We start from the raw sequence: 65,000 nt of genomic DNA, 5'->3' as shown, positions 1-65,000 counted from the left end.
ATAAAAAATCTCAAATCAAGTAAATGTAAACCAACAAAACATTAATAATAGAAACGCATAAAAACAGAAAATATAAAACTAATAAAATTGTATCTAAAGATGTAAAGAAAGGACAATTAAAACAAAAGAATGTTAAGAACAAAAAAAAAGGAAACGAAAATAATGTAAAATTAATTAAAATTACTATAAATTATTAATAAAAAATGAATGTAATAATAAAAAAGAACTCAAATCAAGTAAATATAAAATACTAAAAACATTAATAATGGAAGGACATAAAGGACAGAAAGTATGTACAATTGCAAGAAAGGACCATTTAAATAAAGAAGGATAAAGAAAAAAGGAAACTAAGGTCAAATATAATTTAAATGACTGACATAATATAATAATCATTCTAATACATATAAAGGAAGAACCAAATAAAACAAGCAAAACGGAGGTGGACAGCAGTTGAAACTTTTAAAGTGACACCAGCGAGCTGAGCTTTAATGTTTCCTGTAGTGAGTTCCTGATTGCTGGTGCACTGTAGGACAGCACGGTGGCAGTCACACAGCTCCAGGGGCCTGGAAGTTGTGGGTTCGATTCCCGCTCCAGGTGACTGTCTGTGAGGAGTGTGGTGTGTTCTCTCTGTGTCTGCGTGGGTTTCCTCCGGGTGACTGTCTGTGAGGAGTGTGGTGTGTTCTCCCTGTGTCTGCGTGGGTTTCCTCCGGGTGACTGTCTGTGAGGAGTTCTCTCTGTGTGTTCTCTCTGTATGGGTTTCCTCCGGGTGCTCCGGTTTCCTCCCACAGTCCAAAAACACACATTGGTAGGTGGATTGACACATAGGAAGTGTCTGTAGGTGTGAGTGTGTGTCGCCCTGTGAAGGACTGGCGCCCAGTGATTCCAGGTAGGCTCCGGACTCACCGCTACACTGAACTGGATAAGCGGTTTCAGACAATGAATGAATGAAAATAAAAAATTCCGGTGTCCCTGGTGAAAATAAGCACACAGCCTCTACATTCACATTCACTGATTATTTGCTGAGTTGAACATATTTGGTAACAATGCAGCTTTTGTGTGTCAGTCCCCACCTCGGATAATTGTCAGTGAGGAGTTTGGTGTTTTCCCTGTGTCTGTCCTTCAGGTGCTGGTGATGTGCATGAGTGTATATGTACTGGCATCCTGTGTTCTGAATTTTGCACAGGAATGCTGTTATCTGTGTGTGTGTGTGAGATGTAGTTTTCTGTTGATTGCTGTGTTTCCTTTCTCTCCAGCCATTTCCTCATGCCAGCTATTGTTCACAATGTGGTGGGTGTCCTAGGGCAGACTTTTATAGAGACCCTCACGAAGCACACAGTAAACCTCTAGCATAAACTTACACTGCAATTTAACTCACCTCAAGCTTTGCTACAATGTGAAAAATGCACAGGGTAAATATATTTATCATTATTATTATTATTAATATTATTGCTGTTGTTCACTACTACCTCTTTTACTCAAATCCTTGTCACCAGTACATAGCTCGTCATTGGACTCGCAGCTACAGAAGTATGTGGCAACACCATGGATCAACTGAATAGAGGTAAATAAATAATGCAAATTTATAATGAATATTCTTTTCCTAATGCATATCTAATTTTAATCATGACTATGTTGGATTTCAGCTAGCATTGGGTTGAACAAACATAAGGGAATTTGGAGGCCTTCTGAGGCCAGTTGTGACACTTGTAAACGGTCACAAACCTTGAGGGGCACCTGCTTAACACACGAGCCACATCTGTAACTGGAAAGAAGGCAATATTTACTACCCTCAGCACAATGGCAGTTTCAGACTTCCTCCGTTTGTTTATTGAAACTGAGGGGAGTTGAGGGGCAGCTGGGTGAGGAGCTGTACGTGCACAGATTGGACAGGGACAACAATTACATTCAGTGACGTTCCGCTGCACCTCACATTCATATATGAGAGATGTAACAATATATTCTGGTATTCCTTGCCGTGTTGTTTTTTCGCAGAACACATTGAACAGTTTATTTATGTGTGTGTGTGTGAGAAGCGCACTTCATCATCTTCCATGATGCACCAGTGCCCCCTCTAACTGATGGTTTGCTGTGTTTACAGTTGTTATTTGCAGCTGTGTGGTTGCATTGTATTGTTTTTCTGTTCTGTTTCTCATGTTTATGTCTGTTTATCCCCGGTTTTGTGTTATTCCATGTTGGCTGATGTTCTCGAGTTCCCTGTGGTCACCCCCCGAATGTTCGGCTAAGTGTTAGCGATGGTCAGTGTCCACAAATCGCTTGTCAGTGCTCTAAGCATGGCTAAACCATTAAAGAGGCAGTGCAAAATGGAAAATATGCTGCACCCACACATCCGCACAGATACCCTAATGTATTTAATGCCTCTTGCAGTGGAACTTAACAAAGTGTGGTCTGATTTTTGCACATCACTGTATACATTAATTAATTAATTCATTATCTGTAACCCTTATCCAGTTCAGGGTCGCGGTGGGTCCAGAGCCTACCTGGAATCATTAAGCGCAAGGCGGGAATACACCCTGGAGGGGGCACCAGTCCTTCACAGGGCAACACACACATATTCACTCACACACTCACACCTACGGACACTTTTGAGTCGCAAATCCACCTACCGACGTGTTTCTGGACTGTGGGAGGAAACTGGAGCACCCGGAGGAAACCCACACAGACACAGAGAGAACACACCACACTCCTCACAGACAGTCACCCGGAGGAAACCCACACAGACACAGAGAGAACACACCACACTCCTCACAGACAGTCACCCGGAGGAAACCCACGCAGACACAGAGAGAACACACCACACTCCTCACAGACAGTCACCCGGAGGAAACCCACGCAGACACATGGAGAACACACCAAACTCCTCACAGACAGTCACCCGGAGGAAACCCACGCAGACAGAGAGAACACACCACACTCCTCACAGACACTTACCCGGAGGTGTGATACTTTTTATGTTTTTGCTCATTCTGTAAATGTCACAAATAAAAAAATAAATCTCCATTATGTCTTGAAGATGTACAATAATAATAACACCATGCTCTCATAGTGTGAGTTTATTTTCTCTATTATTTTAAATATGATGTATTTCATCATTCACGAGATCTGCCTGAGCTCACATGGGCTGCAGGTAGTTACTGTCCGTCTGATGGCTTTATCTACCCTCCCCTCCCAACTGCAACCTGCTACTCTCGCAGCCCACCAAGGTGAGGCACACTTCATCTCAAACAAGCCTACTGCCTGGTGGCTCCTTCTAAACTATGCAGGGAAAGATGAAGCCTAAGAGCGTGTAATCTTTTCTTAATAGAAACTAATTACCTACTGGATGTCCTTTGAAATCTCAAGTCCCTCTCTAATGACTACAGTCCTTTAAGACGAGATTCTTTCAGCTGTCTCTAGATAAAAACTGCCATTATCTGGCCATGTGACCTATAAAGAGTTGGGTCGGCCTAAATAATTCAGCTGCACAGTGATTCATGCATTATGTAGGTATTTGTTTCTGTATTTCATAAAGAAGCTTCGTCTTTTGTTCATCCTCTAGGACACTCACCATTCCTGGCCACACATAAATGATTACTCACTTGCTCATCACAAATAAGCAGTTCTAGTTCTGAACAACATTCAGGTGAAGATGTTGAGCTCCTTTTTACTCACATTAACACCACTGCTTTGACAGCGCTGTCCTGAAATCAAAGGGAGGGAGTGAGGGGTTTGTTCCCTGCCTACACTGTAAAAAATTGCTGTAAATTTACAGCAAGTCTGCTACAGAGTTTAATTGTAAATCACAGTATTTACAGTAATATGCTGTAAATTTGAAATACAGTAGTGTTCCTGTAAAAATACTGTAAACGCCTGGGAACTCTGCTGCGACTATTTTACTGTAAATCACAGTATTTACAGTAAATTATTGTATTATTCAATTACAGTAATATGCTGTAAATTTAAAATACAGTAGTGTTCCTGTAAAAATACAGTAAATGGCCGGGAACTCTGCTGCCAGGATTTTACTGTAAATCGCAGTATTTACCGTAAATTATTGTATTATTCAATTACAGTAATATGCTGTAAATTTGAAATACAGTAGTGTTCCTGTAAAAATACAGTAAATGCCTGGGAACTCTGCTGCCAGTATTTTACTGTAAAATTTACAAGAAATGTTTTACAGTGTACCTCCAAACGTTACACATGGCATTTTTCCACTGCATGGAACCAACACGACTCTACTCGACTTCCACCGGCCAAATCTGGTCCCAGGTACTTTTTCAGTCCCTGCTCGCGCCTGGTTCCAATCATGCCAAGTAGGTACTAAATCGTGACGTGTAAACCCTACAGAGCAATGACTGGCCAAAAAGACCTGTCAATCACCATGAAATGCAGAGCTCATTCAAATCCCAAGTCGCAGCTTTCACATTTATTTTTATCGGACTTACAATGGCACCTCGTCACAATCCTCACAGGTGTTTTGAAAAGGTTTGAATGCTCCTTGGGCTGATGGCCGACGAAAATTTCAAACAAAACAAACAGCACCTAAGTTTACAGCCGTCGTTGTTGTGGTCTTCAAAGTGGATGAGCACCAATAGTGAAGTTTTGCCAGTGCTGAGCCTTAGAGTAGCAACAACAGATGTTCTATTCTCCCTATTACAGGTCAATAAAGCATCACAATGATTTTAAAGCTGTAACTTTAAGGTAAAAACACTACCTAGTGTTACTTTATGTGACTTCGTAATCTGGGGCTTTGCGAACAAAAGCACAGGTTCAATATTCATTCATTCATTATCTGTAACCCTTATCCAGTTCAGGGTCGCGGTGGGTCCGGAGCCTACCTGGAATCATTGGGCGCAAGGCGGGAATACACCCTGGAGGGGGCGCCAGTCCTTCACAGGGCAACACACACACACACATTCACACCTACGGACACTTTTGAGTCGCAAATCCACCTACCGATGTGTTTTTGGACTGTGGGAGGAAACCGGAGCACCCGGAGGAAACCCATGCAGGCACAGGGAGAACACACCACACTCCTCACAGACAGTCACTCGGAGCGGGACTCGAACCCATAACCTCCAGGTCCCTGGAGCTGTGTGACTATGACACTATTTGCTGCACCACCATGCCACCTAGGTTCAATATATGATTATTAATTATTATTATTGTTGAGAACTGGTTGTTCAAAACCTGTGACCAGTTGGTGGTTTGCTCCTCTTTCACCCACTGTTGGTAAAAACTGATGGGGAAATCTCCCTAAGCCTCACTCTTTAGGGCAATAAACAATTAAAACATCCTCCCATAACACAATGCTCCCTGTCATGGTGAAATAAGTCTATGTTATGAATTATGAAGAGCGATGAAGCTAAAACATGTAACATGTATTAAACTAAACATGCCACTAAAATCTGCTTTAAGATTATCTTGTAAATACTTTTCTATACAAGTATTCTTTCTTCTATGTTGTCTGCTAGCTGAGTAAGCAGAAAGGCAACCTCAGACTCTATCTGACACATCGTTACAGCATATCTCTCAGCCTCTTTGGAATGTCCATTGTGATAAAGAAGTATGTAAATACAAAAGGTTTGTAAACACCAGTTCAGCTATTTAAAGATGCATCCAATATGGAGACATTTGGGGGTGGACGACTACTGACGTGCAGACTGACCAATTAAATGTTTACAGAGAAGGTTATCGACCAATAACGGTAGCGCTACAGTCAGACCGTCCAATCCGAAGATTTTAGGCTACTTCACCACGCGCCCTTCTCACTCAAGCGAACCAATCGGAGTAGGGGAGGGCGGGACTAGTTTGTGAAGGAAACTTCTCGAAGTTCTATGTAAGCTCTAGAAAAACAAAATCCCGGACGTTTGGGAAATTCCATCCCGACATTTTTTTAAGTCTAAAATAGAGGACATGTCCGGGTAAAAGTGCAAAATATCAGCAAGGGGGTATATATACATCCTCCATCAGTGGGCTATGGAGCTGGGAAACTGCATTCTCTGGAGTGTTGGAACACCATCCAAAATCTGCGACATGAGATGAAGTGCTGTTTATTATGGAGAAGGTATCTTCAGATATCAAAACCAAACTCAGGATCGCGATCTTCCAAAACGTAGTATAAAGACTTCCCATCTTTGTAGAATCAAAGGGGGGTAAATTACCTACTGATACCCTTGATTTCAGAAGAAATACTGGATGATCGAGTGTCCACAAACTATAGTTTATTTGTTGGAAAGAGTATGTGAAGGTTGTATAAAGCTGCTCTGGTAAAGAAAGACAGGAGCGTGTGAAGGAGTAACCCAAGCTCGTTCTCTTTCTTATCTCTGCTCGTGAGCCGGAGAGATAGGCTATCGCTCTTTACCTTCCCTTAGTGTTGGACAAGAGACACAATGATAGCAAAACCACACTCAGGAATGAAGCTCCCCAATCCTCAGAATCAAACACACACACACACAGATGTAAACTCAAGGCAGTTGCAAATGAAAACGTGGTTTAATTTGGCTGCTTGAACTATATGTCGCAACCTTGGAATCTAACTCGTGCCTACTGAAAGCATGCCTGGATACTTAGACCTGATTTTAAAAATGTCCACGTGTTACAGAACAAACTTAGACGCTTTGGTCAGATTTGACCAAAACAAACCACAAAAAAAAATAATAAAATAATAATAATAATAACAATAATAATAAAATTAGCTACCTGTAGCTATTTGGTGCTGACAGTATTGTGGACCAGAGTGAATCGACACCCAACAGTTGCGGCACATACAGAACATTTAAATTAAAACCAGCTGGAGGTTTACAAAAGAAGGGATCTCTCTGCCTAAGACACATATATACTGACCTGAGCAGAGGAATTTGACCCAAAAAAAAAAAAAGACCATTAAGCACCTCATTGGCTAAACACTGAGACAACAAGGCACTTGAGATTTGAAAGATCTGAGACTTCTGCACGGAACAAGTCAAATCCATTCAGTTACACGACTAACAATGAGCTGATTTTGAAGAAAAGAAAAGAAAAAGCTGCCAGTTTTCTGTTAACGGGGGGATTTCACTTTTTTTATTGGTTCATTTCTGCATAACTGAACGTTTAATATGTAAACAAAGGGATTCAGAATGGTTTGCTGGGAAATGCCCCATTCTAGAAAAACGTAGCTTCGCAGGTACTTATAAGAACCGAAGAATCTCCCGTCGTAGAATGTGATCACATAAAATGGTCATAAATACACTGCCTTAGGATCAACACATTGACTTAGAAGAGTTCTGGGACGTATTGGCCTCTTATTTATGGTAGAAATTTGGTCCCACAGCTATTTCACTATCATCAGCACTGCACAAGAAAGGCAGTTTCACTGGTGTTTTTTGTATCGTTAAAAAAAAACGCTGTATTTACATCGTAGACAGAACCCTGGTCCTCGTCACCACCAAAGTTCAAGCTGCGAATTTCACATCAAACCGCTCTGAACGTCTTCGCTTACATACGGCTTAAATTATATAATTATCCAGAAATTTGGAAGAATTGAAACTCCCCTTTGATTCACATTCTAGTAATCACCTCACTCAGGTCTCATTTAAAAGAAGCTGCTGAGTCCATGAGTGATGGAAGTATGATTTCCTACAAAAGAGATGGTTTACTGTTTTACATAGAAATCTAAAAACGACACAGTAGAAAACAATAAATAAAAAATGGAAATATTGTGTACTATCAGAAAGAAGGCCACGTAAAAACCCGGAACAGAGCAACACTAAACTGCTCCTCATAGTTCTAGTGAGGCGACAGCTTCATAAATCTAAAACCAGCCTTTTAATACAAACCAAAACAAACAAACAAAACACTTTGGAAACTTTTAAAAAGAGTCTGCTCCTGTAGATCTGCGCTTCTGTAAACAATACTGTTTGAGAACTTTAAGCCAGTTTGCTCCATATGGAATATGCATTATGGCTCACATGTCAGCTGACCATGTAAGACACGTTGGTTGTTAAAAAGTTTAAAAAAAAAAAAAAGTGATCTACAAGACTGTGTTTCCTTATTCACTAAGCACCATTTAGGACAGCACCTGATTGAATACATACATAGAGGGCATTACCTTGCCCATGTTTCATATTATATATTATATTAAGGTTGGTCTACCATTTCTTTTAAGGCCAAAGCCCACTGAACCCCACACCCACTCTCTAACATGAACATCAACAAAGCCAGAGTCTGGTATGTGCTAGACCCACATTCTAGTAGCTCTAGAGTGTTCCCCCGCCCCAATCGCATTGATCTAGAAGGTTCTCCCATGTCTTCCACTGCTCTAAAATGGTTTCCCACTTTCACAATGCTCTAGTGTTCTCCCCATCCACAATTCTCAAGAATGCTCTCCCCATTCACACTGCTACAGAACATTCTCCCACATTCCAACCTCTCTGGAATGTTCTCCTATAATTCCACAGCTCTACAATGTTTTCCCTCTTTGCCTCTTGCTCTAAAATGCTCTCCCCACCATTCATGCCACTCTAGAATGTTCTCCCCGTTTCACACCACTCTAGAATGTTCTCCCCCATTCACGCTGCCATAGAATGACCCCCAGAACAAAGCCCAATTGTACAATATAGATGTTTTACAGGGTCAGTGTCCCCTGGCCTTAAAATGAAAACAGTTCAACAACTAGAGACAACTCTGAATATAAAAAACAAGATGAATCCAAATTTAAAATCCTGGAGACGTGAGCAGAAAACAGAAAAGTTCCCAAAGTCTTCCAAGCCCCAAAATGGTTCAGCTATTTCCTTCAGACTCTACCAGGCAAAATCCTTGCGTTGGCTGAGGTTTCATCTCATTGTGTTCTTTAAAAGAAGCTTTTCCTGATTGTTCTTTTTTATTAATTAGTAATTCCGGATGCTGAAGAAGCCAACACTCGTGGGAGACTCCTTCACGGTGACTGTGACAAGGTTGGCGGTAACGTCGGTGACAAAAACGTGTTCTATTAAGCTGCGTGTTGGTCTCCAGTCCTGGCTTGTCTGCACGCCAATCGACAGATCCTGCCTTTTGCTGGGGAATGAAGTCTCCTGCTCTGACTCAGAGCTCGATCCCTCTTCCCCTGTGCTCATTTCACTCAGCGTTTTTGCCACCTTAGCGCCATCTTTGGAGCCATTTCTGTCCAACATTGGAGGGAAATTTAAGCCTTTTTGAGGCCTTCCTTTATTTGCCTTTCCAAACCTCTCTGCTGGGTCACTAGAATCTTCAGCTTTTACCCTGTCGACACCAACTGGTGTGCTGTTATTGCGAGTGCCCACCATTCCCAGTCCTGCTGCTTGACTGGCTGCATTTAGTGAAAGGCTTTTCTCTTGTGTTGGACCTTTTCTAACCATGCTTCCAGAGTTCCGACTGATAGGACCTTGGATGCTGCCATCAACTGCAGAATTGTCACTGCCTTGTGTCATTTTACTAACACCATGTAAGTTGGCATGCTGGAAGCTTGTGACTTGGCTACTGGGACTTTTTGCAGAGGACAAAGGTGTAGTTGCAGGTTTGCTGTTGGCTGGTCGTTGTAGTGGACTTTGTGCAGGAGATTCCAGCTTTTTGGTCCAGTTAGGAGCTCCTGCTCCTGCTTGTCCATTGGTGTTGCATGCTGTAAGTTTCGGGTTGTGTAAACTCAACGATGCTACTCCAGGAGACTTGCATGCGGACGCTTTTAAATCCAACCCTCCTCCACCACTACCCATGTCCGAGAGCTTCAAATCTGCTGTGCTTTTCACTTGAGATGGCCGTCCGAGTGGTCCCGTTGGGCGACCCGGACCTGCAGAGCTGAGGGTGCTCTTTGTAGGTGCACCGTGTGTAAAGGAGCCTCTGTTCTGCGTTAAACCTGGCTCCCTGGTGGCAGCTCGACTCATGCCTGTGTAGGTGAAGCTTGCAGGCATGAGAGGTTTTTTCAAGCTGCTTCGCAAGTCAGACAGAGAGTCTTTCGGCATGGGTTTTCTTAAATTCTTGGCCTGGTTCTGCCGCAAGGCTTTCAGCTCTGGTGCCAGTGGCTTTCTGCCACGCTTCTTTGGAGGATCTGGTTTTGCTACTACGATCTGAGCCTTTTTCTGCGGAACGGGGTGCAGCTCCCTCGGGCGGGGGCTTGGCTTTGTCTTGCCGTCGCTGTTGGCATCATCGTCGTCGTCGTCGTCATCATCCTCAGATGAAGAGGAGGAGGAGGAGGAGGAAGAAGAAGAGGATGAGCCAGAAGAAGATGAAGATGATGAGGAGCTACTTGATTTTGATGGTGGTTGAACAGTTTCCTGCCAAAATAATAAAAAAAATGCATTATTGGTAAACACATGCATTAAATGCAGATTGAGGATATCAAAAGTGATTTGTAGTTTCATAGTTCAGCACAGTTTGGTGATTTTTCAGTTGTATTTATATATTCATACTAAAGTAAGGTAAATTATTTTTTAATTATAGTGTCAAATTTGTTAAAACTAAATAAATAAATATCACCTGCACTGACTATGTACACAGATATAAATAATTTTTTCTTGGACATTTTAAATGTCGGGCGACACGGTGGTGCAGCAGGTAGTGTTGCAGTCACACAGCTTCAGGGGCCTGGAGGTTGTAGGTTCGATTCCCGCTCCGGGTGACTGTCTGTGAGGAATGTGGTGTGTTCTCCCTGTGTCCGCGTGGGTTTCCTCCGGGTGACTGTCTGTGAGGAGTGTGGTGTGTTCTCTCTCTGTGTCTGTGTGGGTTTCTTCCGGATGACTGTCTTTGAGGAGTGTGGTGTGTTCTCTCTGTGTCTGTGTGGGTTTCCTCCGGGTGACTGTCTGTGAGGAGTGTGGTGTGTTCTCCCTGTGTCTGCGTGGGTTTCCTCCGGGTGACTGTCTGTGAGGAGTGTGGTGTGTTCTCCCTGTGTCTGCGTGGGTTTCCTCCGGGTGCTCCGGTTTCCTCCCACAGTCCAAAAACACACATTGGTAGGTGGATTGGTGACTCAAGTGTTCGTAGGTGTGAGTGTATGAATCACCATTTCTGCCTGTTGTATCTTGATTTTTTTTTTAATAACTCTTAACTGACTAAGATTTATCAAACTATGAAAGACAATGTTATCTTATGATCTGTTGTATTTTTATATCTATTTCCTTTCTGCATAAGGATTACTATTTCATAATTAAAAGGCAAAAAAAAAAGCAAGTAATCAAGGTGTTACCCTGTTATGATAAGATTCAAAGACCGGAATCTTAATAGAGTTAAAATTTGGTCTATATTAGAATGATGCTTTTTGGCAGTTTTATCATAATTCTAATTTTCTTTTACATGACAACTTCCTTACCATGATTTTTCGAGGTCTTCCACGAGGCCGCTTTCCTCGCTTCCGAAGCAACAGCTCTCGTTCCTGCTCCCTGCACACACAAAACAACAATCTGAACCATCGCTCTGTACCATATTTGCACAATACACAGAAAAAAAGAATCATCTTTCATTATAAAAGTACATAAAAAGTCTAAACAATCAGGGACGGTTTCCCAGGCCGTGATTAAGCCTAGTCCTGGCTCGTCCTCTAAAAGCATCCTGAATTGTAGATTCCAAAATTTGAATGTTATGATTTCCTTCCCAGCTAGGTGTAAATCTAAAGTGATTATAAAAGCTTTCTAAACAAAGCATTAAAATCTTAAACGTTACATTCTTACGTGATCGTTACAAACGGCTGGTGATGAACGATACATCGAAAAACCATAGCTTTAACAAAATCTAGGAGCTTAAACAATCAGTACATCCTTAACAAGTGTCAAATGCTGCAACTTAGGTTGTGAAATGTAGTTCCTGTTTTTATGAATTAGCAGTCTCGCCTCCACACTTCCTGCCACAGTCTCCCTACTGTTTTCAACCTCCCCTTCAACTGCCTTTTTTCTTCTTTCAGGCTACGTTAACATATCACATCCAAAAACCTGTGTGTGCGCTTCACCGGTCTCAACAAGGGCTAGATTATATCTATACAGGTCTGTTGTTGTTTTCTTTCTAAATTAAACTGTTCCTATGGGGGTTAACTAAACAACAGAGTATGTCAGACCTGCTACACTCCATACTTAGAATGTTTATTGTAATGAGCACTTGGCTAGCTCCAAAATCCATATGCATGTCCATAGCACTGAATGGCTGAGAATGGTGGGCCATTGACGCCTGGCCAAGCGTTGCAGTCCATATTGTGTGCACATGGAGGACGAACAACTCGCTGTTCATCCAATGGGAGCAACCCCCTCACCTCTTGTTAAATGCAGCCAGCAGTCTTGGGTCAAGGAGGTTCTCCTGTGGCTCCCAGCTATTGTGCCTAAAAACACAAACCCAAAAGCCCTTTAGCATTTTTTCTGCTCCACCCACAAATGCAAAGCAGCACAGACCTTCATTTAAAACAGTATTTGGTTATGATTTGCATGTGGTCTGTTAATCAAAAAATAATAAAAAAACAAATCTGTTGGCAACAGACACCATACGTTTGATAAGACAGACTTATGTCCCAAAGTCCTTTATGGCTTATTTCTTTGAAGACTTTTTCTCCCCGATTCCAAATGTGGCTACACCAAAGCACCAATTCAGAAAATGTTAACATGCTGTCTGCTTTGGCTAAACAGACGCCCACAACCCCAACAAAACGATCAGGTAGAGCACTATAGCCTGGTTATTAAACATAGCCAAAGTTGGATCTGTGTTGCTAAAGGGTAGTGTGTGGGAGTTTAGGATCAGCATAAATGGGAAAAGTTTGTTAAACCCCTAAGACTCCAAAAAAACTAAAAGTAGGTTCAAAGTAGTTCTTGTTTACCGTAGTTCCCCAAAGGAGGGATCTACGACATTATCACAATGACTTTAAGATGTTGTAGGACAATTCATTCGATTCAATCATTACATTATTGAACACAACTGAAGCAGCTTTAAGGTACATAAGTAACATATTTGGATACAGCATGTGGAAAGTAGATCAAGTAACAGGCTGTCAGCAACACTTAAGTGGTTTGCATTTACTCCCAAGAAGCAGCATTCCTGACATGACTGTTAAAAAGCAGATAATTAAAATAATCAATGGCTTTTACGTTTTTCTGCCCCCTCCCAGACCTGTGTGTGTGGAAGCAGATGGAACGGTGGTGGGGTGGGTGAAAGTGGGTTGTGATTGACAGATAAAATGCTCACTGAGTGGGATTAACAATGACAATAGAGTGTGCATGTGAGAGAGAATGGGAGTGTGTGTGAGAGAGAGAGAGAGAGAGTGAGAGAATGGGAGAGATACGGAAAGAAATAAGAGAGAAAGAGATGCGCCTTATCGTGTAATTGCGTCGGCAATATTGAATCTAAAGCAGCCGTTGCCGATAAAGCCCATTAGAGTGGAAGCAACAGAGAGAGAGACGACGGTGAGAGAGAAAGAGAAAGCAGTAGAGAAAAAAAAGCGCATGTGTGTATATTGACTAAAAGCATGGGGGGAGGTAATTGTTAGTGTGGTAGGGTGGGGTAGGGGGAGCTGGGGCAGCTGGAGTTCACCAAAAGCCCCAAAGAAGTGCGCGACATCTCGAGGGGGCACACAGCCAAACACTGGGAGGGGAAGAGAACAACAGAAAAAAGGGCAAAGTCCAAAATCAAAAAGCCCCCCAGTCTTCAAAAGTGCCCCCTACAGAAGTAGCCCAACTAAACACGCACTGACAAACTAGTTCATCTGACAACGACTGAAACATAACGTGTTACAATGAGAAAATTACAGTGTTCTGAAAATCATACACACATCCCATTATGCACATTTAGTCAGTTGAGAGTAATTCAAATAAAAAAGGCAAGATACAACAGGCAGAAATGGTGATTCTGTGCCTATGAACCATTCTTCAATCTTTTAAATACATTTCATCATCCAGAAATGTATAACTGACTTTTAAAAAGCCCAAGAATAATAAATATTTATATCTGTGTACACAGTCAATACAGACCTACTCTAAATGTCTTTACTACAGTCTTAAATTCTACCCATGTAACGTCATACATCACTGAAAATGGAAATGTCTGCTAGAATGTTCTAGAATAATTCTTAACCATTCATTTTATTTTATAAACAAATTCAGAATTTCACGTATGGCTGTTATAAAGGTCTACCAATGACTAATTACGTATTATAAACAATAACTAGTGACTGTTCCGGAAAAAATTAATAAATAAAAAACGAATTTATATATATATATATATATATATATATATATATACACATAAAATTTAGCACGACTGCTATTTTGACAAAATATAAGCAGAAGGTGGTATTAGCAAACCGTCAATATTTATCAGAGACAAAACTGGATAGCAACAAATCCGTATTCAGTATCTAGGTAACTTATTTGCATATGTAAATCATTTGTTTATTATTGGTTAAACTCTCAAATTAAAGAATACACGTAAGAATATAATAATTACCTACTTTAAATAATGGTATAAACGTGGTGTATATCAGGTAAATATTTAATGTTGTATCTATTGTTTAAAAAAAAAAAGCCACTCACCTGCAACGCCTCAAAAAACAACCGCGAAACTTAGCGATAACCGTTAATTATTATGAAAACTTCCACACAAAGGAGCTACGGGGAGACGCGTAAAACGAATAAAAAAACTACGAAATCCTTTCAACCCCGTCGTATGGTGCATTTAAACAGAAATTTCGTGTATGAATGTGTGTGTGTGTGTGTGCGTGTGAGAGAGAAAGTGTGTGTTCGGCTGGAGCAACAAGCTGCTGCTCTGTTGTTGTTTTTGTTCATTGACCGAGCTGAAGTTGCTTCTTATTTGAATGTGTCCGCTCCACCTTAAACACCGCATTTGTTCCATTCTGGTTTCGTTGTTCAAGCTTTAAGGTGGAACCGACATATTGGAGAAAGAAGCCAACTTCAGCTCGCTTGTTCATTGTGTGTGCTTTTCTTTGCTCTTACTTGGCCGACCATCCTCTCCACTTCACCAGATACTCCAACTTTCCCTACGCCGACACAAGGCAGACACACAGAGAAAGATTTAGCACGTTTGCAAGCAACAAATCAACGCCAACGGAAACAACAAGTAAAACGAAATCCCACCTTTCGTAGTCTTTTGTTTAGAATGCACTCGGCATCAAAAACCTGCTCTCCAACAGCGCTCAGCTCCTCCATGTCTGCTCTCTCTCTCTCTCTCTCTCTCTCTCTCTCTCTCTCTCTCTCTCTCTCTCACACACACACACACACACAGTGAAAGAGAAAAGGAGGGAGCGAGACCGAGGAGGAAAAAACGCGAAAAACAACGGCCATGGCCCTCGGTAGACACCGTCGACACCGACGTCATCGTTCTTCTGAAAATATGTGAAAATAAAATGACACGAACAACAATAATTTTCTTGCTTCTGTATCTTTATATTCTTTATCTTTTATTTCATGAGAAATTCAATTTAATAAAAGAATTAAAAAAACACATTGTTTATGTACATTTAGTTTAATTATTAGTATTTAATAATAATATAAAACAACAAAAATAATACAATAATATTAAACAAACCTGAGGATTTTTTTACTTAATATAATAAAAGCTCTATAAATTATTGTTATGTTATAAAATCATTATCAGCACCATCATCTTTTCCACTTAATTCATTTCACTCTAGGCATCTTGGGATCCTCTGGCAATCCTCAAGCCAGCGGAGAGGTATCATTCCTCCAAGGTGTTGCTTTATGGCTCATCTCCCTCTACACCACAACAGTCCGGTATAGTGACCTCATTACTACCGACACTGCACCTAACAACCTACAATTGATCTCACAATCCCTCTTCGCATCACCTGAGACACTTTAACTCCTTCACTCTGAGTGTAATTATAATTTAATAATAATAACAACAATATATTTTAATTATTGGAATATTCCTGTGTTCTCTCTGTGTCCGCGTGGGTTTCCTCCGGGTGCTCCGGTTTCCTCCCACAGTCCAAAAACACACGTTGGTAGGTGGATTGGCGACTCGAAAGTGTCTGTAGGTGCGAGTGTGTGAGTGAATGTGTGTGTGTCTGTGTTGCCCTGTGAAGGACTGGCGCCCCCTCCAGGGTGTATTCCCACCTTGTGCCCAATGATTCCAGGTAGGCTCTGGACCCCCCGCGACCCTAAATTGGATAAGCGGTTACAGATAATGGATGGATGGATGGATGGAATATTCCTCTAGGGTTCCCTGATAAAGAGTTTAAGTCGTTCAATACGTGTATTAGTTTTGTGTGGTGTTTTATTCATGAATGACTCTTAACAGAGTAACAGTGAATGGCATTCTAGCCATAAAAATGTCTCCTGTGGAAGCCCGACTTTCTATGTTTAAAAGTAGTACAGCCTTGGGTCGTTATTATGCCCAGGTTTGAGTGCCAAAGGTCACCAGGACTGGAATGGCAGTTCTGCAACTTTGCTTAGTACCCAAGGGAGAAGTGCTGAAACTGCTGTTAGACAAAACACGCAAACCTCACCACGCCGACAACAGCACTGCAGTAGTGGTTTGGTCTGGCTCCAACCAACAGAGAGGGAGCTCTATGCACAGGCACACAATAAAGAGGAGTAAATGAAGGGGCTAGCAACTGAGCTAAAAGAGGTATTCCTCAATGCACATCCTCAAGCACATTACTCCTGTCTTCAGATCACTGCACTGGCTGCAGATCAAACGCAGGATTGATTTTACAGTGGTATTAATTGTTTAAAAATCAATAAACTGCCTCGGACCAAAATGTATTTCCAATCTGCTAGAAGTGTATGAACCCTGTAGGACCCTCAGATCACTCAGGACTGGTCAGCTAGTAGTGCCCCGTGTCAGAACCACACAGGGGGAGGCAGCATTCAGTCACTATGCTGCCTACAGCTGGAAGACATCAGATTTGCCCCAAATATTATAATTTTCAAATCTAGACTAAAGACCCTCCTGTTCTCCTGAACCTTTTAGCATAGAGATATATAAAGTATAGATGTGGTCTATACTGGTGTGTTCTCCCTGTGTCTGCGAGGGTTTCCTCCGGGTGACTGTGTGTGAGAAGTGTGGTGTGTTCTCCCTGTGTCCGCGTGGGTTTCCTCCGGGTGACTGTCTGTGAGGAGTGTGGTGTGTTCTCCCTGTGTCCGCGTGGGTTTCCTCCGGGTGACTGTCTGTGAGGAGTGTGGTGTGTTCTCCCTGTGTCCGCGTGGGTTTCCTCCGGGTGACTGTCTGTGAGGAGTGTGGTGTGTTCTCCCTGTGTCCGCGTGGGTTTCCTCCGGGTGACTGTCTGTGAGGAGTGTGGTGTGTTCTCCCTGTGTCCGCGTGGGTTTCCTCCGGGTGACTGTCTGTGAGGAGTGTGGTGTGTTCTCCCCGTGTCTGCGTGGGTTTCCTCCGGGTGACTGTCTGTGAGGAGTGTGGTGTGTTCTCCCTGTGTCCGCGTGGGTTTCCTCCGGGTGCTCCAGTTTCCTCCCAAAGTCCAAAAACACACGTTGGTAGGTGGATTGGCGACGCAAAAGTATCCGTAGGTGTGAATGTGTGTATGTCAGTGTTGCCCTGTGAAGGACTGGCGCCCCCTCCAGGGTGTGTTCCCGCCTTGCGCCCAATGATTCCAGGTAGGCTCTGGACCCACCGCGACCCTGAACTGGATAAGGGTTACAGATAATGAATGAATGTATCTATTTTGTCTATTTATTTTGTTTTTATTACTATTTTAATGAATGCCCTGAATAGCTTTTTAATTTTCTTATTATATACATATTTTTATTATATATTCTGTTTTAATTCTATATTAAGGCATTTTTAATTGTTTTTATCTTTTACTTTTTTAGTTCTTCTACTGTATTTTTCTGTACTGCTCTGAAAAATCACTTTGAATTGCCTTTGTGGGTGAAAGTTTCTTCATAAATAAACCTGCATTGCCTTGTCTTGCCTAAATGCACTGTTGCCAGAGGCCCTCCAGCATCTCATGCAGCTGATGTAACTTCAGACCTTCAGCAAATTTGTAAGGGAACCAGAGCAACTGTTTCTGAAAGAGAGAATTTACAACACTTCCGTTGCTGGTGATATGGAGAATATGGACACAGAACAAGCCAATTATGTGCATCTCACCCTGCAGTGCCCTGCATCAAAGATATGCTAAACTTGCTAGCAGGCTTATCATATTTCAGCTCCTTTTGAAATCTGCAGCTGTGACTGGCAAGTGGGTGTAGCCCCAGAGGCTAAAGATAAGATGTTTATTCTAGGGACAGGACTATTGCATTTTAAGTCATGCCTTTTGGATCATGCAATGCTTCGACCACTTTTTAGAAACTGATTGAATGTGTGTTGGTCCTGCAGGCAGAAAATAGAAAAGTGGGCCTGGTGCTGGGCTAGATAAGCACAGGGAAGAAGTCAAAGTGGATTAAAGTGACGCTGCATGGACAGACCCTGCAAGCCTGTACACTGCTCTAGAAGAGTTGGGTGGAGTGGGATGGACTGGTGTAGCACAGATGAGAGGTGGTAGCACCCAGTAAATATGTGTTGCAGTTTCTGGTTCATTGGACCCGACAGAACCAAGTGTTGAGTGTCATGGATGGTCCCAGTAGTGTGGGGCATTTAAGGGGTACAAAGACCCTCTGTTAGTTTCACCGGTGGTTATACTGGCCCATGTATCACCCCAGTGTAGAGCAATGGTTTTCATTGTTGCTATAAATGCAGTCGCATAAAGGGGCAGAATAAGTACTGCTGGGCTTCCCAGGTACAACTGGATAGGTTCTTCTTCACGTTCAGATGGCCAGCGTCATCACAGGCCACCATCAGCAGGACAGCAGTTGGACAGCAGTGCAGTGTTTCACCCTAGTGACGTTAGACAGACCACATCTCCACTAGTGCCCCCTCGATGACCTGAGAATCTTTGTCCTGGACTAAATGTGATGGATGCTTTTTAAGGGTGTCTGTGCTGCAGAACCTTGGCTCTGTGGTAGATCTATGGATGCACAACAGATCCTGTCATTTACATTGTATTAATAAAGAACATTGAAAGAACCCAGAAAAATGTAGAAATGTCTACATTCATACCTAGTAGCATAACATAAATATTATAAGTGGAAATATTAAAAATAGTTTATTATAGTAATAGGGGCGGTTATTATAGTTATTATAGTAATAACTATAATAACTATTATTATAGTTTATTATAGTAATAGGCACAGTGGAGCAGCAGGTAGTGTCACACAGCTCCAGGGACCTGGAGGTTGTGGGTTCAATTCCCGCTCCGGGTGACTGTCTGTGAGGGGTGTGGTGTGTTCTCCCTGTGCTGTGTCTGCGTGGGTTTCCTCCGGGTGACTGTCTGTGAGGAGTGTGGTGTGTTCTCCCTGTGTCCGCGTGGGTTTCCTCCGGGTGACTGTCTGTGAGGAGTGTGGTGTGTTCTCCCCGTGTCCGCGTGGGTTTCCTCCGGGTGACTGTCTGTGAGGAGTGTGGTGTGTTCTCCCTGTGTCCGCGTGGGTTTCCTCCGGGTGACTGTCTGTGAGGAGTGTGGTGTGTTCTCCCTGTGTCCGCGTGGGTTTCCTCCGGGTGCTCCGGTTTCCTCCCACAGTCCAAAAACACACGTTGGTAGGTGGATTGGCGACTCAAAAGTGTTCGTAGGTGTGAGTGTGTGAGTGAATGTGTGAGTGTGTGTTGCCCTGTGAAGGACTGGCGCCCCCTCCAGGGTGTATTCATTGGACCTTGAGCCCAATGATTCCACGTAGGCTCTGGACCCACCGCGACCCTGAACTTATAGATAATGAATGAATGTATGAATGAATTATAGTAATAGCACATAATAGGATTAGACATTCGACAACATTTACTTAGCATACAGCATGTACTGTGATATTGTTTAGCTATATTTATATTTTTATAAAAGTACCACATAAATACAGTCAAAATCTTTGAATACAACAACTTTTATTCAACATTTCACTTTCTGCACAAAATTCAACCCTGAGGATCAGGAAATAAATATGTTATTATTATTATTATCATACTTTACAATAAATTACCACAGTAATCATGAGATGTCATAAAATGTTATGACAAAAAGTCATAATTCCGTGGTATTGTTATGTTGCTCAAGCCTAGATAATATGAGAATATAAAATGCTAATTTTAAGAAATATTACATGGGACTTTCACAACAAATCATTCACGTTTATCCTCAAAAAGCACAACCACATATTTAAATAGCAAACGTGTACTTTATCTGTATTACATTATTTTAGATCTACAAAACATGTGCATTATATGACTTTTACTTTGATATTATATATATATTTTTTGTTAAAGAATGCCAGTACATGTTGGTAATAAAGTGAAGGACATAATAAAACGTGTATGACATTGGCTCTATTTATTTATGTGTTCTTTTCGTACAGTGTTTGTAAATAATGCTAACATCAATCCACAAAGCCACTAGCTAACAGTCTTAAAGGAGGCCTCTTTGATGTGAAAGTCTTCAGTCATCGCTATGGAACAAGTCCTGAAAAAAAGGAAATTGTTAATGTGTGACTGCTTTAATTAAACCATGCTTTAATGTAATTAATGTACTTAAAGGAACAATAAGTAATTTTTACCTCTACAAGGTAGTGTAATGTACTAATAATGTGCATAATTATCTGTACAGTGCAACACAAAAGAGAACCCAACACCCCAAAAGAGCAACGACCACAGACTTACAGGAGAGGGCTTATATGGAACATGAAAGGAAACACCTGTGAAAACTCAGGGCTCACAGGTGTGGGGCGTGGCAAGGAAAGAGCAAAAAAGACACACGGCAGGGAAAACAGAGCTGAACATGGGATCACAACACGACGGAGAACAAGTACAGATTATGACGAAGACACGTAACACACTTTCACATTTTGTAACAGTGTAAAAAGCAACAAAAAATTTAGATTTTGCAAATTATTTGAATTTTTTACTGGTCTCTGCATATTTTTATGTTTTTACTTGCATTTTACAATGAGTACAACTGTAAAACAGGACGCTAAGGAGTCAGGAAATCTGCATTGTGTGTAAACGTTTGATTCTGAGTACTGCAAATCGTAAAGGAGAGTATAGTTTTGCTCATACACTGTGGAAAGTTATGTCCTCATACCTGTTTTCCTTTCTTCTCTTGATGACATTATAGGTCACAATGACAACAAACACAAGGAACAGAAAACCAGCCACAGCAGCCAGTCCAATGAACAGTTTATAGAGGACATCATTTACAGGGGTTTTGTCTGCAACACACACACACACACACAAACAAAAACATATAATTAGGGAGGGATGTGAGTTATACAGTCATTGTTAGCTCCTGACTCAGACGTCTCTCTGATTGCAATGTGTAACTGATGTGTTGTCCTTCTACGGCTTAAGTATCTGTTTACAAAGCCCCAAAAAATAAACTACCGCATGTCTCTACTCAGTGTCAAAAACTATAAACCCCATAATTAAGTGTTCTGAAGTATGTAAGTAGATCTGGCAGTAGATTCTACAGCAATGGTTCTCAAGCTTTTTAAACCAAGTACCAACTATTTTCAAATCAAAGCTTCCATGTACCACCTTTCAGTCCTGTATTTCACTTGAATATTTGTAAATCCCATGCATTATATAAAGTTGTTCTAAAATAATTACTAAAAAATATAGAGCGAATATAAATAATTAGACTTAAACTCAATGTTTTAAACACAATTATACATTTATGAGAACATAGAGAATTTTCGTAACTAAGTATTTCAAAAGAAATACAAACGTGAAGAGAGAACTATTTAATATGTGCCTTAAATAGACTAATAGACTGCTTTTGGACTCTAATAATGCGAAGATCGGCCACGTCGTTTTCCTTCAGTTACGTGCTCTTGCTATTCATGCATTTAGAATGGGTTTCGGGTTATTTCGTGGGGTTCCCTTACAGACGTAATGAATTATGGAACGCCGTTGGGTTCAAAACGTCATTAACATGTCATTAATGTCATTAAAAATTTGCGTGTTAACACGTAAAATTTTGTTGTGATAACATGACCAAAAATGACACGTTTACACGCTTCTTAAGGTTTTCACCAATGGGAGGCCTCAAATCCGGGCGTACTTACATATTCATGATAGGACTTACATACTGTAGCTGACATGAAATTTTTTTGTGAATGTAGTCCCTACGTTTCTGAATTATTCATAACATAGTGAGCTAAGCGCTGACCTATGGCTACGTTGAGCCCTACGTGAGCAGTGTGAAGACAGAAATAATAGTAAGCTGAAACTGGAAGTTTATTTTTCACAATAAAAGTCTCTGGTGTTTAATACCTTAAAATTTGTAAACCTGCATATTATTATATAACTTTACTATCACTATTCTCTCACACTATGTGTGTGGCACATACTGAGGCGTAATTCATTCACATTGATAAATTATCTGCATTCTTTTAATAGCATACTCCTAAACAATATGGTGTCAAAGCAAACCCATAGTGAAATTAACTTTCCAGATCCTCCTCCTTCTGTAAACATGTATAATATGTTACATTAATTTACTCATGTTTTATTGTTTGTCATGTTTGCTTTTAAACGTTCAACAATATAATGTATTATATTTATATATGTATAATGTTTATACATAAAAAAACTTTGTTCAGAACATTAAACACATTTTTCCGTTATTTGGTAAGTTAAGGCTTCATGTTGTTTGAGCAATAATGCCATACACCAGTAAGTGGCAGTAAAGCATCATGATTCACGAAATACACAAACTTAGCGTGTTAACACTTTCATTACGCGGTAACACGTAAATACCTTAGCGTGTTAACATGAAATTATACGCTACGTGTTAACACAGAGAATCCAACACATTTAGAGACCAATGGCGTTCCATAGTGAATTCGCTTGTTAAATGTGACGTCACGCGTGACATTTCGCCGTTTCCGGGTCCAATCGCACCTAAGGTCCCTTAATACATTTATAAGACGTGTTTACTGTTTGAATAAAGCTGAATGTCTCAATTAATTCTGTGAATTAAAGGTAAACACAAGCAAACCTGTGTCTTTGGCCGCACAATTCGTACATTCACAGCTCATTCTGATGCGTTTGAGCTGCCGTGTGGACTGACTGGGCTGCTCCGTGTCTTGGAGCACAGACGTCGCGGAGAGAGCCGTGTCTCCCGCTAACGGTCAGAACAGGTGTTTTGTAACGAGTTCTGCTACCGGCGATAATCTATTATAAGAACTAGCTAAGATTTGTACAAAAAGTCAAAATATTTGGTGCTAATCTGTTTTTTTATTATTTTTATTAATTAATTTATTTTATTTTATTTTATTTTTTTAATAACTCAGCAGAAGGTCTGAAAAGTCGCTAAATCTAACGGCAAAATCACCAAAGTTGGCCATACTGAGCAGCAGTTTGGACCCGGATGTGACGTTTCACAAGGGCGAAACGTCACGTTTTAAAAAGCCGTTCCTTCGTAGCCCTACTAGCCCAAGTTGAGAACCACTGTTCTAAAGCATTTCCTTCATTTTACACTAAATCACAATACAATGCTTAGAAAAATAATAAATAAACAAATAAAATAATCGTATTGTGATTAGTGTCGCAGTCACACAGCTCCAGGGACCTGGAGGTTGTGGGTTCGATTCCCGCTCCGAGTGACTGTCTGTGAGGAGTGTGGTGTGTTCTCCCTGTGTCTGCGTGGGTTTCTTCCGGGTGACTGTCGGTGAGGAGTGTGGTGTGTTCTCCCTGTGTCTGCGTGGGTTTCCTCCGGGTGCTCCGGTTTCCTCCCATGGTCCAAAAACACACGTTGGTAGGTGGATTGGCGAATCAAAAGCGTAAGTGTGTGTGTGTGTGTCTGTGTTGCCCTGTGAAGGACTGGCGCCCCCTCCAGGGTGTGTTCCTGCACCCAATGATTCCAGGTAGACTCTGGACCCACCGCGAACCTGAACTGGATAAGGGTTACAGATAATGAATGAATGAATGACTGTATTGTGATTTAGCTACATTATCTATAGATTGAATACAATGTGTTTGTCTCTGATGGTGTGATGAAGACAGGGCACTGCATCATCTCTAATTTATTTTAAATCTTTTCCCCTGAATTATTTACTATCTCTACAGGTTGGTACACAAGGTTTACATCAGGACGAGCAAGTGAGCTGACCTTCTGGAGGAAGGCTGGAAGGCTTCACAGTTGTCATGAGAGCGGGGGTTGGACTTGAACCTGTAACAAGAACACAACGGAGTTGAGATTTTTTACCTATAGATATGAGCTAAAACTGTTAGAAGAGAGGCCAACCAAGGGAAGATTTTATTGGTCATAGGTTGTTCAGTAATAGCTCAGTGGATCTCTTTAAGTGGTTCGTTAAGTTTGGTAAATGTGAGTGATACTAATCGAAGCATTAGGTGGTCGTCAACTCAGATCTGAAAAGACCCAACTTTCATTTCTTTGTTTGAGACGTCTGCAACCAATATCAATATAGCCACTCTGTTTTCCTTCCTCAGGTTCTGGAGCCTCTGAGACATGACGTCACACTGCAGAGGAGAATCATCCTGCTCACAAATAGTGTTTATATAAGAGTCTGTGAATCAGTAGGTCGTTGGTGTTGAAGGTTGAGGTATAGGTACAATATCTAAAGAGTGGAGCTGAAGCTGGGTGGCTGTTATTCTATCATTCTTTGACGGCTCTTTATGGAAAGCAAAAAGGCAAATCCCAGTGCATGACAGCACTACCTGAAATGCAGGGGCTGACTCTTCAGAAGTGCAAGGACAGTGGACACTCGAAATTTGGTTAAACACAACCAACAAAACAAAGACAACAACCCCAGCAACCACCAACCATAAATATGACTACTCTCCAGGCTGGGGAAGTGGCCACATGCCTCCAATCACTTTGAGTCTCTGTGCTCTTTCTGGAGAGTCTTTAGATCCACACGGCAATGGACGCCCTCACTCGCCTACTATTCTTTGGTTCCAACTGAGAACAAACCTTTCTTGTTCAGAAATCAATTTAAGTTGGTGGAAAAACACCAAAACCTTCCAAATTAATAACAAGAATGGGAACTAAAAATAGTTCCAGGTTGGTGGCGAAGGGCTAACAGTGCTGTAGACACACTGAGGAGGTTGCATGTCCAAAAAGGAAACTGAAAATCTTTGATGTAAGTGAGCGAGGCTCAAGCTCACCCTCTGGTGGCTGGGGGGATATAAGCATGGCCCAAGTGGCATTCAGGTGTCCATCGTTGGGCTCAGGTGTGATGTCCAGCAGGTGACACATTAGTGGATAGATGTTCACTGTCTCAAATGGTTCCACCTCAACATTCTTCCGGAAGGCCGGACCCACTGCACGGAAGAATGGTTTCATGTCCATGTACTCGTTGTCAAAGCCGTGCTCTCCTTTGTTGAACTGCACTGGGAGAAACTTCCAGTGCGTAAAGAGAAAGAGAGACATATGAATAAATATAAATATAGGAACAGATTGTGTATTTGAGCATGTTTAATCAAACTCAAGTTCAGCCATTGCAGTCTGGCTGTGCTGACCCTTGTGCATTTCCCAAATATTGATTTAGAGCTAAAATATAAAAATAAAATCATCATTTGCGTACTCTTATTTTAAATAAAGTCATAAAATAGCATTCTCTGTGGATCCTCTGCAGAACAAAAATATTTATGAACACCAGACACAGCTGGATGAGCGACTGGACTCACCCCATTAATGACGTAACCCAAGTCAGACCAGAGAATGATGGGCAATATGCGGTCATTGTTGGCGAAGTGCAGCCTGAAAGGCATTTCCTCTTTCTTGTAGACATGGAGGTGTGGGTGGGCGCCCTTCAGGGCATTGTAGACCTTGTCCAGTCGCCCCTCTTTGGGTAGGAGCAAACCTGTGGGCCCGTAATCCACCAGGTGGAAGACCAGGTCTTGGAAAGAGAATCCCGGAATCTTGGACAGGATAATCTCCTCCACCAGGCCATTGCGAAAAATCGTGGTCATACCATGGTCAGCGGTGATGATGATGTTGAGGCGGTCAGTTAGACCGCTGTGTTCGGCTGAACTGCGCAGGTAGCCGACTGTTCTGTCTACTTGCTTGACCATCTCTTTGCGCTCTGGAGAGTCTGGCCCATACTTGTGACCTGTGCTGTCTGGCTCCCCAAAGTACAAAGACACAAAGTCCAGATCTTTCACTCTGAACCAGTCGTCCATCACCTTGTCCACATTCTCACGCCAAGCCGTCTCATTGCTGTAGTTGTAGAACCGTGGTTCCACCTCAGACAATTCGGCCCTCTCTCCCTGGTAAGTGGAGGCAGTGCCTGGGAAATGTAGAGAACCAGCTCTAAGACCCTGAGAGTGAGGGAATGACATGGAGCATTAAACCTTCAATAAACTTTGATGTGGTGAAATATTCAGATTTTAAAAATTCATTTTCTGTATCAGGGTCACAGTTGGTCTGGATCCTACCTGAAATCACTGGGCGCAAGCAAGGCAGAAACCATGGAGGGGGCAGATTTTAAAAATTCAAACCCATAAATTCAAGTCTTAAAAATACAAGACCAGTCCAGAGGTCAACCAGACACAAGTCCCAATATATACTTGTATGTTTCATTGATTAAAAAATACACTGAAAATGACATGACTGCTGCTTAATGCTAAGGAAATGCTAGGTGCGTGTACCTGTCTTTGAGCAGTGATCCAGATGGGCACGGTTCCATTGTCCCACCATTCATTCACAAACTGGGTCTGGTAGTATGGTTTCTTCTCAGAGGTTGTGGTGTTGAACCACATGTTGTGGATTACCCCATGATTTTCAATGTATTTACCTGCAGAATAAAATCACCTGTTAACACTGGTTCCTGAGGGACAAATTAGGTTAATTGGGTTACGTTCCGCAACAACATAGAAGTAGCATTTAGCAATGCAGGCTGCAGATAGAAACAACATAGCGACACCTTAGCAACCACTTTATCAACCAATTTGGAATCCATAGGAATCATGTAGTATCATCTTAGCAACCCCCTTGGATACCATAGCAACGGCACCATGGTAATCAACTAGCTTCCAGGTTAGCAGCCATTAACAACACCAACAACCTAGCAAGCAACTGTTTAAGCTGTGCCGCAATTATCACAGATATTTTCTTCAGGAAATTAGCAGTTGCTATAGCAGATTGTGGTGCAACAAGGCGTATAAAAACCTTTTGTTTGCCCCTCTAATAATGTTTGTCTCACTACAATAAAAACTGCTTGTCAAATTGGCCACATCTCAGAAGACTGCTTTTGGCTAATATCCAGTTTGCCATAGCTAGCATAGTCATATTTTGCCAGAAGTAGGCTAAACCATTTTGTGTGGGTCCAAATACATTTTTGCCAGTACTTACAGTGGGCCAGAAGTGGTAAATGTCCACATGCTATCTAGGTGGTAAGGGGAATACAAAAGGATTTATGGATTATTGTATAAAATACATTAGACTTTATTTCTTATATACCAGCTTTATACATGTGAATACCTCCAAAACCTTTCAAACATTTGAGCTAACAGTTATACGCTCATAGCCTACTACGTATTAACCATCACATTTCCTGACTGTTGATCTTGTAGCATGTTCTGAGTTCCCCCCCTGAGCTTTTTACATTGATGTGTTGTGAGTATTGTGTAATCATTTTCCTGTGTGATCTAACTTTATCATGAAAGGGTACGATTCAGGATAAGAGAATAAGCTTGAAGAGTGAATAAGCTTCAACTCTGTACGCAAGAAATCATCATATGACATGCAGGATTTCTGGTAAAGGCCAAGGTCAGTGATAAGATCAATCTTAATGATTTTGCACATGCATGCCATAACCTAGGTGAAAAAAAACGTGTCAACAACAGTTTAACGAAGGTGATCTCGTACAAATGAAAGAAAATAAAGAGACCACCATAGAGCAGAGTTGTTAACAACTGTCAGTGACTCTTCATTTGTTATTTTAATTTGTCACAAATGACTAAAATAGCATTCAAATTACTAGTAAACATATTTAAACATAAACATGGTTGGCCCCCATGTGAGGGACCTGCTGTGAAGCAAAATTGGAACTAATCATTCAGGAACTACAAGAAACATATATTCTTTATCGCATATATATTAGCTGCATATTATATAACAATGTAAAAATATTACATAATCACATTCCTAAGTATAGTGTTCTATATCTAGGAGAAAACAGTGACTTATTGCTTCTTTAGTTACCGCTTCAGAATCATAGAATCATATCATAGTCTTAAATATTGAACCTTATTGTGTGTATTCATTCATTCATTATCTGTAACCGTTATCCAGTTCAGGGTCACGGTGGGTCCAGAGCCTGGAGAACACACCACACTCCTCACAGACAGTCACCCGGAGGAAACCCACACAGACACAGGGAGAACACACCACACATCCACAGAAAGTCACCCGGAGGAAACCCACGCAGACACGGGGAGAACACACCACACTCCTCACAGACAGTCACCCGGAGGAAACCCATGTAGACACAGGGAGAACACACCACACTCCTCACAGACAGTCACCCGGAGGAAACCCACACACACACAGAGAGAACACACCACACTCCTCACAGACAGTCACCTGGAGGAAACCCACGCAGACACAGGGAGAACACACCACACTCCTCACAGACAGTCACCCGGAGGAAACCCACAAAGACACAGAGAGAACACACCACACTCCTCACAAACAGTCACCCGGAGGAAACCCACGCAGACACAGGGAGAACACATCACACTCCTCACAGAGAGTCACCTGGAGGAAACCCACGCAGACACAGGGAGAACACACCACACTCCTCACAGACAGTCACCTGGAGGAAACCCACACAGACACAGAGAGAACACACCACACTCCTCACAGACAGTCACCCGGAGGAAACCCACGCAGACACAGGGAGAACACATCACACTCCTCACAGAGAGTCACCTGGAGGAAACCCACGCAGACACAGGGAGAACACACCACACTCCTCACAGACAGTCACCTGGAGGAAACCCACAAAGACACAGAGAGAACACACCACACTCCTCACAGACAGTCACCCGGAGGAAACCCACGCAGACACAGGGAGAACACACCACACTCCTCACAGACAGTCACCTGGAGGAAACCCATGTAGACACAGGGAGAACACACCACACTCTTCACAGACAGTCACCCGGAGGAAACCCACGCAGACACAGGGAGAACACACCACACTCCTCACAGACAGTCACCTGGAGGAAACCCATGTAGACACGGGGAGAACACACCACACTCTTCACAGACAGTCACCCGGAGGAAACCCACGCAGACACAGGGAGAACACACCACACTCTTCACAGACAGTCACCCGGAGGAAACCCACGCAGACACAGGGAGAACACACCACACTCCTCACAGACAGTCACCTGGAGGAAACCCATGTAGACACAGGGAGAACACACCACACTCTTCACAGACAGTCACCCGGAGGAAACCCACGCAGACACAGGGAGAACACATCACACTCCTCACAGAGAGTCACCTGGAGGAAACCCACGCAGACACAGGGAGAACACACCACACTCCTCACAGACAGTCACCCGGAGGAAACCCACGCAGACACAGGGAGAACACATCACACTCCTCACAGACAGTCACATGGAGGAAACCCACAAAGACACAGAGAGAACACACCACACTCCACAAGTCAAAGTCTGTTCAGAATTCATTTAAACTGATCTGTGCTTTTTTTTTTTGTTTTTGGTGTCTGGTCTTGCACTGATTTGGCTTGTTACTAAACCTCCAATCTCTACGTCTTACCTGTGAGGATAGTAAAGTGAGTAGGGCTGGTCATAGTGAAGAACGCAGGGGTCACATACGGGGCTTTAACTCCGTCTCGAGCCATAGCATCCAGATGAGGTGTGTCCACGTCCCTATCATAGTCCCACCTGAAATATCAGTATGATTATAAGTCACTGATTCATTAAGGGCATAAAGTAAGTTACGCAACACAGTTGAAATAGTTGGGTTCTCACTGTTTGTTTCTTAATACACTGTTACTGTATTTGAAAACATTTCTAGTGCAAAATCTACCATGAATCCAGCTTTGTAAATACATACAGACCAACATTAAAATAATGCACTGATTTGACAGGATTTGACAGAGCTGCTGGATGTTTTAATGGTAAATGTTTTGGCTGATTTCTGATGGATACATAATAAGACAGTAGTGAATGGAATGTGCCAGGCGCTAGATTAGCGAATCAAAACCAATGACTCACGTTAGAAGCGTGATAGAAAACTAAGGATTCCTGTTAAAATCATGTTAGAATCGTAACTAAATTAGACCAATACAACAGAAACAGACTGCTTTTAAAATTAAAAGAGGATACTGTGATAAAACCAGCGACTATACTGTTAGAAACTTTAAGAACATCAATGACTGGTGTTAGAAAGCCAATAACTCTCGTTACAGAACTCATGACTCGTGACTAGAATTCTGTCAGTGACACTACTGATGAAAAACTGTTGACCCATTTGAGTCTTATAGAAAACATAATACTGTTAGAAGACTCTACTGATACCCACTAAACCCACTGTAATAATGTGTTTAAAACCAGTGACCCCTGTTAGAGAACCATAGACTCTTTTCAGAAGCCTACACTGCAAAAAATGAAATCTAAGCAAGTAAAATGTACTTAAATCTAGTCTAAATATCTAGTATTATTCATTTGGAAATTGTTGTAAGAATATAATACGGTTTTTAAACTTATTTCTTGGGCGGCACGGTGGTGCAGCAGGTAGTGTCACAGTCACACAGCTTCAGGGACCTGGAGGTTGTGGGTTTGAGTCCCGCTCTGGGTGACTGTCTGTGAGGAGTGTGGTGTGTTCTCCCTGTGTCTGCGTGGGTTTCCTCCGGGTGACTGTCTGTGAGGAGTGTGGTGTGTTCTCCCTGTGTCTGCGTGGGTTTCCTCCAGGTGACTGTCTGTGAGGAGTGTGGTGTGTTCTCCCTGTGTCTGCGTGGGTTTCCTCCCACAGTCCAAAAACACACGTTGGTAGGTGGACTGGCAACTCAAAAGTGTCCGTAGGTGTGAGTGTGTGAGTGAATGTGTGAGTGTGTGTGTTGCCCTGTGTAGGACTGGCGCCCCCTCCAGGGTGTGTTCCCGCCTTGTGCCCAATGATTCCAGGTAGGCTCTGAACCCACTGTGACCCTGAACTGGATAAGGGTTACAGATAATGAATGAATGAACTTATTTCTCACTTATTTTTACCTGTTTTAATCTAATTAAAAAAATATCTACAGAAAGTTTCTTATTCCATTGGCAGGTATTTTTGCTTTTTTAAAGCATCATTTTATGTTATTTCTTGAATTAAAAAATACCTGCGAATGGAATAAGACACTTTCTGTAGATAAAATGATTTAAAACATGTAAAAATAAGTGAGAAATAAGTTGAAAAATCAACTTACAACAATTTCCAAATGAGTAACACTAGATAATTCGACTAGATTTAAGTAAATTTTACTTGCTTAGATTTCATTTTTTGCAGTGTATTAGAAAACCACTAAATCTATGCCAATAAAAAGAGACTGTAGTGTCACCTACAGAAGTCTTGCGATTGTTACAGCAACTGACATCTTACCTGAACCCATCGAAAGAGACCAGGAGCAGTTTAGTTCGGCCAGACTTGCGATGTCCAGTGGGCATGGCCAGAGAGCATGCGCACATACAAACAAACATATACACAGTCCACAGCATGATCGTATCCGTCCGGCGTCCAGTGATCTAAATAATGACTGAACTGGACACGACCAGCTTCTTTCTTTACCAGCCTGGTGGAGACGTTCCTTTTCCAGAAATGACTGTATGCCTCTGTCCCTCTCTTTTACTTTCTCTGGCTAATGAGCAGAGTTTACCCTGGTTATCTTATCTGATCATATCTCTTTGATTAGAGAGGTGCTGGCTAAGCACTGTCTGCTACACTGTGATAAGGCAAAAATACCATATCACAATACTTATAGACATGGGCCTAATTTCAAAGCGAGGTAAAGGACATATATATATTCTCCAGTAATAAATAAACTAATAATGATTGGTCATAAAATATGAGTATACTGTTGTAATTAATGATCCTGTGAATGTATTTCCCAAGGTTAATAAGTATTTTAGACTCTCTCTGTTCTAAATACACTCTTTTGGAGAGTAACTCTACATGGCGGCAGAAATACAGCAAAATGTATGATAATCTGCTGACATGGTAGTGTTCACATTTCAAAACTGACTTCAAAAACTCTGGCATCCTCTTTGTAACAAAAGCATTCAGCTGGTGAGCATTCTGAAAGTAGAGACAATGTCTGTTATATGCTAATAAACGCATAATGTTTATCACAATAACTAACTAAACATTCATTCATTCATTATCTGTAACCCTTATCCAGTTCAGGGTCGCGGTGGGTCCAGAGCCTACCTGGAATCGTTGGGCGCAAGGAATACACCCTGGAGGGGGCGCCAGTCCTTCACAGGGCAACACAGACACAGATACACTCACACCTACGGACACTTTTGAGTCGTCAATCCACCTACCAACGTGTGTTTTTTTTGGATTGTGGGAGGAAACCGGAGCACCCGGAAGAAACCCATGCAGACACAGGGAGACTGTCTCTGTGTCTGCGTGGGTTTCCTCCGGGTGACTGTCTGTGAAGAGTGTGGTGTGTTCTCTCTGTGTCTGCGTGGGTTTCCTCCGGGTGACTGTCTGTGAGGAGTGTGGTGTGTTGTCCTTGTGTCTGCGTGGGTTTCCTCCGGGTGATTGTCTGTGAGGAGTGTGGTGTGTTCTCTCTGTGTCTGCGTGGGTTTCCTCCGGGTGACTGTCTGTGAGGAGTGTGGTGTGTTCTCTCTGTGTCTGCGTGGGTTTCCTCCGGGTGACTGTCTGTGAGGAGTGTGGTGTGTTCTCCTTGTGTCTGCGTGGGTTTCCTCCGGGTGACTGTCTGTGAGGAGTGTGGTGTGTTCTCTCTGTGTCTGCGCAGGTTTCCTCAGGGTGACTATCTGTGAGGAGTGTGGTGTGTTCTCCTTGTGTCTGCGTGGGTTTCCTCCGGGTGACTGTCTGTGAGGAGTGTGGTGTGTTCTCTCTGTGTCTGCGTGGGTTTCCTCCGGGTGACTGTCTGTGAGAAGAGTGGTGTGTTCTCCTTGTGTCCGCGTGGGTTTCCTCCGGGTGACTGTCTGTGAGGAGTGTGGTGTGTTCTCTCTGTGTCTGCGCAGGTTTCCTCCGGGTGACTGTCTGTGAGGAGTGTGGTGTGTTTTCCTTGTGTCTGCGTGGGTTTCCTCCGGGTGACTGTCTGTGAGGAGTGTGGTGTGTTCTCTCTGTGTCTGCGTGGGTTTCCTCCGGGTGACTGTCTGTGAGGAGTGTGGTGTGTTCTCCCCGTGTCCGCGTGGGTTTCCTCCGGGTGACTGTCTGTGAGGAGTGTGGTGTGTTCTCCCCGTGTCTGCGTGGGTTTCCTCCGGGTGACTGTCTGTGAGGAGTGTGGTGTGTTCTCTCTGTGTGGATTTCCTCCCGGTGACTGTCTGTGAGGAGTGTGGTGTGTTCTCTCTGTGTCCGCGTGGGTTTTCCTCCGGGTGACTGTCTGTGAGGAGTGTGGTGTGTTCTCTCTGTGTCCGCGTGGGTTTTCCTCCGGGTGCTCTGGTTTCCTCCCACGGTCCAAAAACACACATTGGTAGATGGATTGGCGACTCAAAAGTGTCCGTAGATGTGAGTGGCACCTAATGATTCTGGGTAGGCCATAATATTGTGCTAAAAATATTCTTAGTCATTTCCCTAATGTGTTTTTCTCAAACATGAGCAGTAATGACAATTAATGTATAATTTGATGTGCCACAATATCGTTGCTGTCCCATGAAAAATAAGTATCTTCCAAAATAGTAATTTTCCATTTATTCCCAGGTACTTTTGGATAATTTCTATTGGTCCATTGATCATGAAATGATCACAGAATGTGAAGGACAGCTGCTGTTTTCAACTGATGTATCAAACTAAAATTAAGACACATGTTTTAAATTGACAGTGACAATATGCAGAGTGCAGTTATATTCGATAAAAACAGCTGCCCAAAATGTTACATAAGATATTGTCTTATAATTCATGTTCCAGAAGATAATCGAAGCAGAACTGTAATAAGAGCCGTGATATTGTTTTTTAAAAGTTCACATGCTATATATTTTATTATAGTGCTCTATAATAATCCATGTACGCGTTAATGGCCTGTGTGATAATGAGGCCTTATCAGTGTTCATTGTAGTTGCTGACAAGATCCAGCTCAGGGCTGTTTCACTTCCCTCTCCTCTTTGTTCCTGGTAGAAGTTCAAGGCAAATGTCCAACTTAAGTGTAGATAAAAAGTACAGTTGCTACAGTAACAGTGTCTACTCTTCTGCAGATGTGTAAGACTAAATATGAAAAGATTTCTGTGAGGGTTTGCTGGCATGTGACAGCGAGAACATTAGTGAGGTCACATACTGGTGTTATTTCATAAACACCTTTCTAAACACATCCTAAAGGTATTTGGATGTTTACAGTTAAAGTGCTCTACAGCCCAATGCTCTAAACACTGCCAACACTTGGCTTGGACATGATGAACTCAGGCTCATGTACAGCTGCTCTGTGGTGCTCCATTCCTTCTATCTTTTTGATTAATAATATTTGTGTGGGTTTAAGTATCAAAGACCATGATAATGACTTCTGTAACTGACTGTTACTGGGCCTTTAAAACTGATGTATATGCAAATGACATGTTATAATTAGGCCATATTGTGCCTCGTTTGACAAACAGTCTGAGCTAAAATCACATTATAACCTGATTGGGATGGTCTAAACATCTGTAGGAAGGATAGAGGGATATATATAAATCTTTGTGTGTGTGTGTGACATCACAAATATGGACTTGGGTGAGAATAGACCACTGAAATTGTATCATCAATCTGTGGTTGGCATCAGGCCAATAATAGGACATTTAGAGTCTAAATAACTTTATTATTATTACTATTATTCATTCATTCATTCATTATCTGTAACCCTTATCCAGTTCAGGGTCGCGGTGGGTCCAGAGCCTACCTGGAATCATTGGGCGCAAGGCGGGAATACACCCTGGAGGGGGCGCCAGTCCTTCACAGGGCGACACACACTCACACCTATGGTCACTTTTGAGTCTCCAATCCACCTACCAACGTGTGTTTTTGGACTGTGGGAGGAAACCGGAGCACCCGGAGGAAACCCACGCGGACACGGGGAGAACACACCACACTCCTCACAGACAGTCACCCGGAGGAAACCCACGCAGACACAGGGAGAACACACCACACTCCTCATAGACAGTCACACGGAGGAAACCCACGCAGACACAGGGAGAACACACCACACTCCTCACAGACAGTCACCCGGAGGAAACCCACGCAGACACAGAGAGAACACACCACACTCCTCACAGACAGTCACCCGGAGGAAACCCACGCAGACACAGGGAGAACACACCACACTCCTCATAGACAGTCACACGGAGGAAACCCACGCAGACACAGGGAGAACACACCACACTCCTCACAGACAGTCACCTGGAGGAAACCCACGCAGACACAGGGAGAACACACCACACTCCTCACAGACAGTCACCCGGAGGAAACCCACGCAGACACAGAGAGAACACACCACACTCCTCACAGACAGTCACCCGGAGGAAACCCACGCAGACACAGAGAGAACACACCAACACACTACTCACAGACAGTCACCCGGAGGAAACCCACGCAGGCACAGAGAGAACACACCTTACTCCTCACAGACAGTCACCCGGAGGAAACTCACACAGACACAGAGAGAACACACCACACTCCTCACAGACAGTCACCCAGAGGAAACCCACGCAGACACAGAGAGAACACACCACACTCCTCACAGACAGTCACCCGGAGGAAACTCACACAGACACAGAGAGAACACACCACACTCCTCACAGACAGTCACCCAGAGGAAACCCACGCAGACACAGAGAGAACACACCACACTCCTCACAGACAGTCACCCGGAGGAAACTCACACAGACACAGAGAGAACACACCACACTCCTCACAGACAGTCACCCAGAGGAAACCCACGCAGACAATAAACAATATTTCAAGACCTACCTTCAAGATTTTACCCTGCTCTTCAGTGGTCAGGACATCCACGGGATCAGAGAAGCAGGTATTTTATTTGGCTGCTCATTCGGAGCACTGCAGTTACACTGATCTAACAGTTTGTGTGTTGGACAGATACAAGAGGAAATGGAGCTAACAATAAAACACCAGTCTGTATCTGTAGAACGAGAACAAGTGCATGTAAATGGTAAGTGAAGCTGATATAGTAGATAAAGAAATACGCATATAGTAATAACAGTATACCCCTCTTTTTATTTCATGGACTGGCTAATAATAATAAACACTGGGAAGGCCATGAAGGAAATAGATACAAAGAAATGTGTCACACACTTTTTTTTTATTGGATTTTGGTTCAAACAAACATTAGAAATAACTTAGGAAGTCAAATTCCCGCGTCCTGACCCCATTAAAAAACCAAGAGCAGCAACATACATGAGTTTATAACGACTGATGGAAACGAGAAGAGTGAGATACATTCATCAGTGCAGACAAGGGTTAAACACTTTTTGAAACAATGTGTTTACAGTAACACAGAATAATGTGATTGGGGGGAAAATGAAAGATTCTTTTCTTGGATATTTGCCTTTGGTAAAGTTTCTTTATTCAGTTTCAGGGCAATATTTTGATCAGTTTCCCGAGAACTGTCAGTACACCGTCCAAACTTCAGTAAAATCCAAACAATGACCTTAAAACAAGTGCTGGACAACTGCTGTACTTTAACAAGTGATCCAAATAAATATAAAAGAGAATATATCTGCAGGCACTTGTGAGTGTACAGAGATAAAACACATGTAAAGAGATTTAAACTCACAGGTGAAGACACAGACAACACGAGGTAAATGCACACGACTGATACAACAGACTAACAACTACATACTAACTTAACATATTTGTGCGTGTTTACTAAAGACGTATTGAATCATCCTCTAGAGTAAAAGTCCTCAAACTAAAGAAAATAATCGGTCTAAATAGAAATGTGCTCAGTCTCTGATGTAATCTGTTGAGAATTAGATTTCAATGAAAACAAAACTCGTAAAACTAAACAAGTCTCAGCCCCTCCTGGTGTCAAACGGCGCAGAAACCATTAAGTTAGGTTTTAAATCAGATTATTCTACATCAAGTAAAACCCTTCTTGACCTTTTTAAATACATGTCATTTCATAAAAAAAAGCCAATTGTTATTTTTCCACTATGTGGGTTTTCCATGATTAATGGCCCAATAGAAATGCTCCACTAACGCTACATGTCCAAAGATCTGTAGACACCACTTTGAATTCAGCTACACTAAGGTGCACTCAGTGTAGCTAAACACCCTCACATATTTACATGTATAATGCTTGCCAACATTGTATTGTGGAGTAACGGAACTGTGTTCTCTGAGGTGATGGAATACCATCCATTCATTCATTATCTGTAAGCGCTTATCCAGTTCAGGGTCGCGGTGGGTCCAGAGCCTACCTGGAATCATTGGGCGCAAGGCGGGAATACACCCTGGAGGGGGCGCCAGTCCTTCACAGGGCAACACACACTCACACTTACACACAGACACATTTTTCAGTCGCCAATCCACCTACCAACGTGTGTTTTTGGACTGTGGGAGGAAACCGGAACACCCGGAGGAAACCCACGCGGACACAGGGAGAACACACCACACTCCTCACAGACAGTCACCCGGAGGAAACCCACGCGGACACAGAAAGAACACACCACACTCCTCACAGACAGTCACCCGGAGGAAACCCATGCAGACACAGGGAGAACACACCACACTCCTCACAGACAGTCACCCGGAGGAAACCCACGCAGACACAGGGAGAACACACCACACTCCTCACAGACAGTCACCCGGAGGAACCCACACAGACACAGGGAGAACACACCACACTCCTCACAGACAGTCACCCGGAGGAAACCCCGCAGACACAGGGAGAACACACCACACTCCTCACAGACAGTCACCCGGAGGAACCCACACAGACACAGGGAGAACACACCACACTCCTCACAGACAGTCACCCGGAGGAAACCCACGCAGACACAGGGAGAACACACCACACTCCTCACAGACAGTCACTGCGCCACCGTGCCGCCCTGAATACCATCCAATACCTTTGAAATGAGTTGGACTGACCATTGTAAACAACATTAATAATCTATATACAGTATCTGACCTCACTAATATTCTCATAGTTACATGCCATCAAATTATAGAAAGGAAAACAAACTCTCTTTTCATACATTTAATATCAAGAGAAATTCTGGATGAGACTAACTTCTGGCCCTATAGAGAGGAGGGGCAAATTATAGTACAGTACTTTGAGATTGATACTATCAGTGTTTTTAAAAGCACCATGTCCAGTACTAACACCCACATAAAAACGATAATAATGTTTAGGAACATGCTTAAAAAGTAGTTTAAAAAGCCACTGATATATGGTAGCTCCAGCATCACAGCTGGCTGTAAACAGAGTGTTTCAGCTTATCTCCACTCCTGACAATTAACCTTAAATTAATTTTTATGTGCATTATTTACTAATTATGCTTGTGTGATTAGCCATGCCAAGTCTGTTGGAATATTTACTGAAAAATGTATGACCTAATCAAAGTTAGAACAGTCCCTGAGTCCAGAGGAAGAAGGAAAACAGTAGATAGTAGGTATGTAGACTACAAAAATAAAACAAAACAAAACCATTAACATTTAATAGAACAGTGGTGACCCTTCTTTCTGTAAAAAGCTGTCTGCAAGTCTTTGATATTTACAGAAATCAAAGGGAAAATTTCCCATACTAAGTTTTTGCTAATTTTAAAATTGTAATGGTGTACCTTTTGGGTTTTACCTTTTTTTAAAAGAGATGTTTAATGAATAAAATGTCAGACGTCAGACTGCAGATCATTTCTGCCATTAGGTGAATGATTACATATTCCTTTCACACTTTTTACACACTCACAAATGGCTAGAAAGATCTGTCAGTTGTCAAACAGTATAAAATATTAAATTAATCATATCACTGAAATGCTAACGCTAACACAGAGCCAACATAGCGAACAAAGAACAACAGCCAGTGATACCAGTTAGCATGATAGCACAAGCTTTCATTCTCTATTAGTTGTTAGCTCTGTTTGCTTGAACTACATTTTTTAAAACAAAACTGGGCAAATCCTTATTTACACAATTTTCAATTCACAAATTTCACAAATCAGCTAAGACATGTTTAGCATTTTAAGCTTGCTTGTGGTTTTCACTGTAGCAACAAGGCTAACGGAACTGGTGCCATGACATTGGCGAATAGTTTACATACCACTTTAAAAGTTTTGGTGATAATTATAATTTAGACAAACATGGCAAACTTATGCAATGTTCAGGGACTCACTCGACATCACTGCTGTCTCTGCACTGCTGTCTCAAAAGCAAAGGTCATAGATTTACTGTGTCCTAGCAGCTAACGCTTTTGAGGAACATCAGAAGGATTTGTCTTGGGCATCATAGCTTTTAGACTAGGGAATAGCCTCAAAGTGTTTCATTATACTGTACAGCCCTGTATTCATATACCGACAGCCACGGCTTCATCGCTTAAGGGGCCTTGGGAGTGGAAGGTGGAAGTTTCAATTCCATCGTCTGGCAGGAAAATTGGGGGCGGGGTCAGTGAAGGAACAGCACTGTCTCCTCCCTCAACATCCACTGCCCCAAGTGCTCCCTGAGTGCCTCTCTGGGTGTGTGCTGTGTTTACTGCCTATAGTGCAATAGCGTGTGGGGGTGAGTGTTCACTGGCAAGTATGGGTTAAATGTAGAGGCTTGCTGCACATTGTGCAATGACAATAAAATAATTTTTATGGTTCTATTTTTTACATTAAAGTTAAACTGAACTAAATTTAACTGAATTGAAATGCGTATGTTAATCATAGATATAGTTTTTTCGCTACGTGTATTAGCCTTGTAGCTCTACTGCAAAGCTATAGAGGCTACTATTTGGAGTAAATGGAAAATTGTGTACATATCAGACTTGACATGGAACCACCCCATAATGTATCAACAATTACACTTACAGAGCTCTGAAAGGCCCCCTCATTAAATCATAGATCAAAACTAAAACTCACACTCCTCGCACAAACAAGTTGTTTCCAGTCCCTCTCTGTTTTGAGTCTTCTGCTCATGGCTGACTCTTCAGGCTGGAGATGGCATTGGTAAAGAACTCATACCAGAAGAAAGTGAGTCCTGTAGACAGAGCAGCTTTCAGCAAGCTGGGGGAAAGCCCCTTAAAGAAACCCCGTAGTCCCTCCTCTCTGGAAATTCTCACTGCGCAGTCCAGAAAGCCACGATATGTCCGGACCTGGATAGGAAATCACCAACATGTTGGATCTCAAATATATGTCCAAAGATGGAGTTCCATCACTCCAGAGAACCCAGTTCCACTATTCAAAGCCCGGGGCTTGGAGGCTTTAGCTTGTCCTGAAGCTCATGTGCAGCTGTTCCAGAGCATGCTACGTCATTTCATGGTTTCTATAGAGACTATAGTATCTTTAGGTGCATAACTGAATGTATGGACAACAGAGGGTCCAAAATAGGTACCTTTTAAATAAGCAGATTTGCCTGAACAGCAACATTCCTTGTAGCATGTGGGTTTTCTATTAAAGACAATACCACAGCTCAACCGCTTGTTTTCTACTGGCTGTATGTATATATTTATGTCTAGGGATGCATAAATACCATGTTTTCCAAGTCAATTCCAAGTACTTGCCAATACCGATACTTAGTTAAAATTCACGTGAAGTCAGGTGCATTGTGTAATAGTGTAGTTATTAATTAAAACATTTTTTCTTAATTAAATACTTTATTGTTAAATTATGGAACTGTCCATTTTTATTTAGCATTTTCCCACATTACACCACCAATAATATGATTTTAGCTAGCTAGCTAGCTATCTATCTATCTACCTATCTATCTATCTACAGTTTCTGTTACACGATAACGGCTGGGAAGTTCTGCACTTGGAAGGTTCCGCATGGCGTTGGATCCAATTCAGAACTCGCGAGCGAAGAAAATAACAGTGCTCTCGCAAACGGGGAAACTCCACCTTGTTTGAGGACAGTCAAAATAGCGCACCCTACTCACTGCTCTCGGGTTCTCCCTGAAGTAGAGGTGGGCGGATCGATCCAAATATCTATAATATCGATACCAATGCTGGTATTGGTGTTGAGTAATACTCGTGTAAAAAGATCGATACTCAAGCTTTTTTCTCTCCTGTGCGCACACCCCCCCCACCCCCCGTCTTTGGCTGTTGAACCGTCACGTGGCGAAGAGTACGGTTATCGGTATCGGTATCAGTGATACTGGCCCTGTATTTACTTGGTATCGGATCGATACCAAATTTCCCCGCCCACCTCTACCCTGCTGTCCGCCTTGCTTGGGTTGCCATTATTGAGGGTGAAATAATTCCAGATTGTCGACGTTTTGAGTCGTCTGTTCGTTAGCGCAGTAATGTGTACTAGGCACAATGTATCGGATGTTGGTATCGGAGCCTTGTTTTCGAATAGAAGTGCGAGTAAATGAACACAGTAGAGGGCAAATACCCGATAACAGTACTGGTATTCATGCATCTCTGTTTATGTCATATAAATACCATACCTGCCCAAAGTGGATTCTGGCCTCCTCAAAACCTCCGACCTGGAGTCTCTTTTTGAAAAGGTCAAAAGGGTATGTGATGGTTTTGCTGATGACCCCAGCGATGCTGCCACTCAGCAGACTCTGCAGACCACCTGAGAGCAGCAGATGGTAAATACAAATATACATCAACATACACAAACATAGAACATCAGCAACATAAGGTTGATTTCAACTATAATCCAGTATAATCCAATCAGTGGTTTCCTTCTGTCGTCAGTCAGCCAAGACAGGTCTGGTGTCCTTCAAGTTTACTCCTTTAAGTTTGGAGCTGTGAGGTTAATGTAGATAAATACCAGTAGAAGGTTTTGGAGCTGAACAGTGAGGTTCTGGAAACGAGAACCTGATATTCCCCACAGTATCACAGGGGTTTGATTTCTAGCCATAAAACTTTAACTGCCCAGCACAGGCGTAGCATGGGTTATATGATTATGAGATGTTGTATATAACCATAATTCTGATTTCAACATTGTCTTTAAAGAAATGACCTTATATTCCCCCCAGTGTCTTCACTGCACATGAGCCCAAGTCCATCCATCCATTATCTGTAACCGCTTATCCAATTTAGGGTCGCGGGGGGTCCAGAGCCTACCTGGAATCATCGGGCACAAGGCGGGAATACGCCCTGGAGGGGGCGCCAGTCCTTCACAGGGCAACACAGACACACACACATTCACTCACACTTACGGACACTTTCGAGTCGCCAATCCACCTGCAACGTGTATTTTTGGACTGTGGGAGGAAACCGGAGCACCCGGAGGAAACCCACGCGGACACGGGGAGAACACACCAACTCCTCACAGACAGTCACCCGGAGATGGAATCGAACCCACAACCTCCAGGCCCCTGGAGCTGTGTGACTGCGACACCTACCTGCTGCGCCACCGTGCCGCCCATGAGCCCAAGTCATCATCCTCAATACTAAGCGTCAACTACAGCCGAGAATAAAACTCCAACACTGGACTGTAGCTGATTGACTGCTTTAGAGTTGGAAAATAATGGAAATTTGGCATTTCTTATTCTGTAGCTTTGCTGCTTACAGTGAATATATATTTATTCGGTGCCAGTGCAGTCAGACGATGGATCATTTCTGCCAATATGTGCAGAATATGTGCAAATAACCAAACAGACTCTACTTATAATCCAGAATGTAATGTAAAATTAATCATATCACTGAAAACAGTGACAATATGAACGACATAGTGCCAACCTTTGTAAAACTGACCTTTTGATTTGGAGCTGTTGCGCTTCAGCAGCTTGTTGAGGACATTGTAAAAGAAAAACTGAAGGCCGGCATAGGGGAAAACAGCCACCAATGTAGGGGTCAGGCCTCTGTAGAATGTGAGCACCCCCTCCTGGCGGTACATTGTAAACACAGCATGCCGAAGTGTGTGGTACACCTGCAGTGTCCAGCAAAATGGCTGCATTAGCTGTTAGCTGTTAGCTGAATGGTCAATAATTACAGAATTAGCATTTTTTATTCCACAAGGTGTCCACTCGTTTTTGCCATTAAATCAGTCTATTACAAAAAGGCAAACAGGATGAAATCTAATTAGTTTCTACCACTGGTGACAGTCAAATCTTCAATTAAATCAATAATGAAATGTCAATACAGAATATAAATTGTAAATTGCGTTCATCATGTAAATATAAGTTTAACAACTTATGGAAATACACAGATCCTCAAAATTCAGTGCTCAAATAAGGTTTTAAAGTGTTATATGTATAGGGTGACCAGATCTGAGTTGGCGAAAAAGAGGACGGGGGGGTGTTCTTAGCTGAACCTATGTGTGCTTTTAGGTCCTTTACACCTTTATTTACTACACAAAACATGGGAATTTCTTTTTTAATTCATCCGAGAACTTACATTTACGTTGCGGCATAGCTGCTCGAGATGAGGGTAGGTACAGGAGCTTTGCCTGACGTAAACAAGGACTACTGACGTGCAGACTGACCAATTAAATGTTTACAGAGAAGGTTATCGACCAATAACGGTAGCTCTACAGTCAGACCGTCCAATCAGAAGATTTTAGGCTACTTCACCACGCCCCCTTCTCACTCAAGCGAACCAATCGGAGTAGGGGAGGGCGGGACTAGTTTGTGAACGAAACGCTTCTCGAAGTTCTATGTAAGCGCTAGAAAATAGTGCTGGGAATTTCGGCTCTTTTTGGGGAGTCGGCTCTTTTGGCTCAGCTCTTCATAAAGAGCCGGCTCTTTCGGCTCCTAAATGGCTCTTTGTTTTACCACTTATTTCCACTGATACAGAACAATATTACCTACATTTTACATTACTATATGGACAAAATATTATCGTTCAATATTAAAAATAATAGTGTTGCAATGGCCAATTGTTTTTATGACTGTCTTGTAATAACTCACTGACTGCACTCACACATTCAATTGTATAAATAACTGGATTTTTATTTAAACACCTTAATAAAAAATCACTTGTAAACTCTGAAATACAGCCAATGGAACCCAAAAGGTAGGTATTACAAAAATAGCTTATTAAATTAAATAATCGTCCATTTCTGGGAAATAAAATAAACAAATACTCTGCAAAGTGCAAAACAGCAGCATTCAACGGTAGTGATTAAAACACCCACAACTGTCAACAAACATTTAACTGATTTAACATTTTCTTCAACTATTTTTTGGAAGGCAGATTGACATTCAGGAAAACCAAGTGTCTCAGCTCGGAGGGGTGGAGGGTTGGAGCTTGCTTGTTGTTCTCTGATTGGTTCAATGACAAGCCTTAGAAAAAAATGGCTCGGTCTTAGACAGGAACCGGCTCTCATCGTTCACTTACAAGAGTCGGTTCTTTGAATCGGTTCGTTCGCGACCGACACATCACTAGTAGAAAAACAAAATCCCGGACGCTTGTGGAATTCCTGCTGGACATTTTTTTAAGTCTAAAAAAGAGGACATGTCCGGGTAAAAGAGGACGTCTGGTCACCCTACATATGTATAATGTGTAATGTACAATTGTAATCCAGACTTTAAACATTCTTATTATCTTTTGTCATTTTATGGAACTGGTGTACAGCATGCAACAGTTACCACAAAATGACAAAAGAGCATCCGTATGTTTGAGTTTTTAATTGCAATTATAAGCATCTGTTCACCTAATAGTACAGAAATGAAGTGATAACAAATGTAGATTGCCACACATTCACGTCTCAGAACTATTTAATGAATAGTAAAGGCTAGTAGACTGTCCTGCAGCAGGTATGTTTGTGCGTGTGTGTGTGTGAGAGAGTACTTTTGGTTCCCCCTGAGCGGCGAAGCGTGTGCGGAGTGTGTCGAGTGGCTGGCAGGCAATGGTTGCCGAAACTGCAGCTAAACCTCCACACAGGAAGTGCACTCCGGGCATCTGGCTGTTATAAGAAGTGTTCTTATGGACCAGCTCTGTCAGGGTCTCGAAACTGGCAAACTACACACACACACACACACACACGGACACACAACAGCGTCTGATAAGCCTGGCTCACCAAGGGAGATGGAGCTTCATTTGGTAAAGTTTAGTCATTGTTTTCCTTTGTAATCATTAACACGTAAACAACGGCTATTTACTGTAAAGCTACACCTTATGCATGCGTTTATTATGTAAACAACATTTATGAATAAACCAGAGGCACTTAATGAAAATGCCGGGAAAAGCAGCTCTAGTAAATTACATACACACTGTGGTTATATTAAAAAATACATTGGGTCAGGGACAAAAGGACACTAAGCATGTTACTAAATAACCTTTGATCCCTCAAACGCTGCTGCATTATAGACAGGCTGTGGCTTAACTACACTGTAGCACTGGGATGGTTCTGTTGAGTTTACGTTACCTGAACAGCTCCATAACACACCGACAGCAGCTGGGCAGGTATGTGGCCTTTCCAGAACGCCTGCAGTCCTTCCTCTGTTAGCATACAGCGTGAGGCCTGAAGCAGGCTGGAGTATTTCCCCTGAGGGTTTTTGGAGGACACCTTCTCAATCTGTAACTACAGGAGGCGAAGACTCTCAGACTATACTTCATTCTGAGAAGAACCTAAAGACTATATCATTTATAGCATGACGTGCTGAGAATGTGAATCACGTTATTCATTTCTGTCACAGGGGCTGATAACAAGGGTAAATATTTTGTTAAACTTTGGTTTGGAAAAATCTGTTGCAAACAAGGCTTCACCCTTGAATATTCACCTTTGAATTCCTGTAGATTAAGGCCCTTTGAAGTCCTTAACAACGTGTTGAACTTGGTTATTTGAAAGAGAACATGGCACCAACAAGAGGATACATTTTCAGGATAAAAATAACTGGGAGTCCGGTAGGAACTCACCCTAGAGGGGGCGCCAGTCCTTCACAGGGCGACACACATTCACACCTATGGGCACTTTTAAGTCACCAATCCACCTACCAACATGTGTGTGGACCATGGGAGGAAACCGGAGCACCCGGAGGAAACCCAGGTTGACACAGGGAGAACACACCACACTCCTCATAGACATTCACCCGGAGGAAACCCACGCAGACACAGGGAGAACACAACACACTCCTCACAGACAGTCACCCGGAGGAAACCCACACAGACACAGAGAGAACACACTACACTCCTCACAGACAGTCACCTGGAGGAAAGCCACACAGACACAGAGAGAACACACCACACTCCTCACAGACAGTCACCCGGAGGAGACCCACGCAGACACAGAGAGAACACACTACACTCCTCACAGACAGTCACCCGGAGGAAACCCACACAGACACAGGGAAAACACACCACACTCCTCACAGACAGTCACCCGGAGGAAACCCACAGAGACACAGGGAGAACACGCCACACTCCTCACAGACAGTCACCCGGAGGAAACCCACACAGACACAGGGAGAACACGCCACACTCCTCACAGACAGTCACCCGGAGGAAACCCACACAGACACAGGGAAAACACACCACACTCCTCACAGACAGTCACCTGGAGGAAACCCACACAGACACAGGGAAAACACACCACACTCCTCACAGACAGTCACCCGGAGGAAACCCACACAGACACAGGGAGAACACGCCACACTCCTCACAGACAGTCACCTGGAGAAAACCCACACAGACACAGGGAGAACACACCACACTCCTCACGGACAGTCACCCGGAGGAAACCCACGCAGACACAGGGAGAACACGCCACACTCCTCACAGACAGTCACCCGGAGGAAACCCACACAGACACAGGGAAAACACACCACACTCCTCACACACAGTCACCCGGAGGAAACCCACACAGACACAGGGAGAACACGCCAGTCATCCGGAGAAGGAATTGAACCCACAACCTCCAGGTCCCTGGAGCTGTGTGACTTTTCATCAGCTTTTCTTTTGTATATTTCATTTTAATGTTGTTTTTAATCTATGAAATAAAAGTGGTATGACACAATCTATGTACAATACATTTTCAGTGAATATATTTGTCATATTGTTTTATGTTATTACACAGGTGTAGTGACTCAGACATGCAATTATGATATTAAGCATGCACCACAACAACACCTCATCAGCAAGCAACAGCATGACGCAACTGACAGGGTAACGGCTGGATGACTACCTGAAGCAAGCAATCCAAGTTCCCCACTCATTTATAATGGTAGGTTGCATGTCAGGAAAATAAATAATTCCATCAGCAGTCAGTGCACACTATTATTGGACACTATCTCATTCTGTCATTGTGTTAGAAACAGGACAGGTAGGACAGGTAGTGAAGTCAGTTTTCAAGATGATAATGCATCTTGCTGCAATGCAATGAGTGTTAATGTTTTTGTTTTTTCTTTAGAAAAAGACCTACGCAGAAAAGAAACCCACGCAGACACAGGGAGAACACGCCACACTCCTCACAGACAGTCACCCGGAGGAAACCCACGCAGACACAGGGAGAACACACCACACTCCTCACAGACAGTCACCCGGAGGAAACCCACGCAGACACAGGGAAAACACACCACACTCCTCACAGACAGTCACCCGGAGGAAACCCACACAGACACTGGGAGAACACGCCACACTCCTCACAGACAGTCACCCGGAGGAAACCCACACAGACACAGGGAGAACACTCCACACTCCTCACAGACAGTCACCTGGAGGAAACCCACACAGACACAGGGAAAACACACCACACTCCTCACAGACAGTCACCCGGAGGAAACCTACACAGACACAGGGAGAACACACCACACTCCTCACAGACAGTCACCCGGAACGGGAATCGAACCCACAACCTCCAGGCCCCTTGCGGCTGTGTGACTGCGACACTACCTGCTGTGTTCTTTTCCAAAGCCCAAATATTCAGCCATTAAACAAAACATGTTTCGTCTCTTATCTCTCATTTGCTTAATTCCTAAGAAGTAAATACTGGGTGGACATTTTGTGAACACCTGCCCATCCAACATTTCTTCTGCAATCAAGTGTATTAATGAGTAGTTTGTCCCCTTTTATTTCCAGTAGTGAGGTTAGGAACTGAGAGTGGAAGATTAGCTCCTGATCACCACCCACACTCACACACAGTTTGCCTGCTCCACCGCTTCACACCCCTTTAACCAGTGCTTACCTTGGGGCATTCTACTGGCAAAGGTTTTCTACCTGTGTGTTTCCTTTTATAACTTTTTCTATAAAGAAATAAAGTCTGTGAAGTCAATGTCCATATCTGAATCAAAAGCAATTATTGAACATACTTGAACATATTGTGTTTATTATAAGGCAAATATAAGCCATTGTTAGAGCACTGAAATATCAGTGAAATAGTCACTGAAAAAATCTTGTGAAATTCTGACTCAATGAGTGAGTCATTACCAAACCATTCTCATTGTTTCCACACAGAGGGCGGCATTAATTAAAAGAAACCTGGGTAGTACTTCACTTTATGGGTTAGTTTTAATATAGTGATATAATAGTAATACATTGTATTTACCCATTAATTACATTTCAGTTTGTTAGTTGTTACTAAATAATAATTCAGCAATTGAAATTAGTTGGTAATATAAGGGTTATTACCTCAAACACAGTGAGGAAGTTCTGCTAAAATAATGTAGTATTAGTGCTGTAAAGAGTGGCACGGTGGTGCAGCAGGTTAGTGTCGCAGTCACACAGCTCCAGGGACCTGGAGGATGTGGGTTTGATTCCTGCTCCGGGTGACTATCTGTGAGGAGTGTGGTGTGTTCTCCCTGTTTCTGCGTGGGTTTCCTCCGGGTGACTGTCTGTGAGGAGTGTGATGTGTTCTCCCTGTGTCCACGTAGGTTTCCTCCGGGTGACTGTCTGTGAGGAGTGTGATGTGTTCTCCCTGTGTCCACGTGGGTTTCCTCCGGGTGACTGTCAGTGAGGAGTGTGGTATGTTCTTTCTGTGTCTGTGTGGGTTTCCTCTGGGTGACTGTCTCTGAGGAGTGTGATGTGTTCTCCCTGTTTCTGCGTGGGTTTCCTCAGGGTGACTGTCTGTGAGGAGTGTGGTGTGTTCTCCCTGTGTCTGCATGGGTTTCCTCCGGGTGACTGTCTGTGAGGAGTGTGATGTGTTCTCCCTGTGTCCACGTAGGTTTCCTCCGGGTGACTGTCTGTGAGGAGTGTGATGTGTTCTCCCTGTGTCCACGTGGGTTTCCTCCGGGTGACTGTCTGTGAGGAGTGTGATGTGTTCTCCCTGTGTCCATGTGGGTTTCCTCCGGGTGACTGTCTGTGAAGAGTGTGATGTGTTCTCCCTGTGTCCACGTGGGTTTCCTCCGGGTGACTGTCTGTGAGGAGTGTGGTGTGTTCTCCCTGTGTCTGCGTGGGTTTCCTCCGGGTGACTGTCTGTGAGGAGTGTGGTGTGTTCTCCCTGTGTCTGCGTGGGTTTCCTCCGGGTGACTGTCTGTGAGGAGTGTGGTGTGTTCTCCCTGTGTCTGCGTGGGTTTCCTCCGGGTGACTGTCTGTGAGGAGTTGGTGTGTTCTCCCTGTGTCTGCGTGGGTTTCCTCCGGGTGACTGTCTGTGGGGAGTGTGGTGTGTTCTCCCTGTGTCTGCATGGGTTTCCTCCGGGTGACTGTCTGTGAGGAGTGTGGTGTGTTCTCCCTGTGTCTGTGTGGGTTTCCTCCAGGTGTGGGTTTCCTCAAAAGTCACAGAAATCACTTGTTATAAGAGTAACTATAACACTCCCCATTATTATATCAGTCCTACCTGGAACCTGATCTTGATCACGTCCAATGGGCTGATGATGGCCCTGGTGACCATGCCGGCTGCTGACCCTGCCAGAGCTGCTTCGTCTGGGGTTAGATTTAAATTTGGGTCATATCCCACCATCCTGAGTCAGAATGACTCCTCCACAGGGGCCTAGAAAATCATTTGATGCATCGAGAAATCTGTTATTTTAATTATGCTTAAATCATAGCTACACTGCTTACATTTTTAACTGTAATAGGCCTACTCCTCTCACCATTAAAATATATTAGCAGAAGGGGGATTTCTATCTTTGAATCAAAATATTGCAGTCAATATTGTTTATGCAAGTCTGCTGTAGGATAACAGTAGGAATCTTTACAAATACTGTCATTTTTAAAGTCTCTCTCCAGTCATCGATTAAACAACTAATAAATCCTCTCTGGCGTCTAAACTAAACTATTTTATTCTCTGTTATTGGAGCACACCTACTTTACTGCCATACCTTTCACCTGACGGATGCTGATCAGTGTATTAGATATAAGTCAAAATGACCTCAAGTGGCCAAGGTGGTTAGAAACATCAACAAAAAGGGCTTCTCAAGGACAAAACGCACCTATATTGATGTCACTGCTAAAATAACTATTTTTCAACATGTTCTACACATTTTACAGTTCCTTTATCCTAAACAGAATATGAAATTAAATCACCTAGTGCATCTTTAATCTCTTTCCTAATCGCTCTGCACAGAATGTGTTATTCTTACATCTGTTCAGGGGGTTAGAGTTAGAGCAGGAAAATACTACAGAAGCAAACCCGAGGGACATTAACCGGTCTGTGCGTGTGGTAACGTTCACTGTCGGACAGTCGGCGCTGATATAAACAAGAATGTATCTTACCGTAGCTCTGCGCGCGTCTGATAGAAAAAAAGTCTTTCTGAAATCTAACTGTTACATTTTGTTAATATTAACCCTTTCCGCTGCCTTTGACAGTACGAGTAACTCGCCATGAGGGCAACCTGAAATACGCCCAATGACAAGAAACGCCGCGGGCGCGTCCCAAATCGCTTAAAAGTACACTGCGTACTACGTGTTCCGTTTACTTTTAGTGTTCCGTTTCTCAGTGGAACGGTCACTTATTAATTTAACCTTTCACATTTGAATCGCCCATTAAACGTTCCACTGGATTTGTCTGTTGAAGCTAGGGCTTCTACGCTTACGTTCGTCTAAATATTTGACAGGAGCGTGCCGCTTTCACTGAATATAAATGACTTTATAAATGGTTTGTGCGTCGATAAATTAGGACTTACATCGTACAATACGCTGAGATATTTGACTTTCACCAAAAGAATGCCCTTCGCAACCTTTCACTAACTAGAAAGGGAGTAGGGGTCGAGTGAACGAGTGAGCCGTTTGGAAGGGGCCCTCTGTTCTACTGTGTTTTTGTGTCGTTGCCGGTCGCTTTCCCTAGTCGGAGTAGTTCCTATGCGCCTCTAATTCATTAATCGACAAAGATATAACAGATATTATGGATTTGAGACTTATCTGAAAGCTGGAAAAAATAAATAAAATAAAATAATAAAAAAAACAAATACAGCTTTAAATTGTTTTGTTTATAAACGTATCATTTTTTAAATACGAGGGGAAAATATACGTTTCTCAGTGCGTATATATATTAATATAGATTTACACATAATTATAATACATACGCACATAAAATTATTATATATACGCACTGATTAACGTATGCTAAAGCGTTGACCGTTGAGCGTTGTATTATTTACAACAGCAGTGAAGATCAAAGCGCACTGTAACAGAGACCACGCCCCCCAGCGTGGCGTGGCGTGCGCTGATTGGACGCCGGCAGCAGGAGAAAGCATTGAATGAATGTAGAGAAGTGGACGTTGTAAAGTCCTGCGGTTGAGCGTGTTTTGAGTTCATGGCCAAGTTTTGGAGGTTTTTGGGATCATATGTTCTGCTCCTGTTGTTCCAGTTAGTGAAGCTGGAGGATAACGGAGGCTGGTGAGACACTACACTTTTCCCCTTTCTCGAATTTCATGCGGTTGTAAAATCATTAACGTTTAATGTAGATGTAAAGTAATACTGTGACGTCGCTCTCGTTATCTCTCGGGCTGCGTCCCAAACCGCACTTCAGTATCAGTAGTAGTTTTATGTAAACCCCCAGATTGTAAAGTCTCCACGGAAAAGCTTGAAACAAACTGGGACGCGGAAGCAGCTGCACATGAGTCTGAGGCGCTCAGCGGACTTTACAAATGCGTAAATGTTAATCCACAGATAAAACACAAGTCATAAATATGTTTCACTGTTCACAAATTAACACATCCCAATCTGTGTCTCACAGTCTGCAATTTGTACAAATACAGTACAAATATATGTATATATATATATATATATATATATGAAACCGGCCAGTGCAGACTGACCAATTAAATGTTTACAGAGATGGTTATCGACCAATAACGGTAGCTCTACAGTCAGACCGTCCAATCAGAAGATTTTAGGCTACTTCACCACGCCCCCTTCTCACTCAAGCGAATCAATCGGAGTAGGGGAGGGCGGGGCTAGTTTGTGAACGCTTCTCGAAATTCTATGTAAGCTCTAGAAAAACAGAATCCCGGACGTTTGTGAAATTCCACCCAGACATTTTTTTAAGTCTAAAAAAGAGGACATGTCCGGGTAAAAGAGGACGTCTGGTCACACTAGTTTAAATTTACATTGCAAATATTTGTAAAGTCATAGTTTCAGATTTAAAATGTATTTGTAAATTTTAGAAACTGCGTTTGTGAATCGAGTCACTCACAAGTTTTCCGTGACGTGCATTTGTTAATTTCCTCACGCGGGTTTTTGGATTTTGAGACATTCCTTTCGCCTGTTTCTCTCAGGGCCGCAGCTAAACAACCCCCTGTAGGCGGGACTATGACTCCATTGGCTGCCGCAGTAAATGATAGACAGCTATCTCTGGCTGCCGATTGGCTAAATAAGTGATGACCAATGAGAAACGCATATTCTGTTTCAGAGCCATGGGCTATCTACCTCGCCCTCTGGCTGAGGGAGTGCATCTGTCTGAAACAAATTACCCATTTTAACAGTCCAATCTCGAAATTACAAAACATATCAGTCCCACATCAGTCCCGTATCAGTCCAATAAGCAACACGGTTTTAGTCCAATTCAGGGTCGCGGTGGGTCCAGAGCCCACCTGGAATCATTAGGCGCAAGGCAGGAATACACACTGTAGGGGGCGCCAGTCCTTCACAGGGCAACACACACACACACACACACACATATTCACTCACTCACTCACACCTACGGACACTTTTGAGTTGCCAATCCACCTACCAACGTGTGTTTTTGGACTGTGGGAGGAAACCGGAGCACCCGGAGGAAACCCACGCAGACACAGGGAGAACACACCACACTCCTCACAGACAGTCACCCGTAGGAAACACACACAGACACAAAGAGAACACACCACACTCCTCACAGACAGTCACCCGTAGGAAACACACACAGACACAAAGAGAACACACCACACTCCTCACAGACAGTCACCCGTAGGAAACACACACAGACACAAAGAGAACACACCACACTCCTCACAGACAGTCACCCGGAGCGGGAATGGAACCCACAACCTCCATCAGGTGAAATGCGAAAGGAAAGTCTCAAAATCCAAAACCTCGCGAGAAGAAACGAACAAATGCACGTCACGGAAATCGCAGACTGTGAGACACAGATTGGGATGTGTTCATTTGTGAACAGTGAAACATATTTGTGACTTGTGTTTTATTTGTGGATTAACATTTACGCATTTGTAAAGTATTTTGAGGCTAATCTCTCTCCATAGAGCACCATCAGCACTAGGATGTGAAGCATAGGAAGTCCACTATCCAATACAGGGGGCCCTCGACTTACGTTGATCCGTTCCTACGTCGCGTCGTAAACCGATTTTCTGTGTAAGTCGGAACATACGTACATACTGTACGTAAATATCATACTGTACGCACTTATCCTATCCTAACACCTATCCTCCTCGGTCCCGAGCCGCGTAACCGTGTATTGTTCCGCCGCGCCGCGCACACCAAACACGAAGTTCACGTTACGATGTTTACGACGCAAAACCACTTAAGTCGAAACAAGGCTTTATACAGTAAATGGGAGATGTGACGTAACCACGGAACATCGTAACTTGGGACTAACGTAACCCCAGGACCTCCTGTACATTGGAAATGAGTTTAAAAGGTTTAATGATGTACACACTTAAAAATGATAGTTCTACAAGGGTCCTTTATTAAAGGAAATGGAACTGTATAGAACCATTAAATAATCTTTTGCAAGATTAAACGTTTCTTCATTAATGGAGAATGTGCTGTACATGATTATATACAGCACACTTTAGAAACCCTTTAATCATTCAAAAGAGTTCTATATAGAACCCTTTTCTTTACCAAAGGACTCTTCTAGAACCTTTATTTTTAAATGTGGAACTAATCATCTTACATTACTTCATGACTTCACTAAGGTTTTCATGGCTGAATGCCATTAAATCTTCTCAGAAATGTACCTCCTAAAACCTTTTCAGAATCTGTTCAGTGCAGCAAAGGGAGAAACACCATTAGCTATGATTTCAGCGGAAAAACGGGGATGAGCGTGTTTCCAAACTTGTGGCCATTGAGTGTAATTTTCTGTAGGTTTCTTAAATGTAATTTTCTGTCTTTAATAATGCTGTAATTTCTAGGGGACTTGATTCAAGTCTTAGTGATGAAGGTGCCTGCAACGTTGACGTCCGGGACGTGTCATCCATCACACACACAGAGTTTTTACAAGAGTGAGTCTATGCACTTGCACGGAAATAAATACATCCATTTTTGTCATGTACTATTTTAAAACTTTATGGAGTCAGATGGAAGCCCAAATTTAGAACATAAACAAAATGAATAACCAAAAGTAAGCAAGCCATAGGTGAGAGTGAAGAGGAAAACCTCACTTGGGAGGAACCCGACCCAGAACGGGGGAATCCACCCTCCTCTGGTCAAACAATTCTAAACAAAGGAGCTTTAATTCAAACATAGGTATAGGTAGATGCATAGGTAGAAGCAGCCTCATAGTCTGTATGAGTTGTGGAGGCCTTCTGTACAGATCTGAGCTGAAATTGTTGGTGCATCAGGATGACAGATGCCACAGAGTTGCAAGCGTGGAGCGTAGCATATGTCAGGAAAACAGATACTTACAGTGCCTTGCGAAAGTATTCGGCCCCCTTGAACTTTTCAACCTTTTGCCACATTTCAGGCTTCAAACATAAAGATATCAACCCATCCATCCATTATCCACCGCTTATCCGGGTCCGGGTCACGGGGGAAGCAGTCGGAGCAAAGAAACCCAGACCTCCCTCTCCCCAGCCACCGCCTCCAGCTCCTCCGGGGGTATACCGAGGCGTTCCCAGGCCAGCCGAGACATGTAGTCTCTCCAGCGTGTTCTTGGCCTGCCCCAGGTCCTCCTCCCCGTTGGACATGGCCGGAACACCTCACCAGGAAGGCGTCCAGGAAGCATCCGAACCAGACGCCTGAACTCAACTCATTTCAGCTGCTTGTACCCGCGATCTTGTTCTTTCGGTCACTACCCAAAGCTCGTGACCATAGGTGAGGGTTGGGACGTAGATTGGACGGTAAATCGAGAGCTTTGCTTTTCTGCTCAGCTCTCTCTTCACCACAACGGACCAGTACAGAGCCCGCATTACTGCTGTTATATATGTGCAATCGTGAAGCGGAATGAAATTTATTGGATGTGTCAAACTTTAACAAAGAAAAAACTGAAAAGTGGGGTGTGCAATATTATTCGGCCCCTTGCGTTAATACTTTGTAGCACCACCTTTTGCTGCAATTACAGCTGCAAATCGCTTGGGGTATGTCTCTATCAGTTTTGCACATCGAGAGACTGAAATTCTTGGCCATTCTTCCTTGCAAAACAGCTCGAGCTCAGTGAGGTTGGATGGAGAGCGTTTCTGAACCGCAGTCTTCAGCTCTTTCCACAGATTCTCGATTGGATTCAGGTCTGGACTTTGACTTGGCCGTTCCAACACCTGGATACGTTTATTTGTGAACCATTCCATTGTAGATTTGGCTTTATGTTTTGGATCGTTGTCTTGTTGGAAGATAAATCTCCGTCCCAGTCTCAGGGCTCTTGCAGACTCCAACAGGTTGTCTTCCAGAATGGTCCTGTATTTGGCCCCATCCATCTTCCCATCAATTTTGACCATCTTCCCTGTCCCTGCTGATGAAAAGCAGGCCCAAACCATGATGCTGCCACCACCATGTTTGACAGTTGGGATGGTGTGTTCAGGTTGATTAACTCTGTTGCTTTTACAGTTCGATTTTGGTTTCATCTGACCAGAGCACCTTCTTCCACATGTTTGGTGGGTCTCCCAGGTGGCTTGTGGCAAACTTTAAACGAGACTTTTTATGGATATCTTTGAGAAATGGCTTTCTTCTTGCCACTCTTCCATAAAGGCCAGATTTGAACAGTGTACGACTGATTGTTGTCCTATGGACAGACCTCAGCTGTAGATCTCTGCAGTTCATCCAGAGTGATCATGGGCCTCTTGGCTGCATCTCTGATCAGTCTTCCCCTTGTTCGAGATGAAAGCTTAGAGGGACGGCCGGGTCTTGGTAGATTTACAGTGGTTTGATACTCCTTTCATTTCAGAATGATTGCTCACACAGTGCTCCTTGGGATGTTTAAAGCTTGGGAAATCTTTTTGTATCCAAATCCGTCTTTAAACTTCTCCTCCACAACAGTATCTGGGACCTGCCTGGTGTGTTCCTTGGTCTTCATGATGCTCTCTGCGCTTTGAACAGAACCCCGAGACTATCACAGAGCAGGTCATTTATACGGAGACTTGATTACACACAGGTGGATTGTATTTATCATCATCAGTCATTTGGGACAACACTGGATCATTCAGAGATCCTCACTGGGGGCAGAAAAACATTGCACGCCCCACTTTTCAGATTTTTATTTGTTAAAAAAGTTTGACACATCCAATAAACTTCTTTCCACTTCACGATTGTGTCCCACTTGTTGTTGATTCTTCACAAAAAATTAAAATGTTATATCTTTATGTTTGAAGCCTGAAATGTGGCAAAAGTTTGAAAAGTTAAAGGGGGACGAACACTTTCGCAAGGCACTGTATCTCAAAGCAAGTAAGCAGGAGACCTCGACTCTGGGTTCCATCAGCATGGTGTCAGACCAGAGGTCAGTCATTAACTCTGAAAACAGTCGAGAGATGACCTTAGTTCTGTTTGGATTTATGCGGTATTAGAGCATAAAAATATTGTCAAGAGCGCCGCTAACGACTCCAGCAGATCTAACTATAACAACCGAACTAAAAGGAGAATTTAGACCTTTGTTTCTTTAGTAAATGGTTAGTGCATATATCAATTTGAACATAACAGTGTATTCTTAGGTATATCTACATATATGTATCCCTAGACATCTACAGTAAGAAGCAATTTGGATTTTGCAGAGATGTTTAAGTTTTTTCCCATTGGTTATAAATGGTTTGCAATTTTAAATCCTCCAATTTTTCAGTGGGACTCTAGTATCTTCAACACATTTTTTAGAAACCAGTATTAATTTGTTTAATCTGTAATTTTGATGTTTTAGATCACTCTGTAGAAACATGTCATTTTTATTTGTTTTTTAATTTTCATAAATCAGTATGCATGATGTGTGTGTGTGTGTGTTTCTTTTTCTTTTGACAGATATGCCTACACAAAACCTATAATACTTAGAGGACTCACTGATAACACAGTAAGCCTTTAAGTTCAATTTATTTACTATCTTTCAAAGAGAAACTTGGTTTGCAGGCAGTCACTAACAATCCCATCCAATCACAGTAGACTATAAAATAATAAAACACATGAAGCTTGCTGACACCCTGTGATCTGACCGCAGTCACACAGCTCCAGGGGCCTGAAGGTTGTGGGTTCGATTCCCGCTCCGGGTGACTGTCTGTGAGGAGTGTGGTGTGTTCTCCTTGTGTCTGCGTGGGTTTCCTCCGGGTGACTGTCTGTGAGGAGTGTGGTGTGTTCTCCCTGTGTCTGGGTGGGTTTCCTCCGGGTGACTGCCTGTGAGGAGTGTGGTGTGTTCTCCCTGTGTCTGCATGGGTTTCCTCCGGGTGCTTCGTTGTCCTCCCACAGTCCAAAAACACACATTGGTAGGTTGATTGGCGACTCAGAAGTGGTCGTAGGTGTGTGTGTGTGTGTGTGTGTGTGTGTGTGTTGCCCTGTGAAGGACTGGCGCCCCCTCCAGGGTGTGTTCCTGCCTTGCGCCCAATGATTGCAGGTAGGCTCTGCACCCACCGCGACCCTGAACTGGATAAGGGTTACAGATAATGAATGAATGAACGAATGAATATTAAAGTTTTCAAATCAGGTAATAAATTGAGATTTCTTAAGGGTCATGTTTGTATTTTGATCAAAACACAACTCTTCATCAATCACTTTATCAAGATACTTATAACTTCTAACCCTTTCAACAATGGTACCATCAGTAGTTGGATGTCTTTATTCATTTGTCTAAAATCAATGATCATTTCCTTCTTTTTTTTCAAGGTTAAGCTTCAAGAATGTTTCTTTACACCACAGCACAAACTCATCATTATTGGTCCATGACTATTCTTGCAGTCATGAAGTAGACTGACTATGACAGAGTCAGCATATTTAAAAATATAACTATCTTCATACTGATTTGGCATTCATTTCTATGTGGGATAAACAAAAGAGGGGATAAAGCACAGTAATCGGTCTGTGATATGATAGAATAATGTTGTGTTTATTGAAAGTTTCAGATTACAGTCTATTTATTTGAAAAATAAACTGAATCGTGACAAAATGAAATAAGAAAAGGAAGGGGAAGAAGATGGCATCAGGCCGGTAGAGATTATGTTGTGGGAAGAATTAATACAATCCTGTAACAAATCCATTCTGAAATAGCGTACGCTTATTGTATTTTGGCGTGTAGTTATCTGTGGAGCTCCACCTGGAATTTGGAAGTGTTTGATGATGGTGGCCTACTTTTGATCCTTATCCTAAGTGGATTTTATTTTTCTTACTTTGGCACGTTATGTTTTGATTGTGGGATTTCTGAGTGCTGTTTTGTGATGGCTTCTTTCAGAAATTCCGCTTCCTGTGTTCCAAGACCAGTCTTCTGAGGGAATACAAAGATAAAACTGTTCGACTAAGCACTGCAAACACACACTCGTACAGGAAAGGTACAAACTCCATTTACATTGCACAAAGAGAGGGTCAGATTTATGCACACAGTAAACTCAATGTTTTTTCCCTTTGCAGTGGACGTGAAATTTGAAGAATTTGTGAGATTCCTGTTGACTCCTCAGTCTGAAGAAACATTGGGCAGTGGTCAGTACCTCACAGTTACTCTGAGCAGACATCACATGACCCGCCTAGCAGCATCTTAACACCCACTAAAGATACAATATGAAAGAGTTAACAGCACCCCCAGGACCACTTGGGCTACCATTACCTAACAACACAAAAACACAAGCTAACACTTAAACAGTCGAATGGAATATCATAATATATCCTTAGAAACAGCATAACAACCAACCTGGAAGCCATAGCAACAACCTGGCAAAACCACAGAAACCGGATAGGATACCGTTACAACACCCTAGCAACTAGGCTGGCAACACACTAATGACCACTAGGGTGACCAGACGTCCTCTTTTTTAGACTTACAAAAATGTCCGGGCGGAATTTCACAAACATCCGGCATTTTGTTTTTCTAGAGCTTACATAGAACTTCGAGAAGTTTCGTTCACAAACTAGTCCCGCCCTCCCCTACTCCGATTGGTTCGCTTGAGTGAGAAGGGGGCGTGGTGAAGTAGCCTAAAATCTTCTGATTGGACGGTCTGACTGTAGAGCTACCGTTATTGGTCGATAACCTTCTCTGTAAACATTTAATTGGTCAGTCTGCACGTCAGTAGTTGCCCCCCCACACACACCCTTCTGGGGAACTGTCCTCTTTTTCACCATCTCAGATCTGGTCACCCTAGTGACCACCGAACTAAAGACACCACCTTGGAATTGCTACAAAGTCGCTCTGCATTTTATTCAGAAATACACTTAATATGCATTATATTGTTATTTACTATTATTCAGTAACTACTATAGATAATTTAGTATATGCATTTATTTACAGGTACTGGGGATTAATTCAGTAACTGCCATAATCACCTTTAAATAGACCTACATTTTTCAATGTGACATTGCAGTAGACTTTGTTTGCTTTATGACTCTGTGACTGTGTGTTTCAGATACACTGTATTTCTTTGGTGATAATAATTTTACCGAGTGGCACTCTCTGTTTGAAGAGTATAAAGCTCCAGTTTACGATTTACCACACACAAGCCCAGCGTACAGCTTCGGAATCGCAGGTACGTTACCAACACCTAAAAACATTACATTGTGAAGTAATTTATAAAACATTTATTCATTGACATTCTGCATTTACTCTGTATTTCTCGGTTTAACTGGAACAAATTAAGTGAGAAAAATGAATGTCTTTATTGCTGTGGTTTGCCTGATTGGTCACAGTAGGTGGTCTCCACTAATATGAGTGCTTTGGTCTGGATTTTTCAATGTACAACCTCTGGTGGCTAGATACGAGAACTACAATAATACCAGACACTCGCTTGAAATTGCCTAGTGAACCTTTCAGTGTACTGAATAATTCGCAGTAGTGGGGAGTAGTGTCGCAGTCACACAGCTCCAGGGACCTGGAGGTTGTGTGTTCGATTCCCGCTCCGGGTGACTGTCTGTGAGGAGTGTGGTGTGTTCTCCCTGTGTCTGCGTGGGTTTCCTCCGGGTGACTGTCTGTGAGGAGTGTGGTGTGTTCTCCCTGTGTCTGCGTGGGTTTCCTCTGGGTGACTGTCTGTGAGGAGTATGGTGTGTTCTCCCTGTGTCTGCGTGGGTTTCCTCCGGGTGACTGTCTGTGAGGAGTGTGGTGTGTTCTCCCTGTGTCTGTGTGGGTTTCCTCCGGGTGCTCCGGTTTCCTCCCACAGTCCAAAAAACACATGTTGGTAGGTTGATTCGGCGACTCAAAAGTGTCCGTGTGTGTGTTGCCCTGTGAAGGACTGGCGCCCCCTCCAGGGTGTATTCCCACCTTGCGCCCAATGATTCCAGGTAGGCTCTGGACCCACCGCGACCCTGAACTGGATAAGGGTTACAGATAATGGATGAATGGATAACCAAGTTTTTGATATGGCAGGAAATCATTGTTTCTTCTTCTGTGTATTTTTAAGTGTCTCTCTCTCTCTCTCTCTCTCTCTCTCTCTCTCTCCCTCTCTCTCTCTCTCTCTCTCTCTCTCTCAGGTGCAGGTACTGGAGTGCCATTTCATTGGCATGGTCCTGGCTACTCCGAAGTCATCTATGGTAGAAAGGTGTGTGTACATTTTAATGGTGTATCTCAGGCAATCAGTAGTAGTTAGGTAGGTTTACTAAATATTTGTTAAATAATTGATGTATTTTTTCTTCAACAACTAAAAGTATTAATAATTGTAACTATACGTTATCTTTCGCTATGTTGTTTGTGGTAGTTTGAGATGACAGATTAAACTTGACTTGAATGTGCTAAAAAGACTGTATGGTTATGTACTGTAGTTAAAATTTACAACTGTATTTATACACCCAGTGTGGATCGTAACTTCTTACATTAACTTGAATATAGGGCTGGGCAATTACATTCAGAACTTCTAATCGACATAATCTTGTCTATATCAATTATTTGGATTATTTTTATTCTGTTATGGGGCGGCACGGTGGCACAGCAGGTTAGTGTCGCAGACACACAGCTCCAGGGACCTGGAGGTTGTGGGTTCGATTCCCGCTCCGGGTGACTGTCTGTGAGGAGTGTGGTGTGTTCTCCCTGTGTCTGTGTGGGTTTCCTCCGGGTGACTGTCTGTGAGGAGTGTGGTGTGTTCTCTCTGTGTCTGTGTGGGTTTCCTCTGGGTGTCCGTAGGTGTGAATGTGTGTCTGTGTTGCCCTGTGAAGGACTGGCGCCCCCTCCAGGGTGTATTCCCGCCTTGTGCCCAATGATTCCAGGTAGGCTCTGGACCCACCGCGACCCTGAACTGGATAAGGATTACAGACAATGAATGAATTTTTCTGTTATGTCCCCACTGTTTGTTTATGTACTGTTTAAAATCACACTACCAAGCTGTAGTCACGTAATTCTGCCACATCGAAGCAAACTAAACACAGAGGCCGACAAAGCTACTTGAGCAGCTAGTACCAAAGAAAAAAACAGTGTCTGTGGTTTGGACGTGCTGTGTTTGACTATGATTAAGACGACACAGAACAGAAAGAAGTCAAATGTAAATTATGAGAGAAAAACAAGAGGGAAAAGCTCCCAGCGACATTAGAAACAATACCCCATATTTAATACTGGAGCATATTTACAGCACAAGCCTCATCACTGAACTATGTCAAAAATACAAAAAAAACGAATCGTTTATTAATCGGAACCGTGGTAAAACGTTAAACTAATTGTGATATTGATTTGCGCTCATATCACTCAGCACTAGCTGAACACATGGACATAAGTAAACACTGATGGATGTGGCTCGCAACACATTTGATGCAACTAATGAGGTAATTAACTCCTTCTAAAGCTGAAGTGAGTGTGATGAATGAAGGAGAAAACTACAACATGGAGGCAAGTAGCCAGTAGCCTGCCAGGAATAAGACTGACAACCACTGTTGTAAACAAACTGTGCTGATAGGTGCTGGTTGTATTAAGAAATTCCAGTGCAGTTGTAGAAGGTACTCAGCAGTTAAGATATCGTTTGAGCTGCTACTTTTGTAATTGTACTACTTTTAAATGTATTTTTTTCCAATTAACGATACTTTAATGTGAGCAGCTATTTAAGACCCACTACACATTTCTGCTGTGTATGTGAATATGTGCACTATGTATCACTTAAGGTGTGTGTGTGTGTGTTCCAGCGCTGGTTCCTGTACCCCCCTGATCATCCTCCTGAGTTTCACCCCAATCACACCACACTGTCCTGGGTCACACACTCCTACCCTAACCTGGAGTCACACAATAAACCACTGGAATGTACCATCAAACCAGGAGAGGTGATTATAAACACGTTACTCTCTCTCTCTTTTTCTCTCTTTCTCTCTCTCTCTCGCTCTTTCTCTCTCTCGCTCTCTCTTTTTCTCTCTCTTTCTCTCGCTCTATTTCTCTCTCGCTCTCTTTCTCTCTCTCGCTCTTTCTCTCTCTCTCGCTCTTTCTCTCTCTCTCGCTCTATTTCTCTCTCTCGCTCTTTCTCGCTCTCTTTCTCTCTCTCTCGCTCTCCCTCTCTCTCTCGCTGTCTCGCTCTTTCTCTCTCTCGGTCTTTCTTTCTCTCGCGTCTCTCTCTTTCTCTCTTACTCTCGCTCTCTATTTCTCTCTCGCTGTCTCTCTTTCTCTCTCTCTCACTCTCTCTTTCTCTCTCTCACTCTCGCGCTCTCTCTCTTTCACTCTCGCTCTCTTTCTTTCTCTCTCTCTCTCTCTCTTAATCACCAACACCAGTGATCACTAGCTGTACATTTTAAAGCCACATTTAGCAAGAAGTCTTTGAGTCGTTTGAAAAGTCTTTGAAACCATGAATGTGATGATTTAAGGATGCAATTTATAAGACGGACAGCACGGTGGCGCTGCAGGAAGTGTCGTTGTCTCACAGCTTCAAGGTCCTAAAGTCGTGGGTTCAGATCCCACCTCGGCTCACTGTCTGTGATTCCCAGTAGACCCACAACAACCCTGAATACGACGAAGCGGTTACAGGACATAAATAAATGAAAAAATTTGTAAGATGCTTTGGTCTACATTAGAAAAATTCCATTTTAATTTTAGGTTCCTTTAAAAACACCTTTGTGTGTGTGTGTGTTTGTATTAGGTGCTTTATTTTCCAGACCGTTGGTGGCATGCTACTCTGAACCTGGACACAAGTGTTTTCATCTCCACTTTCCTGGGCTGACCTCTTAATTCTTAGGAAAGGACTAATACGAATATCTTATTGACTGCCATTGCTTCAGCTGGACCAGTCAGAATCACTCAAATCACTCCGGGAGGACCATTTGGAACATGTAATTCTGATTTCACTGCAGAGGACCAATCAGAACTCCTCATCGAATGGCATAGCTCTAAGAGGACCAATCAGAACACACTATTTACTGACAACACTCCCAGAGGACCAATCATATTTGCACATTCACAAACACAGCATGTAGGGCTTGCAAAAAAACTTTGTCTTGGCACATAAAAACTACTTGATATACGTTATATGTGATATTTCTCTAAAGATTAATATCCTGTTATCATTCAATTCGTTAATAAATCAATTCTTAGGTTTTTTTTAAAACCTTGTCTTATCAGATGAATCCATAAGATTACATGTTCTTTTAAGCATTATTCAAAAGAATGTCTAGAAATGTGTTGAGCAGATCATTAAAAATTACTTTATTTGTAGTCAAAGAGGGTGGCACGGTGGTGCAGCAGGTAGGTGTCGCAGTCACACAGCTCCAGGGGCCTGGAGGTTGTGGGTTCAATTCCCGCTCCGGGTGACTGTCTGTGAGGAGTGTGGTGTGTTCTCCCTGTGTCTGCGTGGGTTTCCTCCGGGTGACTGTCTGTGAGGAGTGTGGTGTGTTCTCCCTGTGTCTGCGTGGGTTTCCTCCGGGTGCTCCGGTTTCCTTCCACAGTCCAAAAACACAGGTTGGTAGGTGGATTAGTGACTCAAAAGTGTCCGTAGGTGTGTGTGTGTGAGTCAATGTGTGAGTGTGTGTGTTGCCCTGTGAAGGACTGGCGCCCCCTCCAGGGTGTATTCTCGCCTTGCGCCCAATGATTCCAGGTAGGCTCTGGACCCACCGCGACCCTGAACTGGATAAGGGTTACAGATAATGAATGAATGTAGTCAAAGAGAGAATAAGAGTTACGGTTTTGGCCAGGAGCACATCACTCATTTGATCCTTGATTAATTTATCACATTTTAATAGATTATCTTTTATAACAAACGTTTA

General features: G+C 42.8%; 4 protein-coding genes across 9 annotated transcripts; 1 reads left to right on the top strand and 3 right to left on the bottom strand.

The window, feature by feature from the left end:
- Positions 1-6,292: 6,292 nt before the first annotated feature.
- On the bottom strand, positions 6,293-15,161 carry cbx2 (chromobox homolog 2 (Drosophila Pc class)). The gene is made up of 5 exons (XM_066659324.1): positions 15,048-15,161; positions 14,907-14,950; positions 12,224-12,289; positions 11,294-11,363; positions 6,293-10,265 (listed from the first exon to the last, which is right to left on the bottom strand). Exons 1-5 carry the CDS (start codon positions 15,117-15,119, stop codon positions 8,868-8,870), a joined length of 1,650 nt encoding a protein of 549 aa, XP_066515421.1. The 5' UTR covers positions 15,120-15,161; the 3' UTR covers positions 6,293-8,867.
- Positions 15,162-20,249: 5,088 nt separating this feature from the next.
- LOC136685249 (ectonucleotide pyrophosphatase/phosphodiesterase family member 7-like) lies at positions 20,250-31,662 on the bottom strand. The gene is made up of 8 exons (XM_066659322.1): positions 31,547-31,662; positions 29,726-29,853; positions 26,584-26,729; positions 25,621-26,253; positions 25,099-25,333; positions 24,080-24,139; positions 21,050-21,176; positions 20,250-20,431 (listed from the first exon to the last, which is right to left on the bottom strand). The coding sequence occupies exons 1-8, from the start codon at positions 31,660-31,662 to the stop codon at positions 20,365-20,367; spliced, it is 1,512 nt and encodes a 503-aa protein (XP_066515419.1). The 3' UTR covers positions 20,250-20,364.
- A 4,746-nt stretch (positions 31,663-36,408) lies between these two features.
- slc25a19 (solute carrier family 25 member 19) lies at positions 36,409-51,369 on the bottom strand. Of its 5 annotated transcripts, none has more exons than XM_066659321.1 (7): positions 51,209-51,369; positions 49,921-50,073; positions 45,580-45,735; positions 45,003-45,173; positions 42,966-43,140; positions 41,705-41,835; positions 36,409-40,409 (listed from the first exon to the last, which is right to left on the bottom strand). In XM_066659321.1, exons 2-7 carry the CDS (start codon positions 50,041-50,043, stop codon positions 40,230-40,232), a joined length of 936 nt encoding a protein of 311 aa, XP_066515418.1. In that variant the 5' UTR covers positions 50,044-50,073; positions 51,209-51,369; the 3' UTR covers positions 36,409-40,229. The 5 variants fall into 5 exon arrangements, with proteins under 5 accessions (XP_066515418.1, XP_066515417.1, XP_066515413.1 ...); XM_066659320.1 differs by lacking the exon at positions 51,209-51,369 and adding an exon at positions 50,799-50,924; XM_066659316.1 differs by lacking the exon at positions 51,209-51,369 and adding an exon at positions 50,799-50,924 and having other exon boundaries at positions 45,580-45,729.
- A 408-nt stretch (positions 51,370-51,777) lies between these two features.
- On the top strand, positions 51,778-64,293 carry jmjd8 (jumonji domain containing 8). Of its 2 annotated transcripts, XR_010800037.1 has the most exons (10): positions 51,778-51,920; positions 54,656-54,745; positions 57,678-57,726; positions 59,092-59,188; positions 59,268-59,336; positions 60,254-60,373; positions 61,311-61,378; positions 62,943-63,077; positions 63,609-63,791; positions 63,881-64,293. XR_010800037.1 is itself a non-coding variant. In XM_066659323.1 (9 exons), exons 1-9 carry the CDS (start codon positions 51,838-51,840, stop codon positions 63,959-63,961), a joined length of 792 nt encoding a protein of 263 aa, XP_066515420.1. In that variant the 5' UTR covers positions 51,778-51,837; the 3' UTR covers positions 63,962-64,288. The 2 variants fall into 2 exon arrangements, 1 of the variants encoding a protein (XP_066515420.1); XM_066659323.1 differs by lacking the exon at positions 63,609-63,791 and having other exon boundaries at positions 63,881-64,288.
- Positions 64,294-65,000: the final 707 nt, after the last annotated feature.

This window comes from Hoplias malabaricus, unplaced genomic scaffold (genome assembly GCF_029633855.1).
Source record: "Hoplias malabaricus isolate fHopMal1 unplaced genomic scaffold, fHopMal1.hap1 scaffold_106, whole genome shotgun sequence".
Classification (NCBI taxonomy): Eukaryota; Metazoa; Chordata; class Actinopteri; order Characiformes; family Erythrinidae; genus Hoplias; species Hoplias malabaricus.
This window is presented reverse-complemented; position numbering and strand designations above follow the sequence as displayed.

Coding starts and splice junctions, on each gene's coding strand:
- LOC136685249 (XM_066659322.1), bottom strand. CDS start 31,662: ATGCTGTGGACTGTGTATATGTTTGTTTGTATGTGCGCATGCTCTCTG. Junction 25,334..25,620: donor TGGGTTACGTCATTAATGGG/GTGAGTCCAGTC, acceptor ACGCACTGGAAG/TTTCTCCCAGTGCAGTTCAA. Junction 20,432..21,049: donor AAGAGAAGAAAGGAAAACAG/GTATGAGGACAT, acceptor CCTTTTTTTCAG/GACTTGTTCCATAGCGATGA.
- cbx2 (XM_066659324.1), bottom strand. CDS start 15,119: ATGGAGGAGCTGAGCGCTGTTGGAGAGCAGGTTTTTGATGCCGAGTGC. Junction 14,951..15,047: donor TAAACAAAAGACTACGAAAG/GTGGGATTTCGT, acceptor GTGTCGGCGTAG/GGAAAGTTGGAGTATCTGGT. Junction 10,266..11,293: donor GAAGACCTCGAAAAATCATG/GTAAGGAAGTTG, acceptor TTATTTTGGCAG/GAAACTGTTCAACCACCATC.
- slc25a19 (XM_066659321.1), bottom strand. CDS start 50,043: ATGGTGGGATATGACCCAAATTTAAATCTAACCCCAGACGAAGCAGCT. Junction 45,736..49,920: donor TGATCAAGATCAGGTTCCAG/GTAGGACTGATA, acceptor CGCCTCCTGTAG/TTACAGATTGAGAAGGTGTC. Junction 41,836..42,965: donor CAACAGCTCCAAATCAAAAG/GTCAGTTTTACA, acceptor TGCTGCTCTCAG/GTGGTCTGCAGAGTCTGCTG.
- jmjd8 (XM_066659323.1), top strand. CDS start 51,838: ATGGCCAAGTTTTGGAGGTTTTTGGGATCATATGTTCTGCTCCTGTTG. Junction 59,189..59,267: donor CACACACTCGTACAGGAAAG/GTACAAACTCCA, acceptor TTCCCTTTGCAG/TGGACGTGAAATTTGAAGAA. Junction 60,374..61,310: donor GTACAGCTTCGGAATCGCAG/GTACGTTACCAA, acceptor TCTCTCTCTCAG/GTGCAGGTACTGGAGTGCCA.